This window comes from Apodemus sylvaticus, chromosome 5, assembly GCF_947179515.1.
Source record: "Apodemus sylvaticus chromosome 5, mApoSyl1.1, whole genome shotgun sequence".
NCBI classification, from domain to species: Eukaryota; Metazoa; Chordata; class Mammalia; order Rodentia; family Muridae; genus Apodemus; species Apodemus sylvaticus.
In genome coordinates, this window is record NC_067476.1 from 60918223 (window position 1) to 60990311 (window position 72089).

The following is a 72089-nucleotide window of genomic DNA, read 5'->3' on the forward strand; positions in this document are numbered from 1 at the left end:
GCTCAGCTCTTGTTGGAAACGTGTATCTTTCTAAATGGTCTGTGCGGGTTGCCTCAGGGTATGGACAGGGACGCTCCTGGAAAGCCACACTTTCACAATAACATTGAGAAAGTGCTTTTGCTTGTTGTCTTATTGGGGTTTCTGTTGCTGTCGTGCAACCATGACCAAAAGCAACTTGGAGAAGAAAAAGATTAATTGACTTATATCTCTGAGTCACAGTCCATTGAGGGAAACGAAGGCAGGAACTCAAACCTAGAGGCAGGAGCTGGCACAGAGGTTAGGACGGAGCGCTGCTCACTCAGCCGGCTTTCTTACAGAACCCAGGACAACCTGCCAGATGTGGCACTACTTTCCTGCTGCTCCATCACTAATTAAGAAAATGCCTTACAGACTTGCCCAGAACCCAGTTTTATGGAGACGATTTATCAACTAAGGTCCCTCTCCTCTGTAAGAAAGTGGGTCCTCTGTAAGAGCAGTAAGGATCCCTACCCACGGGACCATCTCTCCAGCTCCATGTATTCACACACTCTCCTCCTGAAGCTTTTTGTTTGTTTTTTGAGACAAAGTTTCTCTGTGGAGCCCTGGCTGCCCTGGGGCTTCCCTATGTAGACCAGCCTGGTTTCGAACTCAGAACTGGCCTCCACCTGCCTCTACCTCCTCTGTGCTTGGATTAAAGCATGCACCAGCATCACCAGGCTTATTGGTACTTTTTAAGAACATCTTCCTGGCATGGAGGAAAGAAAAATACATTCAGTAATCAGCTAGAGAATGAACTGAGAAGATTTTTTTTTAAAAAAAAAATTCTGGCATCTAAAGATGTAGAAGAGAATTCAGAGTAGCTGGAAAATATCTCCCAGGGGATTTTACTCTCTTCCAGATGTAGTACTCATTTGCTAGAGTCAGATTCAGGTATAGTGAGCCTCTCAGAGTATTTGGGAGTCACAGCATAATCTCAATACTTACTAAGCATCTACAATGTCCTGCTCCACTTCCTGCACTCCTGATTCACAAGCACATGATGTAGCTTAACAGTAACAAACTAGAGACTTAAGTCTAGCTTTCTCAAGTTGTTCTATAAAGGTCTTGATTTCATGTCTTCAAGTGCTGTCTTCAAAGAAAGAGGAGGATTGGCAGTTTTCATTCTGGAATTGTGTAGATAAGATCAGACCCAGACTGCTTGGCCAGGGGATCTAAAAGAATTTAAATGGGCAGATGACTATTAATCGATGAATTTAAAGAATATTAGTTTTGAATATTTGCTTCATAGTTGATCTTTCAGCAGTTCTGAACGTATTGGTGTTTGTTTGACTTTATCAAGCAAATAATAGGTGAATAAGCAGGAGGGTCGGCAGGGAGTCATGAATAGCTGACCAGACAATGTAGTCTCTCTCCTCTGGTTTGCTGTCTTCAGGCCTTTGTGATTAAGGCTGAGTTGTTTCTCTCAAATTCTATGCCCTAGGGGAAGATTTCTAGCTGAGATAATGTTCAGGTTCCTTTCTTCTTTTGCTGGGTTCTTCTAGAATTCTTTTTCCCTCAAATACTGATTTTCAGCTATTGTTTGAATAGAAAATGTCCCCCAACATGTTCATGTAGCTCGTGTCCCAAGCTGATGACAGCATTTTGAGACATTCTGAAAACTTTATGAGGTTGGAGATAGCTGTAAGAGTTGAGTCACTAGAGGTTTGCCTTTGATGGTAATACTCTCTCTACTTGCTGTCTACTATGAAGTGAACAGCCTTCCCCCCCCCCACACACACACACAATCCCACCATGATGTTCTGCCTCACAATGGACCCAGAGTCAATGAAGCCAAGAACAGAGACTGAATTAGAATAAATCCTTGTTCCTATTCAACTGTTCCCTCACGAAGTCTGGTTACAGTTATGCACTGAACCATATTTGGGAGTCTACCTTGACGTTGGTCAAGGACAATCCCTGGCTTTGGGGCCATTAGGGCATAATAGGGAAGTAGGTTAAGGCAGGAATTTTTATCCTTGGGTGGAGTGCTAAGAGTGTACTTGTTGATGGTCAAGGTTAACTTCTCCCAGATAGCCAGGATCCTGCTCCACCTAGGGTGGAGTGCTCTGAGTGAAGGTTAAGCTCATTGTTCCTCCAGGTCTCTGAATTCCTGAATTAGGCAGGGGACCCAACCAGCTACCCGAGCAGTCAAGACAAGGACCTCCAGGAGAAGCTAGACAACTTCCACTGGAACTCAACCCGGAGTCTGGGGGGAAGGGTTTGCCCAAATTGTTAAAAGTTCTGACCGCCATTAAAGTTTCGGCCTTGATCAGTGAAACATTGTCCTGGCCTTCCTTCCTTTCGCCCCTCTCCCATTCAGCCCTCAGCTTCTGTTCCAGCAACCCAGTTCGTAATAGCTGCAGGCAACTATGGAATACAACACAGTTACACCAATACACAGCTCCAAGAAACTATGGTTTCCACAGAAACACCCAAATGATGGAGAGATGGGCATTAGAACGAATCCAATCAGCTTTATTTCTGATCTTTATCTACTATTCACTGTAATGGACCCCTCTGTTCCCTAGCTCACAGACTAGCATCGCTGAGCTATCCCGTGCTTCCCACTGCACTCATCTTGCAGAAGTACAAAGCTCAGACTTGAGTGATAACATCCACCCCACATCTTTGCAGACCTCTGACTACAGTGCCACTGTGTCATGGGTGGTGTCTTACCCTCCTGTCCCCGGGGTTAGTGCAAAGCCCCTGTCCTCGCATCCCTTCATTTCTGCATCAGCCTTTTCAACAGTCCGCACGTCCTTCCCTTCTAGACAAATTGGCCTGAAGTGTCAAACCCTTTCCTTTGTGGGCCAACAGTTCAAGCTTGCCACACCCACCAAGCAGAAACTTGATGTGCATTTTATCCAGAGAAAAAAGTCTTTGTTTTACAGTGATATGTTGACTCTGTCATAATAAAAATGCTTCAGGAATGACAAGCTGGAACGTAGGCCATGTGGAGCGGTTTCTTTTTAGATTATGAGGGCGCTGGCTGTTCAAGGGATAAAGGTAATGATCTGCCTAGGATATGACAGTCCCTCCCTTTTGGAAAACAGCCATTGAGTTTTCTATGTAGCAACCATCGTCCTCGACTTCAGCCTACCTCCAAGCCTTGCCAAAGGCTTGGAACTTCAGACCTTTTCCAAATTCAAAGACAGAAAAATAATCATTTCTCAACTCAAAATCATGTATGTTTAAGCTATCTATATCAAAAAGAATCACTTGACTTATTCACCTGACTATCTAGGACTGGAACAATTCCACTAAGATTTTTACTTCAGGGCGGGGTGTGGGGGACACCTGAATAGGCACAATGACAGTTTGTGAGGATAACGTTGGGACAACATGATGTAGACTTTCTGACAGCATCAGGTAATCTTTCTTCCACTTGCTTTGCACTGTGCTTTTGGAAAACAATATTAAGGTACATTTACATTTTTATAACAGCAGAAAATGTACAACTTGGGAAATAAGATGAACAGGTTCTAAAGCCCCTCTCTGCCACTTACAGTGTCTGAAGTGCTGAATCTCCCATTCATCTATGAAGTGGGAATCACACCATAAACTTTTAGGGCACCAGCAGGACATGTGTAAGTGTTTTGTATAACTTCTAGCCACTGCTAGACAGGACCCCGAGGAGATTCCCATCAAAGGTATGAGTACATTATTTTTGTTATTTGGTAACTTAGATGCAGCTGGGGGCCATATGCTTCAATTCTCTAGGCTGCTTTTCAGTGACACACTACTAAAAGTCTGGGATTGGTTTTTACCTTGTTCCTTAGTGCTTTTTTTTTTATTCTGTATTAAAATGTTAAAATCCATAGGGCCAAACAATTACCAGTCTTGAAATGCTTTTTAAGGAGTCATTTTACTGTTGAAATGTAATAGCAAATAATTTCTTGCAGAAGGCAATAAGCAGAGCTATTTACTCACAGTGATTGTAACTCTTGTATTTGACTTCGTAAGAGGTTCCAGATGTGGAAAGGCACGGGATGGCCCCACCCCACCCCCAGTGCTCGGTGGACCATATGGCACTGGGTCAGATTTCACTACTACACACAACACAGTCACATACTCATGGGTCCATGAAAAAGAGAAAGCATGTTCGCTGCTTGTTTTCTCAATGGTTCATTCAGCATGCTGTTTTCCTGTTGCACTGGGTGAGAAAATTAAAATCCCGAAGGTGAGCAAAATTTTCGTAAGAAAATTTCAGCTGACTTTAAGGGCCTCAAGGTTTACTAACAAGCAGGCATGTATGTTAAATTATAGTAGCTTTTTGTTTTGGTTGCTTGGTTGGTTGTTTTTGTTTTTCAACACAGGGTTTCTCCATGTTACCCTGGCTGTCTTGGAACTCATTCTGTAGAACAGACTAGCCTCAAACTTAGAGATTTGCCTGCCTCTGCCTTCCCAACGCTGAGATTAAAGGAAGGCACCACCAACTCTCAGCTTTTAGTGGATTTCAAGGGGAGCACAAAGGACCTGTCGAGAGGCACCAGCGAGACTTATGTGACAATAATGGAGTGGAAATGGTTTTGCAGTCTGCATAGAAACCTGCCTGTCATGATAAAATCTTGCCTCCCTCCAAGATATCTGCCCAGTTTGCTAGTGAAGATGTTGCAGCTACCGCACTGAAAAACAGCCATGTGCCTAGTTCACAGGTGCTGTCCCATTCAAAATGTGCAAATAAATGACGAGTCTCATTTAGACAAACAAGACCAAATGAGATGATTGAAATGGAAGGTAGTAGAAACTCTGCTTAATTTCAGAGACTGCACCTGTATCTATGAGTACATTTGAGTATGAATTACACCTATTATGGGAAATTCCTGCACAGAAAACACGGTTTTCCCCTCTATTCACCTAAATGAAACACCTACATATAGGTTCTTATTTCTGTAAAAATATTTATCACTGGCTGAGGATGTAGCTTGCTGTAGGTAGCTATAGATGGCAATGTAGCTAGAACACAATCTAGCATTCTCATAGGGCTAGGTTCTATCTTCAGGACCATAAAAAAGGAAATAAATACACCATAAAATTCCCATCACTTAAAATAGCTTCAGGTGTGCCCTGGAAACACTGGGCATGTTAGGGGTTCCAAACGCCAGATCCTTTAGGCTCCTGTTACCAAGTCCTGTGCTTTCTGCAAGGTCGCTGTGGAAGCCCTGAGGAAACAGAATAGGACGGGTCTGTTCATTCTGGAAGCCCAAAGCCAAGACAGCCAGCTACTCTGGGAGAGATTGGAGGCCAGCATCCGCACTGCTGCACTTCCCTCCCCCACTCCCCAACCCCAGCATCCCCAGAGCAGCACTCCTCAATGCCCAATGACACAAAATTCACGTGAAGGGCTAACAGCAATGCCTAGGAAAAGACTCCCCGGTCCCAGCATCAGAGCATACAGTACGAGGTACTGGAGAGCAACCACACACTCAATTCAAGCCTGTGCTGTCCTCCTGGGGCAAACATGGGAGTCTGGTCCTAGAATTGGGGAAATGTTGGTATTTAGGGCTCACTGGAAAGAGAGGATGGCTTTTTTGCTTCTAAAAGAATGTCGATGAGTTACCAACATAGGAAATGTCCACTCAGGAATGAACTTCATCTTTGCATGGTTGTTTTCTTTCTTTCTTTCTTTCTTTCTTTCTTTCTTTCTTTCTTTCTTTCTTTCTTTCTTTCTTTCTTTCTCTCTCTCTCTCTCTCTCTCTCTCTCTCTCTCTCTCTCTCTCTCTCTCTCTCTCTCTTTCTTTCTTTCTTTCTTTCTTTCTTTCTTTCTGGTGGTGAGGAAGGGAGGGGGTTGAGACAAGGTTTCTCTGTCTAGCCCTGGCTGTTCTGGAACTCATGCTGTAGACCAGGCTGGCCTCAGAAATCCTCCTGCCTCTGCCTCCCAAGTGCTGGGACTAAAGGTGTGCGTTACCACTTCCCGGCTGCATGGTTTACAGAAGGAAACACAGCATCATTTGTTTCATACATGTTTTATTTTCGGCACACTGTAGCATAGGACTCTGGATCTACTACCACATGTGTAAACTGCAGGGGATGAGACTTTCAGGTGATTGGCACATGCTCTAAAGATCCCTGCTGCACGAAGGAAGAAAAGGCACTGTAGGCTCCCTGTGGGCTGTTGGGGGGTCTCGCTGCAGCTTGAGACAACCATAATTCCTTTTATTAGACATCTTGGTGGAGCATTAAACAGCACATGTTCAAATAACGTGCAGGGAAATGAACCTAGTCTACTTTAATCTAGTTCAACTTGGATGTGCAATGGCTGAAACCCACCCACCCCCAAAACACAGACATACACACAAAATCACAAGCCCCAAAGCAAAAAGAAAAAAAAAATCAATGTTCACATTTTACTCTCCTGTAAACTATAGTCTTTTATAGAGCTACATACCTCTTTAAAATAATACCCTGGTGCACATGCATGCATACTTTAATACTTTCTTTTCCTCGTCAATACAGCAAGCCAAATTTATTTATTAATGGAGGGAGAGCATCCAACAATGGGTTTGATTTAGAAGGAAGCAGAGCTATAATGATAACCACCGATGTCTAGCTATAAGTTTCTCTCTACTGCCCCTGAATACATTTATGAACAAATCAAAAAACTTTGCCAGAAGAACGCTGCTGTTACTGGCAAGGGCTACTGACTGCAGTGTGCCCCTTAACCAGGCAAAATATTCTTTTCTTGGCTCCCAACAGTATTTATTTTGCTGCCTGCCAATCTTGAAAATAATTCATTCTGTGTGGCATTTCCTCATAAGTGCTTCCGGGTGTTGCGCTGCGCCACTTGTGCAGTGTCTGATTTCGAACTGCCTTCTACCTTTATAAACATTTAGAACTTTCACAGCATGAGGGAAATGCCCAAAGGCATGCAAACACAAGGTTACAACTACAGCAGCAGAGTCTGTCTTACAGCAATATCTAGTGCTTGAGATATTGCTGGAATGCTCTCTTCACATCAAATTTTGCATTCTCAGTCGGGGTACAGAATGCCAAATTAAAACCAGTGGAGTCCAGTACAGAGACCTTAGCATCATCAAATTTAATTTATTATTTGGCTGCAAAAGAACAGTTCCCACATGATTGGTGAAACAGAATATATAACATATTTAAGGATCTAACCCCAGGCCATTAAGAAGCAGGAGAAAAGGAACGGGAAGTAACTTCGGTAGCCATGCGATATCTGTGGCAAAGAATCAGTCGCGAGCACAACCGTACAGTTTTCCTTTGCTAGTCCAGCAGCGCCAGTCTTAGAAGGGAGTCCGTGGGTGTGGCCTCTTACATTTCAGGATTTAGCTGCGTGCTGGCCGGGGATTAGAGTTCCTGCCAGACTTCTGATTCTGAGTGGAATCGCTAGCATCAGTTTTACCCAGTCCAAGGTGGCGGAGTTTCATATCCCAGCGCTGTGAAATGCAAAAGAGAGAACAGTCACATGGACACAGCACATGGGGCGTTATTTCTATGATGCTATCAACCGAGGGAGAGTCCAGAGTCAGATCTCTAGTGTTTTGCTACTTTTCCAAAAGTACAAAATCCAAATCTCTATCCAAGGATAACAATGATGCTGTATAATAAACACAATGCTCTGATTTCAAAAACCACAATGGAGACCGTCTCATCTATAAGATATTTAAGGATGCCATTGTACCAAAACACAGAACTAAAATTCCATGTCTGTAAATGATACAAAACCCCAAAATATCTGTACTTTTCGAATTTACATTCAAGTAGAAGATTGATGCTAACAGTTTGAAAGAAGAGCTATTTGTCATCATCTTAAGACTAAAGCAACCTAACCTTTTAAAACCTAATTGAGTGGTTGGAGAGATGGCAGATGTGCAAGAACCTAATGTTTGGTACCCAGCATCTAGGAAATAGCCAAGTGGAGTGGTGTACAGCTAGTCTCCGTGCTGAGTGAGCAGCAAGCCTGAGTCTAGCTTATCAGTGAGTGTCAGGTTCAGGGAAAGACTTCGCCTGCAAAAGTGAGGGAGAGAGCAATTGAGGAAGACCCCTAACAGTGACTTCCAGGCACCAGACGCACATTCACCAGCATACACAAGCACATATGTGTGAACATGCACACACACACACAACACCTACCAGTGACTTCCAGCCACCATATGCACATTCACCAGCATGCACAAGTGAATGCATACATACACAATGCACACATACACACATACACAATGTTAGCTGATTTAAATAGTGAAAACATAAAGGAAAAAATTGTGTCTCTAAGGGGCTGGAGAGATGACTCAGCAGTTAAGAGCGCCAAAGGTCCCGAGTTCAAATCCCAGCAACCACATGGTGGCTCACAACCAGCCGTAATGATATCTGGTATCCTCTTCTGGTGTGTCTGAAGATAGCTACAGTGAGCTTACATATAATAAACAATAAATATTTAAAAAAATAGTGTCTCTAAAATATTTTCTACAGTGTACTTATATATAATAAATAAATAAATCTTTAAAAAAAAGTGTCTCTAAAATATGTTTTCTAGTATTTACCAATTACAGCAAAACCAAGAGATCCTGCTCTGCCACAATGCATGCACTGTGGGTTTTTTGACTGTTGTTGATGCATGCACTTTTTTTAATAAGTCACATTTATTTGTACTTCATGTGAATGATATTAATAGTGTTCATTTGTGATACAAGAAATTGAATGGAGGTTATGTGATGAAAGTATGCAATGTGATAAGAGCATCTGTACTCGACAAACTTCAGTGAACATAGAAATCATCCATGAGAGGACCGTGCTGAGAACAGCTTCCTAGTCATCAGCTCTGAATGAATGGGCCCGTGATTTCCACAGGTCAGGAGCTCTCAGGTGATCCATGGACTGCTGGTTCAATGGCCTCACTTGAAGTAGAAAGAAGCTAATGTCAGCTGTCCCAAGTTCTGATTCTACTGACCACTTAACTGTACAAAGCTTCTGAACTTAATCAGCATCTTTATTATTTCTCTATTGAGTTTAATAACTAATAGCAGGATTATTGTGAAGACTGAAGAATTACAAAGCGCACAGCACATAATGAGTTGGTTATTACTGGGTTTTCTTTTAAAGTATATTTCTCTACTTGGCTGACTTTATTGCACAATAATATTGCTTTCATATTTAAAGAATAATCTGATTCTTAACTCTCTCCGAGATAATTCAGATATCGTGAACAACTGGCTGTCATGGAACATAGGCAAACAATCATTTACATAGGAGAATGGTTAAAAGGTCTTTTTAACTAGCCTTCTACTCAGAGAAAGATCAGCTATAAAGAGCAACTTGGAATTTAAAAATTAATGTCCTCCATAAGAGTCTTAAACATTCCTGAGTTAACTGAAAAGCTATAGTAAGTATGCTAACAGTTCCAATTAGAACAGATTTTCTTCCCAAACTTTGGCTCTGAGCATAAACTTGAACATGGGCCTGGAGAGATGATAGCTTAGTGGTTATGATTCAACTTGCTGGATCCAAGGGGTAATGGCGGCGGCAGCAACAGCACACCTTTAGACCCAGAGTTTGAAGGCAGAGGCAAGCAAATCCCTGAGTGTGAGGGCAGGTTGGTCTACAGAGTGGGTTCTAGAACAGCCAGGGCTACATAGTACTGTCTAAACCCACCCACCCACCCAACCAACCAACCAACCAACCAACCAATCAACCAACCAACTAATCAACCAACCAACCAACCAACAAAAAAGAACACTCTCTGATCTTGCAGAGAACCAGAGGTTCCTAGCACCCAAGTGACAGCTTACAAACATCTATAACTCCAGTTCCTAGGGATCCCATACCCTCTTCTGGCCTTCTTGGGCATGAGGCACTTATTCATAGACATACACACAGACAATACTCACACATATGAAATAAAAAATGTAAGAATCTTTTTTAAAAAGAGGAACCTCAGAAGAGAACTGGAAGAAATGATACATTACTATAATAAAAATACAGTACAGGAGGATGACAGAGTTCGAGACCAGCCTGTGCTACATTGCAAGTACAAACTCAGCCTATGGTACATCATAGGTACCAGTCCACCCTGTGCTAAATCCAAAGTATCACTCCAGCCAGAGCTGCATAGCAAGACAGTGTCTCAAAACAACAAGGACAATTATTCAAGTCATTGGTTCATTGTTTCCTATTAGTATGTTTAAATTCAATCTGAGAATATCAATGATCTCATAAAAACTATGATTTCCCAGAAGGAAATAAATTCACCATGCTACAAAACAGGCCAAGCCATACCTCCCAGCGGAAACATAACCAGTGAGGCTTATTATACACAGCAGCAGAGGTGCTGAAGTTCTTCCAACTGGTACAAGAATTTAGGACAAATTCCTGTTCTGCACTTGAAAGCCTAAAAGGGCATTATCCCACTATTCTGAAGAAGAGCCACTTCTCCACTAGTAATTAAATACCAGGTTAATTGGCGAGAGATGTGAACAAAAAACACAGTCCGCATTTGAAACGCACCTCCCTTTGACAAAAACAATTGGGAACAAAGGGACTTAGCAGCGATAATTTCTATTTATGAAAGCATGCCCTCCACATTTCTGTAGGTCACTTTGACTCACGTGTGTCTGTCACACTGAGTGCCAGACATACTAGATCAACTGCCTCGGCATGTTTAACTTACCCTGGAAATGCTGCCCAAACGTTTCAGCCCTCAAGAGAGGATGTATTATGTTTGGTATAGTTCCTACTTCCAACCCCACTCCCCATCACACATCCTAGGAGGTTCTTCTGCCTCCTATGCATTTCCTCCACTCATTCTTCTCTATGAGAAAGATGTTCTAGTGTAATAATAAGAAATGCAAAACCTTTCTACTGAGTAATGTACTACTTAATATGCATTCATACATAATACATACATACATACATACATACATACATACATACATACATATGGTCTACGATCTTTATATAAAATACTAAAGGCACATCACTGTTTTAAGCACCCAGTTTGTTGAGATCTCTTCTATACATAAGACTGTTACAGCATCTCTTTCACAGGAGTCCATATCTGTACATTGAACACTGTGGCACTTTTCTAATCAGCACTAATTTTCCCCCTTCTCAGAAAAGAGCAATTTGTTTAGAAGCAATAAAAACCCCTATTCCCTGCTTTCCCAACTGTAGATAGATACTGCCCCAGTTGGGATCAAAAGTTCAATGATAAAGTTTCTGGATAGAGTTCTTTAAAACCTATGTTGACCTCCTCGCTTCTTGCTGCCTGGAATGATGTCTGATGTTGGCGGCAGAACAGCCCTGTGTGACTCCTTCTGTACAAGAAGATGGAAGCAATACCCTACTGTGGCAGAGCAATAAGCTGGCAGAGGCTGGCACTTGAATGCTAGCATGAAGCCAGACTGTCATGGTTGGCTAGCTACAGGTGGTTTCCCAAGAAGTTAGGGTAACCGTAGTTAGAGCTTTGATACACAGAGAGGAAATCCATTCCATAAATGAATAGACATTAAAGATAATTTCAGTTCTCAGAATATTCATGTATGTGCACTTATGTGTTTATGTATATGCATATGTATATATGTGTGTGTGTATCTGGTTTTAGTATTCTCAGGTAGTTGAGGGAAAGTATTGAATTTGTATAAGAAATGGTTTTCTATGGATTATATTACCAGACAGAATTTTTCTTCTGGTGCTGGGGACTGACCCTGGACGTGTTTGCTAGGTAAGCATTCTACTACAGAGCTACATCCAACCTTAATACTACTTTGGACATAAAATCCAAGCTTACCTTGACTTTCTTACCAAGCCGATCCTTCCACTTCTCAGCTATAGAGCCTTCCACCAAGAGTAACCTGCATTTTTAAAATCAAATGACCACTTTTGAAAAACCAGAGTATATAATTGAAAATTTCAAGGACTTGGTGGCAAGAAAAATGAAATATGTTTATCCTAGAATAGGAAAACCAGAGAGCTGAGAAGAGTCTTAACCATTTAGGATTCATGGACCCCCTTTCAGAAATAAATAAATCTATGATCCCTCTTTCCAGAAAAATCTATACCCATAAGATATACTCATATCCTTTTTTTTATCAAATATATAAAATTAAAATACATAGCCATAGTTCCCAAGAAAGTAGAAAGAGCCTAAGACAAGAAAGGCCCAGCAAGATGTGTAAAAAGAAATGTACAGGCTAGGAAGGAAAACAGATTCCCCTGCATCTGTCAAGGGACAGTCACCTGGAGCGTTCCTCGTCTTCATAGCCCATGATGACATACTCCTCATTAACATTAAGCGGAGGGCAGAGGCAGCCAGAGGTGGTGTAAAGGTTGACGGTATCCTTTGGGATGTTTACCAGTGATGCCTTTAGGATTTCCTTCACCTCCACAACGGCAGTTACGTCATGACATTTCATCTTTACCTCTTTAACTTTAGCCCGGATGACTGGATAAAAGAAAGTAAATTTGGCTTATATGATGACACAAAGTAGGTATACCATTCAAAAAAAAAAAAAAGTCAGTATCCTTTCTAGCCAATTCTTCTTAATTTCATGATCAATGGTTAGAAAGGAAATGTCTAAAATTTTCTTTAGAGAGACTAAATGCCATGCTGACCTTCTTTGTACTCAGCCCTGAGTCCCTGCCAATTTGCCTATGTATCTGTATATGCAGACATTGGTGATTATATACGCATGTGTGTATACACATGTTTGGTTTTCACGAACCCATTTAGGTAATCAGAGTTGATTGAGTAATCTGTTATAATTCCCCTACACAGCCTTACTCTGAATGTGTGGCTATGTGTGTGTGAGGCACCAATTGCTACCCAAAAGTATTAACTTAAACTAATTCTACCCCATGTAAAGGCCTAGACTCAACTCGATGCTTTGTTTCTTCATCAGGACTACACAGCTGATCAGTTTTCTCAAGGCGGGCTCTCTTCCCAGCTACAGCTCGGTCTTGTTTACTAGTGTTCCCACACCCACTCCTCCGACCTTCACCTCCTTCACCACCTTCACCCCCTTCACCACATCTCGCCATTCTAACACTGGCACCTTCCTTCCTTCCTCCAGTGTCAGGGTTTGTATCTCCTTTAGTTATACTGAACTTTCTTCTTGAGCAAAAGTCGTCCATTAGACCTTGTCTCCTGCATCTGCCTTGCACACCCGGCTACTGGGCTACCCCAAGGCCCTGCTATGTGGTGGACAATGTTCTAGCATGCCGATTGCATCAGTCCCCCTCCCCCACTGCCGATGCAAGTAGTGACCCCCCCTGTCCCCCCTTCAGGCATCAGCTTCACTTTTCAACACAAAGACAAATCTTCATTCATCACAAAGTCAAAGCTGTGACTCAGAACCTAGAAGGCACATTTCTTCTGTTCTCCTGTGTCTCCTTTTGAAGAGCCACACTGTGTAGATATCTACTTCTGGTGAGTAAACATTTTTACAAGGAAGTTTTACTTTTTGAAAAAAAGAAAGATGCAAATATGTACTTAATAAAAAGCCAACAACAATTGCTCAGGAAGTTCTGTCATGTTAATACAATATCTACAGAGGAAACACAATGTATCCAAGAGAGTCTGCTTTGGGAATAGGTAGAGATGTACAAACTCCCGAGTGCAGGCCCTCCAGGGTATTTTAGGTGTTCCGCATTATACAGGATTGATAAAATCCCTCCACCAAAACATAAAACCAGCTGGTAATGTTCTAATTTTATCATAGTAACATAATAGTCTACAGGTATGACAATCTACAGGACAGAGATTCAGTTTCCAAAATTTGTAAACTTTAGGAGAAAGCCTTAGTTTTATGCATGAGTATTTTCAGTCTTCAGAGAATCCGTTGCAACACAAGAGTGAGAGTTGGTTGCAGACAAAGTCCAACTGCCCAGCTGACCATGCCTGGCTTGATTGGCAAGTGGGGGCCCTGTCTTCTCCCCTTCTCTTGGCCCTGTATTTTGACAAGCGATAACGTTTTCCCTCCAGACGCTAAGTTCCCAAGGCCAGCTAGCAGACGTGTTTGTGTGAGTCCTGGCTTAAATGAATGTGCTTCCCAGTATCCATGAACCATTAGCGATTAGGGAGCTGTGCAAATGTTCTCAAGCCACTGATTTATTTACCCGGTGCATCCACTATTTTCATTAGGAATTTTTAGCACATGTAACTCCTCCAAAAAAAATACCTCTCTACAACACCTACTTCATTATTCAAGTAATTTTGCTAAAGCTCACAAATTTTTACTGAATTGGTCAAGAATGAGGCAGAGGTTTCACATGAATTAGCGATTGTTCCTGCCTGGACCTTGTTTCCTCAATAGAAACATGCAGAGACATACAGCGAAAATCAATATATTTTGACACAAAAATATTTTCCTTCCATTAGTTTGCCTTCTAGCCAAGCATTGGAGGGGCTCTCTTCTCCTAAGGATCTTCAAGTCCCACCCAAAAGCCAATCTTTAAATCATGGGTGGCCTAATTGTGTCTGGCTATGACAAAGAGAATATTTTTCCCCCTTCCCCTTTTTTTCCTTCTTTCTTTCTTTCTTTCTTTGTTTCTTTCTTTCTTTGGTTCTTTCTTTCTTTCTTTCTTTCTTTCTTTCTTTCTCTCTCTCCCTCCATCTCTCTCCCTCCCTCTCTCTCTCTCTTTCTCTCTCTCTCTCTCTCTCTTTGCCTTTTTTTCAATAGTGATTGGGGAAACCTAGGCTGACCTTGAGCTTGCAGTGAAGTCTCAGCTGACCTTGACCTCTATCTTCTTGGCCTTACTCCCAAGTGCTGGGAGAGACTGCAGACATGGTACCAAACAAAGCTCCTCCTTTTTATCGACTGTTGTAAGACTCACTCAGCTGCCTTCTCTACAAGTTCTTCCCAATGGTTTGTAACAATTAGTATTTTGACTTTTAATGGTGAGTACCACCAGCTATTTTGTTAACAAAAAAGCTAGGCAAAGTTAAAAGTAGTAAGTAAAGATAAATAAAAATAACTCTATCTCTTTGAAATAATTTTTAATAGTTAGAGTTTTTAGTGTGTGTGTGTGTGTGTGTGTGTGTTTGTGTGTGTGGTGGTCACTGCTATTTGTTGGAGACAGGCTTTCATGTCTCCCAGGCTGGCCTCCTACTTGCTATGGAGCAAAGGATAACATTGAACTACACAACTGATTTTATGGGAGGCGGAATGCCAGGCAAGCCCTCCACCAGGCCCCTGGTATGATATTATGGTATTACTTTTTATCATAACTATATTTAAAGGTCCACATAGACTTCATAAATCTTAAAAAGCTAGTCTTTTGAAGCAGAAGACCTTCCTCCCCCTGCAGTCGTTGTAGTTTGCATTAAGGGCAGAGGGCTCTTCATATAAAAATCAAATTCAGGCATTTGATTCTTAGATTCTTCAGCCCAGGGACATTTGTCCCTGCCTGGGATGCCTCTCTGTCCCACACTAACCAAGAGTGGCTAAATCCTGCCTAAGATAAGTAGTGAGCCAGATCTGGTAGCTCATGCCCCTAACTCTAGTGCTGGAGAGGCTGAGCTTACAAGTTCAGGGTCAACCTGGGCTATGGATCAAGTTCTAAACTAGCCTTTGAAATACAAAGTCCCTGTCTAAAAACAAATTATAAGCAAAGAATAAAAATGTATTCTACTGAAGAAAAATTTGGGACAGAAATTGAATTCAGACTCACCTATCCCCCAGAGCTCTGTTATGCTCTTTAATAAGTCACACTTTCAAGCATTACCTTCAGGGTCATGCCCACGTCTCTCCTTCTAAGTCCCCAAGTTCTAGAACAAGTGGGTCTCAACCTTCCGAATGTTGGGATCTTGAATGCAGTTCTTCATGCTGTGGTGACCCCCTAGTATAAATTATTTTCATTGCTCCTTCACAACTAATTTTGCTACTGTTATGAATTGTAATATGAATATTTGTGTCTTCCTGTGGTCTTAAACAACCCCATGAAAGGCTCACTTGACCCCCAGGGGGTGGTCATCCACAGGTTGAGAACCGTTGCTCTAGAAGTTAAGCTAATTCTCTACACACTCTCTGTCTTCTAAAATTAAGGCACATAAAAACAAAATCCTCATTTTCATAGCCTAGTTAACTTTAGAAGTCTCTAATCCATGTTTAGCTGTTAACTTGGGATAAGAGAGTGACATGACCTTGTGGGTCTCTCCGACAGGCTGAGAAGTCCTACTACCAAACCCAACACTCTGTTACAAGTGGAACATTCCACACCTGACTTCGTGTGACAGGTCACACACAGTCCAGCTGAAGACACACTTATAATAACCTTCAGGAACTGCCAGTGAAATGCAAATTTCATGTTTGAGCTTGGGTCCCACTCCCAAGAATATTCCCAAGCATATTCCTACACATCCACAAATATTCCTAAATACAAAATGATAGTCTATGATCCTAAATACTTCTGGTCTCAAGCATTTTGGATAAGAAATGTTCTACTTAAAAAGCAAGTAGAATTAAAAAAAATCAATGGAAAATAGTAATCCTGAGTAGACCCATCTTACCAGCAGAGGAACGCCAATGAGTGCCTCTCATCTACATAACAGTGATTGACATTCACTGAAGCATAAACGTGTGAGACTACATTATACACAATGAAAGAAGGAACAGCTTTGGCTCCATAATCATCATTCATAAAGCCAGGATGAGAACAGCACTCACAGGCAGCTAGGAAAGCGAAATGAGATAGTACATGGAAAGTTCCTGAGACAGCCCCCGGGAGAGGCAGCGTCCTCCCATCAAAGCAGGCAGATGTTTGTACAGGCGGCAGATGACTATCAACAACTATTAAACGTTGCTTCCCTTGGGTCGTTCTTGTGGAGCACAGCTGGAATCCAGGTACCAACCCAGAGGCAAGAACTTCTACTTTGAAACTGATCTCTAGGTGCTCAATGCTATTAATTAATTAATAAAATCAATGCTCTCTTCTCAAATCACACATTTGAGAAGAACTTTGTCACCATAATACATGAAACTGGAAACAATACTTGTAAGAGTCCTTCTTTGCTTTTAAGCCTGATTTTTAAACTACCCATTGTTATACACACACACATGTGCATGTTACACACACACACACACACACACACACACACACACACACACACACACACATGTTTCCCAGCACGCAGCAATCCAGGAGTGGAAGGTAACAGTATCCTTACCATAGTTGTAATTGTTCCGGAAATAGGTCTTCTGTGTCGCTCTGACAGGCTTACATTTGCAACGTTCTGAAAGACATGAAATGGTAAGTGACTTTTCTCTATTAGCAGTCTTTCATTCACCAGTGTGCTTTAAGGAAGGTTCCATATGAACTTTGTGGTGAGAGGTCTCTGTATCTGATCTTTTTCTCCTGGAACTATCTTGCTGTTCTTTCTATCTTCACAGCTTGTGCCTCCACATCTGAAGGCTCTGAAGAGAGTTCCCAGCCTCTCCCACCCAAATCCTCAGGTAACACTGCTCATCATTATCCTGCTTGAGCTTCCCAGGACCCCCCCCCCCCAGACTCTGGAACAAGATGTACTTAGTGCTTTCAGAAGTGAAATGTACTTTCTGCTGCAAGACAGTTAGGTAGTTAGTGTGGCCTTGTGGAAGACCGCTTGCCGTATGTCTATTTTATTTAGATTACATGCCATTTATTCACATATTAGTTCCTAGGTCAGAAAGCCACTCAAGGAGATAAGCTGGAACTGCTATAAGCCAGTGAGCCCCTTCCACTGATAAAAAAGCTGCCGTCACCCGAAATGGTGCTTCTGTGCTTGTTGGAGACAAACTACATCTTCTGTACATATAAATCCCATATATTAAAAAATCTGCAAACAGTCAGCACTGAAATAATATGCATATAGGAAATATTATACAGACTGAGCAGGTTGTAATTCTATATCCAGGAATATATATGTTTGTGATGTTATATATGTCATATATACATGTATATACATGTGTGTGTGTGTGTGTATGACAACAATTAAAGAAAAAGAGGCTGTGATTTAAGAAAGATAAGGGGATTATATAAGTATTTGAGAGGGGTATATACTTACTCCTCTAATTAATAGTAAAACTAAATTGTAAAAGATACTTGTGAGTGGTGACACATTTTATCTAGTATAGGTGTATGTCATAAAATCTTTGATTATCTCAAAATCTTTCATTTGTAGATAAGTTCACATCTTCAAGAGTATTTTTTTAAACCTTCTATGGAAACACTATACTTCCAAAATTACTTTGTTGAGAAACTGGAGTTGGGGATGTACCTCAGTTATAGTGTGGATGCTTATCTGGTAGTTTGAATAGGAATGGCCCCCCCCAAAGACTCACATGTTTGAATGCTTGGCCATAGGAAGCAGCACTATTAGTAAATGTGACCATACTGGAGTAAGTGTGGCCTTGCCAGAGGAATATGTCATTGTAGAGGAGGGTTTTGAGGTCTTGTATGCTCAAGCTATGCCCAGAGTGGCTCATAGTGTCCTCTGGCTGCCTTCAGATCAAGATGCAGAACTCTCAATTCTTTCTCCAGCACCATTGGTTCCCTGTATGTTGCCATGCCTCATGCTTCCTGGGTGACAACAGTGGACTAAACTTCTGAAAATAAGACACACACACACACACACACACACACACACACACACACACACACGCATGCAACCACATACATGCACTTACATATTGTAAGCATAGTCAACCATCAGCAAAGTCTATATAAAAAGAAATAATGTAGTCGGGTGGTAGTGGCGCACGCCTGTAATCCCAGCACTCTGGGAGGCAGAGGCAGGCAGATTTCTGAGTTCGAGGCCAGTCTGGTCTACAGAGTGAGTTCCAGGACAGCCAGGGCTATACAGAGAAACCTTGTCTCGGAAAAAACAAATTCAAAAAAAAAAAAAAAGAAGAAAAAAGAAAGAAAAAAATAACACAATTTCCTTAGAAGATATTTGCTTAGTAAAGGTTTCTTCAAGTCAGTACCCCTGAGAAAGCTCCCCTAAAAATTAAATAAGTGTTTCCCATATGGTGACACGGAGCACATGAATTAGAGAAAGCAAGCTAATTTCTTGTTGTTCTGTTTAAAAAGAAAACTGTCTTATGGGCGTGGAAGCCATCTTCCCATAACTCACCAAAATGAACACAAAGGGAAAGAGGAAGGACACCCAGTGGATGTTCTCTGCCCTTTAGGAGACATGGAGTTGTTTCTTTGGCCACATACATGCGAATCTATAAGAAGGATGATATTGGAGACATCCATCAAGGGAAGGGGCACTTTCAAAAAGGAATGCCTCATAAGTGTTACCATGGCAAAACCGGAAGAGTCTACGATGTCACCCAGCATGCTGTGGGCATCACTGTAAGCAAGCAAGTGAAGGGCAGATTCTGGCCACGAGGATCCGTGTGCAGACTGAACACATCAAGCCCTCGAAGAGCAGAGACAGCTTCCTGAGCAGGTGAAGGGCACACGGGTTCAGCTGACACGCCAGCCTGCACCACCCAGAGAAGCACACTTCGTGAGGGCTAACGGAAGGAGCCTGAGCTGTGGGAGCTCAGGCCTAACGTACAAAACAGAAATAAAGGACTCGGACTGCAAAGTGTTAAAGAAAAATTGTCTTATGTTAGTATGGGAACCAATCAAAAGCAGACTTCTGTGTTGACCATTTTCTATTATATTTATTATTCTATGTGCATGGGTATTTTGCCTGCATGTTTGTCTGTCTGTCTGCACAGTGCTTTTGGGGGCACTGGATCCTCTGGAGTTGAAACTACAAATGGTTGTGAGCTGCCGTGCAGATGCGGGGAAAAAAAAAATCAAATCTGGGTCCTCTGGAAAAACAGCCAGTGGTCTCAGTGTGGAGCCATCTCTCCAGCCCCACATTTTACATTTTTAATTACATATTTATTTGTTTTGTGTACATGTGCACACATGCCACAGTTTGGGAATGTAGGTCAAAGGAAAACTTGCAGGAGTCTCTTTCTACTAGGTAGGGCCCGGGACTCATAAGGCCTGGCAGCTGGAGCCTTTGCCTGATAAGCATCTTGCCAGCTCTTTTATTTTCTAACCAAAATTAATTTTACTTTAATTGAACCTGTAGATGAGCATCAGCAGTCCAAAGGTTAGATGTACCGTACCTGCCAGCTTCCATAGACGTAAGCATCTCTCCTGGGATCAGTCACAGTTGTAATTGTCCCTGTCACGGTGGCAATGGGAATGTCTCAACACTACATTCTTTCTGTCTGAGCTCTTTCTGTAGGAGCTCAGTCCAGTAAACAATGGTTATTATCAGTGTGCGTGGACACTTTGAAGACCACTCCATGGCTGACAAGATGACTCAGCAAGCAAAGTGGCTGAGTTCAACGCCTGGAACCCACAAAAAGGAGGAAGGAAAAAAAAACAAACCCAAGGATGCCCTCACTCACACATAGCACATCAAATCACATCACATCACACACACACACACACAGAGAGAGAGAGAGAGAGAGAGAGAGAGAGAGACAGAGACAGAGACAGAGACAGAGACAGAGACAGAGAGACTGGGACAAAGAAAGAGACAGAGAGAGAAAGGGAGGGAAAGAAAGAGAAACACATGGAGGGAGAAATAGGATTTTATAAAGGCGACTATCAAAAATAATGCTCCTATTACTAAAATGTTTGTATTCCTTTTTAAAGAAAATGGAAAGTTACCTAGGTCTTGCCTTGCTAGCTATTTGATTTTTTTTAATATGTTGTAATCTTATACATTTTATAAGGGTCTCCTAAACATGAGAATATTTCTGAAGAAAAAGATGCTATAGCTTGAACTTAAAAAATTATCTCCATAAAGATATCCATTTGTTATTTCTCTGCTTAGAAGTACACGTGTGTCACCACAATGATGCAAGGATGGAGATTTTAGCTGAGCACTAGAATGCCTAACGAGCTGGGAGGGGCCTTGGACTTGGTGCCCAGCATTGAAAAAGTAAAGATAACACATGTTCATCAATTAGCTATACATTTCTAATCTTCAGAAATGGCTTGTGCTTTAATTTTTAAAAGTTTAGTCAAAAACTGTATACCAAGTGCCACTGAATTGAATCTAACTTGATATTGTTATCCATGTAAATTTGCCTAAAGCATAAACAAATGCATTACATCAAACTTACGAGTCAGAGACACTTTTTAATTGCATTGTAAAATGATTTAGGAATATTTCAAAAGGACATTTATGCAGTGATATGTACAATTGCCTCTACATAGATTATTCCCTAAAATCTAATGAGCTGGGCAAATCCGTCCTTGGGGACAGAAGTTGCTCCTCTGCAACATTGCTCTTACTGGTCACCAAGGGAATTTTGTCACACTGCATAAAAATATGACCCTTCCTGCCTAATTCTTAGCTTCTGCTATAAGCAAATACCTATCTAACTTGACTATCTAATAGTTCAATATAGTATCAACAGTGTAAGTAGAATTTTATATCCACCAAGTACAAATGTATAATTTCCTTTCACTTACTTATGATCATTTAATCCAAACATATTTATACCCTACATTAATAAACCCAAAGTCACACAGACACATACTCATGCACACATACACTCATGTACATACATGTGCATACTCACACTGTGTCCAAAAAGCCTAGGGGAAAAAGGCCATGGAAAGAAAACCTGCATGGATCACCTGTTGCAATTATTTTGTATCCACTGCCATAAATAAAGCTGTGACCATTTTTCTCTATCAACAGTTTGATTGCTTTACACTTGGACTTTAATTGAGCCAATAGAATTACCATTACTACTAGTGTTCTTCCCCTCCCAGTTTCCTGGTGAGACCAGAACATAAAGACTTGGGTTATATGATGACAAAATGAAATACAATACTGGACTTTGCATAAAAACATTACATATCAAAAATGAAATTCTTATAAAGGAATTATAGGCTACCTTGGTGTTTCATTTTATGGAAACTTTTCATTAAAGGCGATGATTTTTCTTTCTTTATAACTGAATGGTGAGAAAGTCTTTGTGGTAGTTTGAATAGTTTGGCCCTTATAGATTCATGTGTTTGAATGTTTAGTCATAGGAAGTGGCACTATTAGAAGGTGTGGCCTTATTGGAGGAGGTGTGGCCTTGTTGGAGAAGTGGGTCAGTGTGGAGACATGGCTTTGAGATTTCTTGTGCGCAAGCTCTGCGAAACGTGGACTCAGAATCTCCTCCAGGCTCCTCCAGCACTATGTCTGCCTTCATGCCGCCATGCTTCCCGCCATGATCAAAATGGACTAAACCTTTGAAACTGTAGGCCAGCCTCAATTAAAAGTTTGCTTTTATAAGAGTTGCCCTGGTCGTGGTGTCTCTTCATAGCAATAAAACCCAAATTAAGACCGTCTTCAAATGCAGATAGTTTGATGTTAGAAGTTTGTTCCCTTCACTGTCTAGAATTAAACACAACACCCCGGATTGTGAGACAGAGTACAGCACTCACTCGTGAGTGGTCATGACTAGGGCTCTGCCTGAGGCTACTCTTCAGATCCTCTCGGTTGTTCATCCATCTTTTCCAGCCAAACTGCTAGAAACAGTGTTGATTATGCTAGCATGAGCACAAGTGTATCACCCCCTTATACAAATGAGAAAACTGAACCTGCCACACACACACCCACTCAGAACCAGACCAGCAGGTATATACCAGCTCAGAGGCAGAACTAGCATAAGTAAGGCCCTGGATTCCATCCTCAGCACTGAGATGCCCCAAGTTACTTGGCAGTATTTGAGCTGATGCACAAATGTCTGCCTACTATGTCTGCAGTGAGACTTCTGATAAGCATAAGCCACTTTGAACATGACACTTATTAGAAACACACAATATTATTTTTATATTGGTTTAAAAGATCTAAACATTTCCAAAGGACTGATACAATTATAAAATTTGTTACTGGCTGGATTTTTGCTGTTTAATACAATCTTGTCTGAGATCGAGCTTAAGTGTGATGCAACTTTCTAACTCGTCCTGACCTTTATGTGAACTCATTTTGATCTCAAGCGCAGCTGTAAGATTATAATTAACTTCACTGGATGTCAACAGCTCATAAACCAATTATTGCTTTGGAAGAGTCTATCTTTGAGTAGATATTTATCTGATTTTACTAAGAAAGTATCTCCAGTCTATACTTCGGACTTACCGTCAAAGGATGTGAAAAAAAAGGAGAAAATAAAATTCTGTGTGCTACATTTCCATTGATCTCTTATAACTAACCATTCTTATGAGATCAGTGGGTCTTTTAATTTGTGCCAAAAGTGCATATACTTGCATCTGACCCAAGATCTGCTTGTTCCCTCCCTTCTACTCTAAGACACTTAAGAGAAAACCACAGCAAACTTTTAAAGACTCACAAAAAAGCCATACAATGTAAAGACCTATAACCTCAGTTCTGGCCTTCATATACTTTCAACTGCCTCAAAGCAGTGTTCGGTAGTTTTAGACACCTGGAAATATCTACCACATCATGCCAGTGTCTTCCTGCTGTAGAAAAGAAGGTGTCCTCTACTTTATACCCCTGGGACAGCCAGGACTCCTAGATATGAAGCAGAAAAAGTAAACAGAATATCTTTTTTTTTTTTTTTTTGGATTTGGTTTTTTCAAGACAGGGTTTCTCTGTGTAGCCCTGGCTGTCCTGGAACTCACTCTGTAGACCAGGCTGGCCTCGAACTCAGAAATCCGCCTGCCTCTGCCTCCCAGAGTGCTGGGATTACAGGAGTGCGCCACCATAGGCCGGCTTAAACAGGATATCTATTGAAGCCTTTCAGCCACTGGTGTGTTCATTAATTTGCTGTACTAATATTTACTTGGCATGCCACATTCTAGGCTCTGTCCCTTGATTGTAGGACACCTGATGGGCAACACGGCCAGTTCAGAAGGTACAAAATAACAACACACAAGACAATCTGCAACTCTGTGTATGTTATGAAAAAGAATCACACTATGTGTGTGCAGTGCAGAACCTAGTGGTCTAAGCTGCTCTGGTGGTCTAAGACCTGGTGGTCTCTGTGGAAGTGGTCTTCAAATATAAATCTAGAAAGGTGAGTTACAGTCAGTTAAAAACACTTCTTGCCAACTTGGAAAGAAAGAGAGTTAGGAGGGGGCAAAGGGAAGAAGAAAGGAAGGAAGGAAGAAATGAAAGAAATGAAAGGGAGGAAAGGAAGGAAAGGAAGGAAGGAAGGGAGAGAGAAAGAAAAGAAAAGAAAAGAAAAGAAAAGAAAAGAAAAGAAAAAAGAGAAGAGAAGAGAAGAGAAGAGAAGAGAAGAGAAGAGAAGAGAAGAGAAGAGAAGGAGGAAAGAGAGAGGGAGACCTAGAAGAAGCATCATTAAGAGATGTGGGGAAACACAGAAAGGGAGGGAGTCACAAACGCTGGAAAAACAGGAAATCCTAAGGGGGAAAGAGGGCAATCTCTATGTCAAATGCCCCTCAAAGCTGAAGTTAGTTAACAAATAAAAGGGTCCATTGAATTTAATCAGCAAGGAGATTACAAGACTGGGGGGGAAATGGAGAACAGGGCTTTGAAAAGCAGACATTTGTCTACCACACAAGTGGTAAGGACAGAGGCTATTGACAGTGACCAGATGATGAATGTGTGAGTGGGGGGATGAGAGCTGCCCCTTCAACAGCTTTCACTCTCTCCTTGAAGGATGGAATGATGCCCTTGTGCAGCAGGAAGATACAGGACACAGCTGTGGGGTGCAAGGAGAGAGCATGGAACTGATGTTTTAAATGAACGACAAACTGGGTAATAGAGAAACCCGCCACACAAATTGCTTCTTCAATAAGGTTTTTTTCCTGAAGTGTGTCACCAATTTGAGTGATTCACTCCGCTGAATCGAGTTAAGAATTTGAGACCAAAAATGAGGGGAGGGGGAAGAGAATTGAACATGTTTTCAAGAAAACCATTCTCTATTCAGCCATTAGAAACAATGAATTCATGAAATTCTTAGGCAAATGGATGGAGCTAGAGAACATCATACTAAGTGAGGTAACCCAGACTCAAAAGGTGAATCATGGTATGCACTCACTAATAAGTGGATATTAACCTAGAAAACTGGAATACCCAAAACATAATCTACACATCTAATGAGGTACAAGAAGAAAGGAAGAGTGGCCCCTTGTTCTGGAAAGACTCAGTGAAGCAGTATTCAGCAAAACCAGAACGGGGAAGTGGGAAGGGGTGGGTGGGAGGACGGGAGAGAGGGGGGCTTACGGGACTTTCGGAGAGTGGGGGGGCTAGAAAAGGGGAAATCATTTGAAATGTAAATAAAAAATATATATCGAATAAAAAATTTTTAAACAAACAAACAAACAACAACAACAAAAAAGAAAACCATTCTCATAACCAGTAATCTCACTTAAAGAAGTCAGAGGCTGGACAGACAGTAAGTGCAGGCAGTAACAAAGGAGAAGGAAAAACCAGCAGCTACAGTTTCAGAACAAATCATCTGGAAGGAAGGGTGGAAGTTACTGAAGAGTGGAATGCTTGAGATTAAGATTACAAAGTCAGAACCATGGCTGTGTGGCAGAGTCAAGCCTGCCTGTGAAAGACAATGGCCGCAGTGGAACAGGGTGCTAGGGGAGTGGCTCTTCAGCTCAGTCACAAATCATCCAAATAGAACATCCAAACAGGCGGGTGTCAGACTTGTTGGGGCAGCTTTCTGACAGAGAATAGCCTAGAAATAATCTGCGCTTCAGAGCATTCACCCCACTAGCCTTCTAGAAACAAGGAGACAGGAAGACATCCAGAGAGTCTGCCCTCATGGCCAACCACGGCCAACCACACTCACTCACCCTGATACTAGTCATCAAAAGGATACTTGATGGAAAAACTCTAGAGTCTTAATGTTCCTAGGACATGAAAAACAAAATCCATCAGAATCCTAGTTGTCTGGTCTCAGTAATAAAACAGGAAGTGGAGGGAAAGAGTTTGAGAGGGCGTTATGATAAACAGTTCCTGAAGAATCAGAAACCAGTAACTCCATCAAGCTGGACTCAATAGATAAATGGCTAGAAGCTTCTAATTTTACTGGTATCATACCATTTGAAGGTGCATTATACACTGGAAACAATGAAACAACTGAATAGATACAATTCACAAGCATTATAGTAAGCAAGAGCTGCCAAAGGCATAAGATACAGCTGTGCTGCTGATCTGTGTGAAGATGTAATGGTTCAAATTTATAGCAGTGAAAATTAGAACCTGCCAGGCTAGAATGGGAAATCTCTTAACGATGACAACAATGTCCTTTATCCCAGACTCAGTGATGGTTGTTGCATGGGTGCAGACAATGCCAAAACTCAAGGCAGCATACACTAGACATTGGTTCATTTTACTCTAAGTAATCTAGACCTTAGAAAATACCATTAACTAGAAATTCACAAGACTTTTTTTTCATTTTTCCATAAAATGAAGTGTCTTAGCTGCTACTCATTGAATATTTAAAATGATACGAATTTTCTGAATATATGCATGTGCCAAATGAAATATATGTATGTATAAAGTCAACTTCATAAAATATATATATATATATATATATATATATATATATATATATACATATATACACATATTATTTTGAGTTAGGGAAAAACATTACAAATTGACTGCTGAACCTAGGTAACAAAAAAAAGGTTAAAAAACAAAAGTAACATGGGGTCAAACTCAGTTATAAAAACAAACCTGGAATTTTGTAATAAGGGACTCAGTTCATAATGATTTGTGCTCTGTAAAAGGAAATTGCTTAAGATTGCAAGGACTAACATTGCATCACTAAGAAGAGGAAATTCCATTTTTTTCTTCAAGATTAAATTTTCAGAAATATTTAAATAAATAGCACTTCACAAGGTTTTTTGGCTCTAAGAGTCATTCAAATTCTCTAAAATGAGTCAATGCAACTTTGTTTGCCCTTCAACTGTTTTATGATGTCCTTAAAGAATGAAAGGACAAAACAGACCCCACTGCCATGACAGGGTCGGTCTGCTCAGTGCCAGGTCCAGACAAGAGGGAGGAGAACGGAGAAATGGCCGCCCACTGATCGCTTTATCTCTAGCCCCTGATCTGCAGTGGGTCTGGGAGAAAGAGTTTCCATTACTTTTCTTGAAGAATGGGAGGATGGATGGACTAAACCAACGCTGACACTCTCCTGCAGGGAGCCTGGGAAGGAGATGACGCCACATCCTTCAAGATGGAAGTTTTCAACTAAAAGGTTGCTGTTGTTGTTGTCGAATCAACTATGTTTGAAATAAAGGTAGGATAGGTGGCTAGGAAATAGGAATATGCCATTCTTCTGGGGGAGGGACCAGAACCACAGTCAGAGATATGACTAAGAAGCTCTAGGGCAGATGAATTCTAAGAGGGAGACACTCTCATGAACTGAGTGGGCCCTGCCTTGAGCTCCTTGGGAAGTGCGTGTGCCTGGGGCACAGAAGCACTAAGACAATTCTGCTACCAGCTCAAGGAAGAGAATGACAAAGAAAGAGAATTCGTTCGAAATGACAGCTCCCTTAGGTTGGAGAAAGACCTATAAACTTCAGCACAATCACAAAAATTCCTATTTAGCCTTGCTAACTTCCCCTAGTTGTGACTGGTTAATTCAGCCTCTGAAGTAAGCGAGTGTTTGTAGAAAGGAGAGTAGAGGCCATAGCAAGCTGATATTCATATTGGGAATGGCCAGTGAAGTTGTTTGGTTGTGCACACAATTTGTGCGTGCATGCATGTGTGTGTGTGTGTGTGTTTAAAGTAAATGCTCATAAATTGGTTGTCATCACACGTGCAAAACTAGAATTATTTTTGGTTAATTTCCAAAGACCAACACGCTGGCCTGGGACTGTGGCTTCACTGTCAGGGTTCATGTTAGCATGCACACAGTCCTGGCTTCCTCTCCAGCAATGCTTGAAACCAAGTGTGGTGGCTGCAGATGCCGCCCCAGAGCGTGGGAAGTGGAGGCAGCAGGATCAGAAGCCCATGCTCATCTTCAGAAGCATAGGGAGTTCAAGGCCAGCCTGGGCTGCATAGACCCTACCTCAAAAAACAAACAAACAACAACAACAACAAAAAAAACAAATAAAACTAAACTGAGAAATAAATAAACAAAAACCATACGCTTTCCTTGAAGAAATTAAACATCCCTCTTAATTTTCTATGTTGATTTGTTGTGATTCACATTCCCATGCTGTGAAATACAGAATGTCTATTTCTTTTATGATAGTAGATTTACGACAGGAAAATACACTCACAAATTGGAAGCTGTTCAGAGTCATTATCTCTGAAACAGAAGAGGAAAAAAAAAGTTAAGTGTTAAGGCAGCAAGTAAACTAATTGGAGGGAAAGAATGTCTTCCCCAAATTCCAGACACAAACAGCTTGACATTTTGGACAGGGGTCAGGATGGCGGGGATGATGCTTTGGGGCCTTCCTCATTTCCTGTTTTATCATGAGCCTTTTCAGCTGCGACCTTTCTACAAAGGATAAAATTCTGAGTGTGAGCAAACTATGTCTACTTTTGAAACATGTGACTATGTCAATGTGTCCCCCCACCCCACCCCCATAAACAGAATGAACTCTCATTTCTCTCTTGTTTTCCTCGCCCCCATTAGACCAGAGAACAGAAAAACATTTTTGGGAGAGGGGACCAAAAACTCTGATTCCAGGAACACTCCACTCACAATGAGGTTTTCCAAGTGGAGCTAGTTTTGTGTTGTTGTTGCTGTTTGGGGGTGTTTGTATGTTTGGAGTTTTGTTTTTGGATTTGAGACAGGGTTTCTCTGTGTAGCCGTGATTCTCCTGGAGCCCACTCTGCAGACCAGGCTGGCCTTGAACTGAGAGATTTCCTTTGCCTCCAGAGCACTGTCTCTGTCTCTAGATAGCTGAAATCAAAGGTGTGCACCACCATGCCCTGCTCCAAATGGATCCATTTTTTTGTATATTGTTTGTTATTGATGTTGTTGCTCATGGATACACTGAAACTGTCACCATAACTTTCAGAAGAATTGACAGCTCACACTTGACAAGAAATTCTGACTGACCAATCGCATTACTGAACAAGTGAACTTTTTAGTTTGTTTTACACAGATGCAACAGAAGGAGTGGTCCTCAAAGTAACGCAGACACCAAGAATGGCTACTTTTGTGTAACCAAAGATGTTCCTCATTGCATCACCACATAGTCTAAATAAGCACCCAGGATGAGCACTCTCTGGGAAGTAAGATGTGAGTGGCCATGGGTCCTTGGTTGGGGAGGAGCAGGAGTGGGGGGAGGTGGCAGAGGGTTGTTAGAGGGGAGGGGATGGGGGAAGGGGGTGGGGGAAAGGGGTGGTGGAGGGGAAGGGGGAGGGGGAGGGGCAACTGCAGCCTGCTGCTTTAGCAGGATGCAAACCTGTCACTGAGTCTGCTGTGGGTGTGGTTGGAGTGCTCTTCAGTACCTTTTCCTGTCTCAGGATCAGGGTGAGGGGTTGTGAGATGGTAGGAGGCACTGGGAAATTGCGATGCGGTGGTGGTAGTGGTGGTGGTGGCACCTTTGGCTCAGCCATGGCCATTAAAAGGAGCATACAATGCTAATCAGGGCAGTGGCTGCCAACTCCACCTGCACTCTCCCATCCCACGCTCTGCAATCCACGTAATCTGCATTTAGATACTAAAATGAAGATTTCATCTTTGAAAATTCTAAAAAATTTTAAATCAGTTACTTTTATGTAAGGTAAATGGTTCTTAGGGCTACTTTTGATGGGCAGTACCTAAGGTCAGATACTTGCCAACCTAATGATAATACTCAATGCATGGGACCAGTTCAGTGAAAATCTTTATTCCTAACTTATTTATGAATTGACAAATATGGTTCCCTTTCACCCGGCAAACTGTAGGACACTGACCAAAATCAGTGAAACTTACCGGAAAAAAACCCAACTATGTAGAAACTGAGCAGCATTTAGACACAGTCACAGAAATAGGACACAACCCTAATATCTAGTAATGGCAGGAAGAATTGTGCGTGGTATGTTTAATGATGGACAGAATAGTTATCAATGAAAACTAAAACTGTCACGCATGTAAAGAAGAGCGAAGAAAGCCACTGTGCACACAGGAAAAGCCAAGGATTTATTCATACAAAATTCAAGACCAGGCAAAAGTAATCTGCAGTTGTTAGAACCCTGACTAGAAGTTATGTTGTAAAGAAATGTAAAAGTGGCAGCAGCAACTCAGAGGCTTCTAGAACACTCTAACATCCAGTATCCTGCTGTGTGGTCTTTACAAGGCAGTGCTAAAAAAAAAAAAAAAAAAAAGAATGCACCAGCTTATTTGGTTTTGGTCTTTTTTTTGCACTTTATTAAAAGGTTTACTGTGTGGTAGATGGAATAATTAGACCCATTCTTTTTCTCTCACTGAACACAGTCTGGGAGAAGAGGGCATGAAGCAGTTACTTAGGAATGCTCAAACATAAACAATAGCAAGATTAGGAAGGGAAACCTTGTCTCAAGGCAAAACAAAAACACATATGTGATTTTTCAGTTTTGCACTACCAACACACAATTGTGGGCTTTTCTGTACTCTGAACAGTGTTTAGATTCAATCCAGGCATGCTATCAAGGTGATGTATAATCCATAGTTAATTCCTCAGTCTGTGGAACATTGCTTAGTCAAATGAACACATAGCCAAGGGTGAATCTAGCAGTTTGCAATCATGCATGCAAGATCATTTCCCAAGCTTCTCTCTGTGTGTGTCTGTCTCTGCCTCTACCTCTCTCTCTCTCTCTCTCTCTCTCTCTCTCTCTCTCTCTCTCTCTCTCCCACTACTATTCAATTCCTTGGAGCACTCCACTTTGATCCTTGATGGAATCCTAAGACATTATTTTTCCCATTCTGCAGTTCATTTCTGGTGATGGCTACTGCATCTGGGGCCAAGAAGTGGGTGGCTATGAACCAAACATCAGGATCTGCCTGGTCTCTTAGTACCACTGGCTCCCTAATCAGAGAGGAAGGGTCTTCTTTGTGGGGGTTTTAGGCTACTTGACCTAGCTATTACTATTAGCATTGCTTTAGGATGGCTAGAGGGATGGGTCGCAAGAGAGGAGTAGTTGGAGACTTTCCACTTTTGGAGCCAGTTCTACAGTGCTCACTTCCAGGTTGCAGGTTGTATGGAAACAGATTGGCAGATCGAAAGATTATATACTTTACCACTGAACCTACATCCCAAGATTCCATCTATGTGACAATTCCCAAAGGACATTATAGTGCCAGAGAATAGCTAGTGCTTAAAAGCAGGTGAAACGTGTAATTATAAAAGATTATACATGGAGGAGTATGGGAAGTGATGACAGAATTAGTCTGCATTCTGAAAAACTAGGGTTACATGAATCTTGTATTCATTAACATTTTTGTAAACCAAACTATAAGCCAAGAGGTCGATTTTAATACACTAAAACAAAAAATAAAGTCAGCATAAATATAGAATTCATTTTTATGTTTATTTTTAAAACAGGACACAAGTATCTGCAAATAAAACTTAGGTATGAAAACCATATCAAAAATTATCTAGACCACAAATGAAGACAGGAATAACTGTGCACTCACCACTGCTTGCCCCTCTGCAGTGTCCAGTACTTGAATCCATAGGAAAATCTGGAAGGTGACAGAATAAAGAATGATGACAGACTGATTACCTCAGGATATCACCGATGAAGTGTAAATTCTGTAACAGCTTGTCTTGGTTTAGAATCATTTGTCTCCAGGAAATGGTTCCTTATTAGGGCTGTGTGGCTGCCCCACTATTGGGGGTTGAATAAGGAGGAGGTCCTTTCTCAGATGTGATTGACAGTTACTGCTCATGAACTGGCATCACGTACGGGTAAAATTTTAGCACTTAATAAATCTCGTGTTCTTGAATTTCATAAATGCTGTAAATGAATATTATATTCCAGCAAAGGCCATACAAATATCAGGCACTGAGCCAAGTGTGTGACTTTATGACAGATAGAACCAAGCATACCTTTGTCAATGAATGGCTGTGTCATACTCTCCTGGCACAGAGTCTATGGGAAATCCAGAAAGAACTCCAGGCTCTTTGTTAAATGCAGACTAAATAGTTCAGCACAAAGGAAGCCTAGCGCTTGTAGATCTCTCCAGCCATTACAATTAATAGATGTGGCAATAATTGGGATTCACCATTGGTTCTTCTCACGATGCTATAATCCCAGAAAATGGTAATGATAATGGCCTTCTGTCTTCTAATTAGGAGAGCAGCCTCTAATGAATTGTGCTGTGTACACCGGCTGAGAGACACAGTTACTAACCATCAGACAGGATTCTTGCTGGTACTCAACTCACACTTTCATCCAAGAGTTGTATACTTGTATTAACACTTAATGCTAAATGAACTCAACGCCTCTACTTAACCTAACAAAACAGCAGTCTTTCTCTGTCCTTATTTTTCACATAAAACATAAATGAAGAAGGATTTGAGGTGTGGTGTATTTAATCAAGCGCTTCATGAACATGGGTTCTACCACTGAGCTACATATGTGGCTTTGAGCTAACATGCAAATAAAGATGTATAAAAAAAAAAAGACGAAAAACAACAAATACTAGTTGTTTACAAGGTCTTGACTAACTTAAACATAAACCATTAATTTCATGACTTTTATCCTATTCAGACTTTATTCATGATAAATGTATCCAAATATTAAAGCAAAATGCAATGTTTCCATTCCTGAGGAATGATGAGATAAAATACACATGGTTTATTTAAATAATCTCCCTCAAGATTAATAAATCATATTAGTCCGCATTTAAAACACCATGCATTTACGGTTGATATGAAATGATAAAATAAAGCTTCTTGGGGGAAAAAAAGAACTCCTTTGAAACAATGTAGCCAAGGAGAAGGTTTTCCTTATTTCATAAACTTATTACCAGAAATGTTTCTATACCTTTTTAAACATTGAGTATTCAACTGTTAAAATTGTATGAGAGAAATACAAAAGTTTCCAATAAATTTTTTAACATAATTAAAATCTGAAATTCTACCATCAAAACTGTTCTGGGTGGAAACAGGAGAGCTAGATTCTGTATCTCAAGTGTTTGTAGTGATGTCACAGAAATTTCAGGAAGAGCCTGTGTGAGAACAGCGGTGTGAAGGGAAATGCATGTCCTCCGGCTTGGCTTGACTAGAGATGGGACAAAGAGTGAACCTCCAGAGAGAGGGGGAGGAGAGTGGGTCTAAACGAGGGAGACCCAAAGGAGGTAAGCAATCGTTACACAGTTTCTAAACAACCATCCTGCCAGAAGAGGAAAGAGGACTACTGCAGTCAAGGAGCCAGCCACAGGTGCTCTGCCATAATCGCTGTGGGGTGCAGAGAGCCCAAAGAAAATAACAGAAAAGAGGAGTGGCACGTGATACCCACTGACCACCAGGGATGAGAAAGAGACAGAATCAAGGCAGGTTCCTAAGCCTGGATAACTGTAGTGCTGAAGACTTGCAACTGCTAAAAGCAAGCTAAAGAGCAGGGAGCTCTAGGGGATGAGCAGCCTGAGGGCCTTTCCTTAGATGGATCTGGACTGGGCATTCTCTCCTATCAGCAGTGCGATCAAACAGCCATTCCTTGTCTCTTGGAACCCATTGTCCTGGGTGACCTTTTGTTCTTTGAAGCCATGGGTCAACACAATGAAAATACTTTGCTCCTTTAACTTTAACCAAATGAACAAAAGGCACGGATTCTCCAAATGGATTAAAATCCCTTTTCTTAGCAAGGGAAGATGGGTAGCGTAGACCATACTCTGGTCTGAACCCTGTCTTCTCGCTCACTGAGTTAACTTGATGTGTGCCTTTCCATTCTTTCCTGTGAATGGGAGTAACAACACGTACCATGCAGCTGTGATGAGAACTCGTGTGTACACCTCGTACGGCAACACCTAGAGCACCGTATGTGTTATCCGTTTTGTTCTAGCAACGCTAAGAACCCAGGTCCTAAGACTGCAGGTCTCTCTTCCTGCTGTGGTTGCTGTTGAGCATGTGCTCTAACAATTACCAATCATTCATTCCCCTCAGTATATACCAGTGCTGGTTGATGCCAATGTCATCGAGTGGCTAAAAATACAAAACGAATGACAAAACCAACTAAGGGCTTGCAGCTCTGAAGCTGTGATTGTCTCTAAGTTTATACGCTGACGTTAGTGTTCCATTACTCAAAATTACATGTCTACCCAGTGGCTCGTGTGTTCTTTCAAACACCTAGCAGAAAGACAAAGGCCAGAGATAGCGTGGTCAGATTTGCTCTTCAAATAATTATTTCAAAGTTCGGTAAAAAGAACACAAAAGGTGACTGATTTAAATAATAGCTTAGGGACAGTTTAAGATTTCGCAAGCTTGATGAATAGGTTATTTCCAAAGAAAATTAATAACACAGATTCTCTCCCCAAGACCCGCAGACTTCTTTTTGGAATGTACATGATGAAAGATCCTTAGATTCGTGTTTTTTCTCTCTAGTCTTAACTTCAAATTCTCGCCTCCATGTTCTTGTTCAGATCCTTCCTTCTTGGTATTTGGCCCCTCAAATATTTGTAGACCGGGGCTAACACTAAAGAAAAGGCTGCCTGTTCCTTGGAGACTGGAGAGATGATTAAATAGTCATTTCTGCATGTGAAAGGTAGCAGGACTCTGCCAGGCCAGAGCCTGAAGAATATGTTGTGCAAGAGCCTGGTGGGTACAGGGATGTTAGTCCTAACTGGAAGCCAGCAATAACAGTGTGATTATAGAGCCCTTGGCACTGCAAGCTGCAGGAGTCCTAGAAACAGCTGTGAAACACCCTATCATTTGTCTTACACGTTCAATATTTTTAAAAATTTTTTTTAAAATACTGATTTTTTTCTTTTTGATGAATCAGTGAAATTAATGAGGATTAGTTACAGAAGCATGGGTGAGAAGTTATTTATAGCAAGTTATTTATAGTGGCCCCACTACTGAAGAAAATGTGTCTCCCTTGCCTGCAACCACAAACTGCGATAATACAGGAGGGGCCGGACCCCCAGATCTGCCCTCATCCCCTCATCCCTACCCCCCCCCATTAACTGCTTAAAAATCCTCAGGGAGGGGCAGAGGCTTGCGAGACTCTTCCTCTAATAAACCATTTCTAGTTAACAGATCTCAAACTCACCCTTTTCTTCCTATTATTCCTATAGGAGTAAACTCCTTAACCTGAGTTCTAGCTTGATTTCTATGAAATGAAATACTAATTTTCTGCATTTGAGAGAAATAAAACTTGCTTCATCAGTTTGATTAAAGTGTCCATCTTCCTCTCCGGGGGGATGAAGTAATAAGAGTGTGAGGCTGTGTCTGCTGCATTTAGCAAGTTCAAAAAATAAATAAATAAAAAGGAAAAGGAAAAGTTAGTCAAGCAGCATTAATAGGAAAATGATATCACTGATTTGTCCAGTGATCTCTCTGCCCCAGGTCTGACTCAGCCCACAGACCATCTAGTCTTCACCATACCCTTAGGATACAAACACTTTTGCCTTTATTTACAGGTAAGGGTTGAAGAGGTTGTACCGTTTCCCTATAGCCCAAACATGGGCTCATGTAGAGATTCAGCACCTGGTTCAGCGCTACGAATTTGCCCAAGAGTCTCAACTAATTGGCAAAATGGCCAAATCGAGCTGTTCCCAAACAGTAGTGCTCAAAACCTCACTTTACAGTAGACACAAAATACACAAGAAACTTAATCTGGTTCTGCACTCTTAAGTTTGCACCCGAAGAGTGTTTATCTGTGCACTATATGTGTGCAGTACTCATGGAGGCCAGAAGAGGGCATCAAATCTCACAGAACGAGAGTTACAGATGTTATTAATCTCCCATGTGTGTACTAGGAATCAAACCAAGGTCCTCTAGAAGAGCAGTCGATGCTCTTAACCACTGAACCATCTCTCCGGCCCCACATCACCATATTAAGTAATTCTGGGTCTCTGGTGGTTTCACCAAACTTCGGGAATATGTAATTTTTCAACAAGCCGGAAGTCCGGCGACCTCTCAGGCCAACCCCATCCTTAGCTTGCGTTTTCTTTTCCCATGGAAACGGAGGAGAGGCAGCATACTGATTGCCTCCTGCCCGCGGGTGTATTGCTTCCAGCGCTGCTATCAGTAAAACAAATCCTCCTCTGGAACTTCTGAGACGCTCAGCAGGCATATTCCTCGGAGTGACGAACTGTCTCTACGCATGTCTCTCTGAGTGTTTCTGTGAGACAGTTATGCTATGTTTGGCCCATGGGGATAGGCAAGTCAGGGACTCTTAAAGAAACTGCTTCCCATCCACATTGACTACGGCCTTCGAGAGCCCTTAGCCTTGTCAAACCTCACTCCTGGGGGCTGGAGAGATAGAAGGCTCAGCAGTTAAGAGCACTGACCGCTCTTCCGAAGGTCCTGAGTTCAAATCCCAGCAACCACATGGTGGCTCACAACCATTCGTAATGAGATCTGATATCTTCTTCTGGGGTGTCTTAAGACAGCTATAGTGTACTTGCATATAATAAATAAATATATTTCCTTTTCTAGGCTTAGGCTTAGAAGCAGTCTGTCTTCTAAGGGAAGCATGGATTTCAGCGAGAAATGCACTACTCCTTGTGCTTAGCCAGAGAGGAGTGCTAGCATTTGGTTGACTTTAAAGGTGTCTGTCAAGCCAGGATAGCAACTACATTGAGCTGTAACAGCAATGTCTGCAGGCCTGGGACCTTAGTACAAGGGCTCAGAATTCCCTTTTACCCAACAGTGAACAGAATACATTTCTTTCAGACTGACTTATAAAGCTAGCTTTTGATTCATAATTGATATTAAGAAGACAGTACCTATAGTTGTGGTGATACGCTAAGTAAATTGACCATGACGAAGATATGAGATCTTTCTGTTCTGTCTTGTTTTTCAACTATTCCTGACTTTCCCTCTCTTAGTTGGTGAATGTAATTTTTCTGAATCAGCCCCGCTGGTTCGTGAGGTAAGGACTGAGGGCATGAGCAAGCTGAGAAACAGAAGGAAATGAGCAGAGATGGAACAACCGAGTGAGACACACTGAAGAACAGGCGATCCTGGGAGATGCTGAGAGAGAATCGCTAGTTCCTTTGTTCAAGCTTTCTCTTTAAAAAACATAAAGGAAAAAAATCTGAGTCTTGGGTTACCTAGCAGGGAAATGCTGAGTTTACTGAAACATTCCGCATTGAACTGGACTGATTTGGGGTGGGGGACAGGATGGCCTCAAAGTTATGAATGTCACAATTAGACCAAACATCTGTGAAAAAATCAAATTGTGATTGAACCCATTAAACATAGAGCTATAATACAGTCTTATAATGGGGAAAGGGTGAATGTGTGGGTCGTGTATACACACACAGTTTGGGTGAGATAACGGGTGAGATTAAAAGCAAAGCTATATAAGGCTATGAAGATGACATGCCCCAAATATAATTCCACTCACCCATATGCCATATACAAAATTACTTGACGGCACGTGGGCATGTGCAAAGGGCCTGCTATTTTCAGTTCCTCAGCTATCTGGCTGAAGAGAGCAACAGAAGTTAATTAGCAGGGCATAGCAATAATATCTCATAGCTCTTTCATTCTGGAATGGAATTACCATCTATTTTATCAAGAGGAGGGGAAATTGGTTGAAAGGTGATGGTAACAGACGAAATTGGGCTCTGGGCAAGCACATGTCACTAATAGATCTCTGTCTTAGAAGTTTACTGAAACTAAATTAGCGCTTCTAATGATTAGAAGAAAATAAGGGTTTTCGTTTTTTCTGGTGTCTCCGTACAACTGTAAGCCGTGAAAACACTAAAGATCGAGATTGCAAAAGAATTCACCAAGAAACAGAGAAGAAGGTTAAATGTCATTTAGTGATGCAGTTAATTCCCACATGCAGAGAGTGGGGAGGGAAGGGAGGCTTTGGAGGTTGGGTGTGACGAGTGGGGAAGGAATGGATGGATCCGATCACCTGTTGGAAGAGACCGAGTTTGCCTGAGAGAATAAGCGAAACATTTTTTGTTGTTGTTTTGTTTTGCTTTTAAGTAAAAGAACTAGAGGGTGTCTTAGAGGAAAGGTAAGTGCTCAGAAGGGCAAAACGCGAGCTAGATGATAAAGGCAACTAACTTCTCAAAGGTCGGGCAAAGTTCAGGACTCACCCGCTCCGTCCGCGGTGACGATGGCCTCGGGAGAGATGCACACGCCACGGTCGTACACCGGCAGCTCCTCGCAGGCCAAGCTTTCTGGCCACGAGTGGCGGTACTTGATGAGGATGGGCTCGCAGCCCTGTCGGGCGCGCTCACACACAGACTTGCAGGGCTTGATGGGCTCGTGCTGGAAGTCGATGGTGCAGATGGGTGCGTACATGGCACAGAGGAAGAAGAGAAGATCCGGGCTGCAGTGGGTGCCCAACAGCCCTTCGAATTGTTCGATGGCCAGGATGGCGTTAGCCTGGGTGCTGTGGTGCAGGTGGTTGGGCATCTTGGTCATGTTCCAGGGAAGGGACTTGCACAGGGGGATGCGGACAGGCTCACAGGCTGCAGCCTGGGCTCTGGGCACCTGGAGCAGGCAGAGAGCAGCCAGGACTAGCAGCCCGGCCCATCCTAGCAGCATCCGTCCGGAGCCGCGGCAGACCATGGTCCCAGCAGGATGGGTCAGGGCGCAGCCGGGCGACGGACGCGAGAGGCTCGTTCGTTCCGAAGTCTCCCGCTGCGGTTCCGAAGGGTGAGCACAACGACCTGGGGAGCTGTCCCCTCCCGGGACAATCACAGTGATCCAAGTCCTCCCAGGTTCGGTCCACGAGCTTGGCGGAGCCCGGTGCTTTGCTGCGCTGGCTGCTCTTCCCAGGCGTCTAAGCCTCTAGGCGAGGCAGCATCTATTTATTCCTCTCGCTCTGGCAGAGACATCAGCCTTCGCACATCAATCAGCTGAGGGGGCAGAAGAGGAAGCCAGAGAGAAATAAAAACAAAAGTCAAATTCAGTTAAGGGACTCGGAGTTCTGGGGTGTTACAAAAAGGTGTTGGAAGAAGCGATAAATTCTGCAAAGTGAGATGCGATGAGGGACCCTAAGGAAGGAGATTTGGTAAAGGCTAATGGGAGCGGAGGTAGGAGTTTGCCAAGTCCTTCAGGGTCGGGAAGATCCTACGAGCCGCCGGAGTAGCTCAGAGGAGGTCAGCGCCTTGGCTCGCAGCTGCGCCTTCCCACCTCGGCTGACAAGAGCTCCGCCCCGCGGTCCCCTGCGGTCCGGCTCCTCCTTCCGAGAAGGCTGTGAGTTTCCGGAGACTGGAGTGTGAGACCCTGTCTAACTGTGTTGTAGCCCCAGGCAGCTCCCGGCAGGAGCCGCGCACCTTTCCCACTCCATTCCGGGCTCCGATTCCATAGACGACCCCTTGGTCCCCAGGGGAGAACCGACCTCAAGGCACCGCAGAGATGCGCGCCCCTGGATCCCGCCACGCGAGCCCACACTGTGCCTCGCTCCCCGCAGCTATTTTCTCACAGCAAACCCGAGCGCACGTTGGCCTGCAGAAATTCAGGCTGGAAGGCGCGAGCAAAGTCACTTTAAATGTCCACGTCGTCGTCGCAGAGACCGCAGCCTCCCGAGAGCAATGGCAGGGCCCTATCCAGCTAATGACTCCAGGGACCTGCGATTGGAATAACTGTGGAGAAACTGACCTTCACAAAGGGGGAACATTGCAAGAGAACAAATAGACCCACAGGAACATGAAAAGGAGTTTGTTTCTTTCCATCTTTCCTTCTCTTCCGCCCTCCCTCCCTGCTTCCACCCGAGTTTTTCTTTGCCCTGTAGAATTGGAACTTTTGAGTTTCTCATTTTTAAAGCCGATGAGTGGAGCCTACTTTAAAGCACTTGGATTCCGCCCCACCCCACCCCGGAGTGTTCTCACTGAAATATTGCATTTATTATCTAACTCTTCCCACGGGCGGTTTCATCTAACAGGGGAAATAAACGTGCAAGCAAAATACCCCACACAGGTAATGATAATAGTAAACAGGAAAACGGTTCTCATCCAGATGAGTTCAATACAGAGGAGAAAATAGAAAACAGATCCTCCCAGGCCACGCCTTCCAGAAGTCTCCTGTTTCCACCCCGGCTGCCCCTGGCTTTCAGAGCATTGTAAGTGGGAAGTCCTGCCGAGGCCCAACCACTGTGCCCCTTCAGAGAAAAACCATTGAGCAGAGGGATTGCAGTGTCAGAAGACAGCGGGAGCACAGAGGCAAACCTACAACAAAGCCGGACGTCACTAGAATAGTCCTGATTTACCCAGCCTTCCCTACCGCCCACCCCCTGCTGCCAATATTAGGCAGATAAAGTCTGTCTCTACTTCCGAGAGCACACAGTAGGATACGGCTTTAATCCCCTGCCCTGGCTCAATGGCACTTAGGGAATGTCAGAGGCTGACTTGAGTTTATGGAATTTTATCTCTAAAATGATCGTTACCAGCGGTTTGTGACTTCAATGTTTTCGGAAGGAAGTGTGTCTACTTCATAGGAAATCAACAACAGATGGCAGCTAGGGAACCGTTTAATTAATAAATAAACTATGCCCGATTTACAATTACTTGGTGTCATATAAGAAAACAAAGCCAAAAGTTATATAAATTAGTTCAATGAAAAATGGCAAAGCACAGCACAGCACACACACACACACACACACACACACAAATGTTGAAAGGGAGAATTATAAATAGCCAATAGAAGACTATTTTGAAGCTTTATTAAGATCTGTGTTAAATTCGAAGGTGAACGCGAGAGGTTGTTAAACATTTTGTGTTCATCTCATATTTTTAAGGAAGAAAGGAGCAGAGTTTGATGCTCACACTGATACAAGGTTAGGAATGAGCTCCTTTGCTTCAGAGATAGCTACCCATTCACCCACCAAATCCTTTCTTAATATCTCTCTCTCTCTCTCTCTCTCTCTCTCTCTCTCTCTCTCTCTCTCTCTCTGTTGTTTGTTTTTGTTTTTGTTTTTGAGACAGCATCTCACTATAAAGTCATGGCTGTCCTGGATTCAGTATATAGACCAAGCTAGCCTGAAACTCACCAGATCTGCCTGCTTCTGCCTAGAGTGCTAGGATCTAATGTGTGCACCATCACAACTGGGACTTGCAACTTTCTTTTAATCCAAATTAGTCTTTACTAGAGCAGAGATGAATTCCCAGAAGAGGATTCATGCACTTGTCTGCTTCTGTGCCTTCTCTCTATTGTCTCTCACAGCATCTGTCATGTGTGCACAATATTCCTTGGCATCTGCCTGTATGTTACTGTATGTGACTGTACATTACTGTATACTGCTGTTTATCACTGTGTGTTACTGTATATTATTGTATGTCACTGTATATTGCTGTATATTGCTGTATGTTACTGCATATTACTGTATATTACTGTATGTCACTGTATATTGCTGTATATTACTGTATGTCGCTGCTTATCACTGTATATTACTATATATTACTCTTTATGGTTTTGTTCTTTCTACTTTCCTACATGACTTACACAACTTTCAAAAGAAGACAATCTATCTTCTGCTCCTTTTGAAGTAGCAGTGGGGAAAATGGCTGGTGGAAAATGGAAGTGTAAATATCTTAAAAAGATAAACAACTTGAGAGGAGAGTTAATTCTGAAAAATTTGTGATAACAAAGAAAGCACGAGTTCAAAAATGTGTATTTTCTACTAACAGGCAAGCTGTATCGCCAAAGTCAGTACCTTCAACAAACCCAAAATTTGGAAAAACTCAAGAAACCTGGTTGGTATTTTAGAGAAATCAAAACATGTATAATCTGTTTTGCTTACATTTTTTTGTATGGTGTTATTTAAATGTGGTTTAACTGACAGTAATCTTTCTATAAACCTTCATTGGAGAAATGGCTCAGCAGTTAAGAACACTTGCTGTTCTTCCAGAGGGTCAGAGTTTGGTTCACAGCGCCTACATCCACAGCTTTTAACTCCAGCTCCAAAGGATCTGAACTCTAAGGGCTTTGCACACACACACACACACACACACACACACATTTAAAATTAAAACTGTATTAGGACTACAAACAAGGCAGCCGCTTGCTATAGATATTTCCTCACATCTTCTGAAATATTTTTAATTTAGCGTGTGTGCCCAACCATGCCATAACATGTATGTGGAGGTCAGAGGACAACTAACAGAAGTCGGCAGTCACATATAGAACCCGGGGATCAATCAGGTCACCCAGCTTTGCAGCAAGCACCATTACCCACTAAGCTATCTCATTAGCCCACCACTTAATTACGTGTATTTGCAAGCCATTAAAAAGGGGAGGGGGCATGGAGAACTGAGTGTGGGTTTGTTGTTGTTGTTTTGATATTTGATAGACACAGGAATTCATACTGCAGAACTAAGGACACAAGTCAAAGTTGCATGCAATATATTTGGTATTTTAAAAAAAATTGTCGGTATGTAGCATGCAAATTATTGATGTACAAACACAACACTTTAAAACAAAGCAAAACATTTATGAAGATCTGATTCCAGAATCTCTAAGAACTGTATTAGGCACACTCCTTGGGAGTCTTCAAACCATGAGGTCACCGGGACCTCTGAGATACATGCATGCCTCCCACACCTCACGGAGCTCATCAATTTCCTACAACTCTTCCAAGTCGTAATGTTATGTTTGGTCAATAATTTAAGTAATGTTAAACAAATTTCAAAATTAGTGTTTTCATCTACTTAAAAAAATTTAAATCTACCCTGTGTGTGTGTACACAGGACTAGCCTCTAAAGAGGGAAGAAGTCAGGGCTGGAGTGATGGTCGATGGTTAGGAACACTGGCTGCTTTCCAGGGGACCCTAGTTCAATTCGAAGCATCCATATGACAGCTCACAATTGTCTGACGCTCCAGCCCTGGGAGAGCTGATGCCCTCTTCTGGCCTCTGTGCATACCAGACACACACGTGGTGCATAAACATGCATGCAAGCAAAACACCTGCACTCACACAATACGATTTAAAGATTTAAGTATTGTATATGAGGATGCAATTCACAGTATAACGCACACATCTAACATGTATGAGGGCTTAGGTCTGGTCCCTAGTGTTACTGCACCATGACTGAAAAGAAAAGTCCAAAACACAGGTTTTATTTATCAATTAAAATGAAAGAAAAAAAAGAAAGAATTGTGCTTATACTCCTACAAGCAACCTGACGAAAATAACTAGTAGAGCACTGATGTGTTAGCTTTCTATAGCTGTGACAAAAAACTCAGGTAAGTTAAAAATAGGATATTTGGCCTCACAGTTACAGTGTTCTCCGGTACTTGTCTGTGTGACAGAGACTATCATGACAGGTTCACATGGCAGCAGAAGACCAGCTGCCTAGAATAATCAGACACACCAGAAGAGGGGGCATCAGATCCATTACAGATGGTTGTGAGTCAGCATTTTGGTTGCTGGGAATTGAAGTCAGGGCCTCTGGAAGAGCAATCTGTGCTTTATTTGGGGGGTGGGGTGGGGGTGGGTTTCGAGACAGGGTTTCTCTGTGTAGTCCTGGCTGTCCTGGAACTCACTCTGTAGACCAGGCTGGCCTCGAACTTAGAAATCTGCCTGCCTCTGCCTCCCAAGTGCTAGGATTACAGGCGTGCGCCACCACGCCCGGCTTGCAGTCTGTGCTCTTAAGCGCCGAGCCATCTCTCCAGCCTGTCTAGAATAATCAAAGACAGACTAAGCTGCCTGGGAAGCACTCTCTCCAACACTGCAGGCTGTGCAGTGTGCATGCTCCAGGTTCCCAGCTTCTGTGATTTGTCACCCATGCTGGGGTGGGATTTGGTGATGCAGCTGTCTTTGAGCCATTTCTGCTCCTAAAAGCAACTCCTCACCCATACTCCTGTAATTAATCCCAATAAAGGCCATCAGTTCACTAGGTTAGACTGGTGGTGTCCACACTTTGGTCTATTGTCAGTTCTCTATCTGAGGTGAGTTGGTATTTGTTCATGTCACTCTAGAAATAGTGTCAGACAATATGGCCTCCACCTGAGATGGTCTACAGAGCTACCAATTTCTTTGAGTCCACTTTAGGAAGGCTTGTTGGAGGGTTGGTGTAGTGCTAGTATATAATCAAATGCTAAATACTCGTCCCCAAGATCTGGTTGTCCCAAGATGAATGAGCAAATTCCCATGTACACCAGCTTTTGTTGTGAAAACTTTGCTCCTCAATGTAATACTATTGGTTAAATAACTACAACCAGTTACCAGGGAGAAAAGAGAGAGCTGGAGCTCCCAGGCTAGGGGTCATAGGTAGGGACCACGAGAGAGAAGGAGAAAGAAGTGGAGGAGCTTGGAGGAGGAGAAGACAGAGAGAACAGGAGGTCTCCATTAGACAAGATGGCCAGCAGCACATTGGAGTGAAACGCTCCCCCAGGACACCAGACCTCTGGAACAGAAAGAACCCTGAAAGATTCAGTCAGTATTTGGGGAGCACAGTTGGGGAAGCAGCTAGTACAGTCCACAGAAAAGTTTACTAGGGGTTACCCCCCCCCTCAGTAATTGTCAAAGCCAAATAAATAAACCATAGTCTGAGTCTCTTTCATTTGTAAGCTAGATGGAGATAAGCATAAATCAATTATTTTACAAGGTCTTAGTCTTTCAATGAAAGCTTCCCACCTATCAGCACCAGCAGCATTAAGGGGGTGACTCTCAACACATGGACGAAGCAGGATGCTCCAGAGGATCTCAGAAGACAGATCAGGGCCAGCAGGGACCCTGCTAGGATTTCTGAAGAGTAGGTTAAGTTAGAGTGTGAGGATTTGCAGTTTCTCTTCTCTTCTCTTCTCTTCTCTTCTCTTCTCTTCTCTTCTCTTCTCCTCTCCTCTCCTCTCCTCTCCTCTCCTCTCCTCTCCTCTCCTCTCCTCTCCTCTCCTCTCCTCTCCTCTCCTCTCCTCTCTTCTCTTCTCTTTCTTTCTTTCTTTTTGTCCATCTAATTAAAGTTTATTGAGAGAAACTTCTCCTTAAGCCACATATTCATGTTTCATAGTTCACGAACACAAGTCAGCAATGAACTTCTATGGAGTGCAATCCAAAGAATTCTTTGCATTCTCAGGTGGTATTCATCCTGCTGCCATGGGTGTGTAGAGGATCACCCTTTTAAGACTGAGGTAACAGCTAGTTGGTAAAGTGCCCGCTGTACAAGCAGGAAGACCTGAGTTCAGATCACAAAAAGCCAGGCTAGTACCCTATACATCTGTAACTCCAGTTCTGTGGTTAAGAGATAGGAAGGTCCCCAGAGCTCACGGCCCAGATGGTCTAGCCACTCGGTGAGCTCTAGATTTAGTGAGAGACCTTGTCTCAAAAACTAATGTGGAAAGCAATTGAGAGAGCTGACATTGACCTCTGACCTCCATATTGTACCTTCACATAAGTACACATACATGCACACAGGAACACATAACATGCCATACATATACACGTACAAAAGAAAATCACCCTTTAAGTAGGCTACTAAGTTTTTATTTATCCTTAGTTCATTCTTTTGGTCATATTGAAATTTCATAATAAATAAAGACATTTCATGATTTTTTATTTTTTAACTAAGAAATTGTAAACAAAAGTTGTCATAAAACAAGTTAAGAAAAATAATAGGGAAAGGTCTAGATATTTTTGTCACTTTTTCAAAAATAATTGTAGCCCGTCCAGCAGCCACGGACGAACTGGGTCTACCTGAAAGGGGCTGGAAATGAAAAAGGACCGAGTGCAAGAGGAGGATGAAGCCAGGACAAAGGCTCTGATCAAGGCTCAACTTTAATTTTCATCACTGCATTTATATAGGGAAAGCGCACAGACCTCATCTTTGTCTCAGCCGGCTTATGTTGCAGAGCAAACTCAACGGGCAGGCTGTTCCTCTAGGGAATTGCAAATGTGGTGAGGCCAGAGACTCCAGCTAGGTTGCAAACCCATTATGAATCTGTTTAGCCTACTCAAGGCTGGGGGAATGGCACAGTCATAATAATATCACTGACTAAGTATTAAAATAAAGATGCCCTCAGGTCTTAATGTACCTACCTAGGGGGTCATAGCACAAACCCCACTCCCACTCAGTATTTTGGTGAATGAAACTTAACCAGCAAGCTCACCCACCATTCTCCCTAAAGTTCAAGCTCTCCATACCTATAGGAAGTGAAGACACAAAGAAATTAAAGTTCACAAATGAAGGTAGTTCAGTACGCATCTCAGTTAATATTTTCTTTATTCCATTCTGCTTTGGATGGGAAGTATATGTGTGCTTTTTACACACCTGGAAATGCCAATTACCATTAAATGTATCTAAAATCAAATATAATATAGCAACACCCTGTACAATGTTTTAACATCATCCAAGCTTCCAAACAGTTCCACAGGATTTAGGAACTTGGACACACCCCAGACATGTTGGTGTGTCTCTAAGCCCAATGTCATCTGAACCCAAACCATCCTGATTGTTTCTCTTTTTTCCCTTCCTTCCTTTCTCTATCTTTTTTTTTTTTTTTTTTTTTTTTTTTGGCTGCTGCTGCTTCTGCTGCTGCTGCTGCTGCTGGTGGTGTGGGGGGTGGGTGGGTGGGGGTGTGCGCGCAGCAACCCACTGTGTAGCTAAGGTCGCACTTGAACACACCTGATCCACGGGCCTCAGCTTCTTGAGAGCTGTGATTACAGGTATGTTCTGTATTAATCCCCAACCCTTTGACAAAATAAGATTACAGACAATCTCTGGCATGTTCTACACAAACCCACACACTTTGCTCCCTCTTTCGTCCCAATATCTCTTTAAGGGACTAACTGTATCTTTTAACTAATCTTACAGTGTCAGAGGAGAAAGTCAGTGGCCTACAGCTCATTCTAGCATGGGCTTTGGGGCTGCGTTATACTGTAAACAATTAACTGTGACTACAGTCAAACCAGAAAATAGCCATAAAATCATTTCTGTGTACTTCGACATCCAGCAAAAATAAATAAATAAATAAATAAATAAATAAATCACTAAGGAGCACTAACCCAGCTGGTCTTCGCCTCCATTGGGTTTATGACCCTGAAAGTGAATCCTATCTGTGGACATATAAAAAGGAGAACATAAATGTGCCAATTTTGTGCTTAACTTCAATACTAAGTCCAACAGAATACATTTAATCTAGAAAAAGAAATATTTATAAATTCCTAGAAAAAATATAAGCCCTCAGTTCTAAAGAGGAAACTCTAAACACAGTGTTAGAAAGGCTATCGAATGGTTTCTGAGGTCAAAGTGAGAAACCTCAAGGTAAATTAGCCAGTGCCACCAACGGCCCAAGTCTTAATACGGATCCTCCCTGTGCAAACAAAACCTTTCCTGGGAGCAGGTTTCAGGCCTCTGTGTCTCCAGCCAGCTAGTTCCACCATCTGGGAGTCCTGATGGGAAGGCCTTGCTGAGCTCCACACGTTTGTCATCTCACCAATCTATGTCGTTTTCCCCAGCATCCCTTTCGTTGAGTCCCTGACCCTCAAGGCGGTCCTCAGCACCTCCACTCTTCCCATCACTGCCGTGACTCCAGCTCTGGCTAACACTCCTTCAGGCAGCCTTACCAGCCTTCCATCACAAGAAACTGCACATCTTGCAACTCAGGATGGAAAGATGCAAACACCTCCATGCTAACATGTCTGTTTCATATCCATTTCTTCATATTAAAATCTTTCTTCCTTTTTTCACGTGGTTGGCTACTCACTGATTAGGAGTTGGACTTCAGTCAACACCAGAAAGTTATGCTTTGAATTTGCTAGCCTACAGAACAACATTTATGCCAACTATTTGTGTATCGCTTACTTTGCAGTATACCAGGCCCTGTCAATCATCAGGCCTTTAATCGTTGCCTGAACCCTCCTATTATATGGCACCGCACTTGTCATCTCTTTATGAACAAGGAAACTGTACCACAAAATAAGTTCCCAAATGCCATGACTCCCTAAGAGCTCATGCCACAATTGAGATCCAGGCTCTCCAGCTGATAAGGGGAAACCGAGTCCTCTGTTAGGATTCTCATTCTCATTAATAAAACATTTAAGAATGGATTCAGATGGAAACCTAGATCAACATTATTACAACTTAACAGAAAAAGCCTAGGCAGACTTAGTGAAACCTCAGGGCTGCTCTGAGATGGAGAATGCAGGAGAGCAGGGGGAAAGCCCTGGTATATATCTGACAAGGCTGAGAAAGGAGGAATCCAAGACCATGGAATCCTAAAATGTTGACGGAAAAGCCCAAAGAGGCATGCTTAGGAGAGAATTAGAAAGAGAGAGTAGCAGCCGGGCAGTGGTGGCGCACGCCTGTAATCCCGGCACTTGGGAGGCAGAGGTAGGTGGATTTCTGAGTTCGAGGACAGCCAGGGCTACACAGAGAAACCCTGTCTCAAAAAAACCAAATCCAAAAAAAAAAAAAAGGAAAGAAAAGAAAAGAAAAAGAGAGTAGCTACCCTTTTCTTAGTAACTCTGAGAAGGGGCTGACAGCTGACATAACAACCTTTCAGGACTGTGTAAGCTTCTGCTCAAGGGCTGAGGACTCTGTGGAGAAAAGCACAGCATGCAGTTACAGGACTAATTATCCCAACTGTCTCTTTAGCCATGGCTTAAAGCTGAGCCCACCTTCTCAGGCCTAGTGTCTTAGCCGACATTACGACATGACGGAACCAACCCAACTCCAGTTACGTCTCCTCTCAAGCCTGAGATTCTGTTCTGTGGACCAGGAGTTTGCTTCTGCTGGAACACAGTTGCCTCTCCTGGTCCCTTTATTCCAGCACAGCATGCTTCTGACGGACGATAATGTATTCCTCTCACCCGTGAGGAACAGTGTGATCTACTTTAGCAGAAGTAACTGACATTCATTCTGTGATGATTTTCTCTGATGTATTTGTTGTAATGGTAGCCTTACTGGGGTGTCAGTTTCACAACTTGAAGTCCACCCTTCAAAGTTTACAATTCAGTGGTTCAAAACTGACCTAGCACCACAATCATTTTTAGGACATGTTTGGTTCCCTGAAACAAAGCCCTGCACCCTGGACAGCCAAGGTTTTCCCATCTGCATAACGTGTCTATGCTGGATGTACGTGTGTCTGTCTGTGTAAGGAGACTCATGCTGTCTGCAGCCCCTGCCCTCGGCTTCTCTCACTTCACACAATGAATCTCTAGGCATGTATCACTTTTGTTTTTGTTTATTTTTTATAGCTGATAGATACTGCCCTGTGTGAATATATCTAGTATCGTACATTTACCTATCAATTGGTGAGCAGTTGGTTGCTATGAATAATTGCGTGCTGTAACGTCATGAGTTATTTTGAAGCAGAGACAGCAAGTTACCCATCCTTCCCCATGGCCTGATAGAAAATTTGAGAGAGACAACAATTTAAGCAAACAGTACACATAATGATCACAAGAGCTCATCCAGTTTCTCCAAGTACAGAATTTCCATAATTTAAAAAAAAAGTTTTAAGGGCTGGAGAGATGGCTCAGTGGTTAAGAACACTGACTGCTCTTCCAGAGGCCCTGAGTTCAATTCCCAGCAACCACATGGTGGCTCACAACCATCTGTAATGGGATCTAACCCCTTCTTCTGGTGTGTCTGAAGTCAGCTACCGTGTACTCATATACATAAAATAAATAAATAAATATTTTTAAAAATGTTTTAAAATTACATTTATTTACTCTGTGTGTGTGTGTGTGTGTGTGTGCATCCTCATGGGCATGACGAACTCAGAGGACAATTTGTGGGAACAGACTCTCTCCTTCTTCCAGGTGGTCCTAGGGCTTGAACTCCGGTTGTCAGTCTTAAGCAGTAGGCATCCTTACCCACTGAGCCATCCCACCAGCCCAATATTTCTATAAGGTCTTCATGCCATCTGACAAAGTGTCAAAACATTTCACGAACCATCACCAATATAATATTAATTAAATATTCTGCAAGAGTATTACCACTCTTGTTGGATTTCCCATTGTTCCCACTTTTAAAAATAAAAACTTTGAATTCGCATGTGAAAGTGTAATGTGCTTTGAATAAAAATAGGTATTAGTTCCCGACAAGACCTTGGACGGGAGCATCCATTAGAGATCATTTATCACAGTGTTGATGCTGCTGCTGCTGCTGCTGCTGATAACACAAGTGAAGTTCATAGCTATTCAGATCTGCCATGCTGTGTCTAACAGGGTCAAAGTGCACAGGACACAGAGTGAACAATAAAAGTTCATCGGGAGACAACGTAGAATAAACTTCTCTGAAGAAGGTATCAAAATATTGTTGCCCTGAGAAAAGGAATCTATTCATTTTTTCCTCCACTGAGTCTTCAGTACTCACTTCCTAAGGATTAGGCTGTGTTAGGTTGTAATCAGTAATGCAAGAAGCAATTCAGGATCCAGACCATAGTAAAACCTAAATTCTGATAGGTCTTCTCTACAACAAAGACAAACTAGTATAACAGCCAGCCCTGTAGCTTTGCTGAGGGAAGATTAACTAAGCTGTGTTTGTGTTACAGTGAGATTCATCGGAGCGGAAGAAACCAGCCTAGAGGTCAGGGGAAAGTATAGTATGGCATTGTGCTGGTCAGTTTAGCGTGTCGCAGCCATAATAATTTCAAAAGAGGGAAACTCAATTGAGAAAATGTCCAGATGCCGGGCAGTGGTGCCGCACACCTTTAGTCCCAGCACTTGGGAGGCAGAGGCAGGAGGATTTCTAAGTCCGAGGCCAGCCTGGTCTATGTATGGAGTGAGTTCCAGGACAGCCAGGGCTACACAGAGAAACCCTGCCTTGAATAAACCAAAAAAAGAGAAAATGTCCAGAGATTAGCCCGTGGAACATTTGTTTGATTGAAGATTGATGGGGGAGGGGGAGGAACCAGCCCACTGTGTGTGGTGCCACCTACCCCTGAGCTAGCCTGCGGTCCTGGGAGCTATAGGAAAGCAGACTGAACAAGCCAGTGAGGTGGCACTCACCCACAGCTCTGCAGCAGTTCCTACCTCCAGGTTCCCAAGCTGTGAGTTCCTGCCCCGATTTCCCTGGATACTGAAAGGTATGTATGATGAAATAAACCCTTTCCTCCCCAGGTTTATTTTAGTCATGGTGTTTTGCTATAACAGGACCCTTAACTAAGACAAGCATTGCCCTGAATCCTTAGCATTCACGAAGCCTTGGGTTTAATCCTTAGCACCACCTAAACCAGAAATTCAAGGAAGTCTTTAGTGACTTAACTAGTCTGAGCCCAGCCTGGGCTACATGAGATCTATCCCTCCCCCCCCAAAAAAAAACATAAAGTAAATAAAAAATTAAGTAAATAAAAAAAATGTATAGAGAAAATTATTTCAAGTGACTTAGATGAGAGCCCCACAAACCAGGCTGCGTGACTGTTTTGTTTTGGTTTAGTTTGGTTTGTTTTTGGTTAAATTATGAGAGTAATTGAAAGGTGAGGTTTTGAAAGACTGGAGGACTGAAAATAATTAGCAAGCCATTTTTTATTGTTATTTATGTTCCATCCTAATCAGAGCTTCCCTTCCCTCCTCTCCTCCCAGTCCTTCCCTCTCCACCCCCCCCCATGTACCCCTCCCCTTCTCCTCAGGAAATGAGAGGCCTCCCATGGGTATCAACCTGCCTTGGCATATCAAGTTGCAGTAAGACAAGGTGCATCTCATCTCTGGAGGTCAGACAAGGCAGCCCGCTAACAGGGCATTTTTGATATGTGCAGAAGCTGCTTTTGAGACCTTTATAATCACTGCTGTGACAGTGATTGCCTTTTTTATTCCCTTTTCAGGTACCGAGAGTGTGTACCTTTGAAATAATTCTTTGCTTACAAGTGACGTTTTGGCATTTCATTTCACCACATTGCAGGTCCATATTTTCACTTCACCTTCCTTTTCTCACCCACAAACACACTTTTGGCAGGACGTTGCATTCCCTCGTCTGGATCCAAAAGTTTTAGCTAGGAGTATCTTTGAGTCTATAATTGGCAGGTTTGTGCAGAACGCAAGGAGCTCTGTCAGTCTGTGCCACATCACCAATTTAGTGAGGGTTACCCGCGGCTAAAAATGTCACTCAGGACAAGAGGCTAGATGGGAATGCCGTAATCTACATCTGTCATGCATCTTGCTTGCAAGTGTTTTTTTTTCCTCTGAGGCATGTGGCTGAGACAGCCCCTAAAGTCTTTAAGAACGAGGCAGAAATGCATATGATTACAACAGTTCACACAGTGAGCTATGACTGCATGGAAGAGTTAAGTTACAATTAGAGAGGAGAAACTTGTCTCAGGGGGCCACTAACTAGTGGCTTCTATTCAAGTATTGCTACTTCTGATGTAGTGGTTCTCAACCTGTAGCCTGCGACCCCTTTTGGGTTTGAACGACCCTTTCACAGGAGTTGCCCATCAGATATTTACATTATGATTTATAACAGTAGCAAAGTTACAGTTATGAAGTAGGAACGAAAATAATTTTTTATTCGATATAATTTTTTATTTACATTTCAAATGATTTCCCCTTTTCTAGCCCCCCACTCCCTGAAAGTTCCGTAAGCCCCCTTCTCTTCCCCTGTCCTCCCACCCACCCCTTCCCACTTCCCCATTCTGGTTTTGCCGAATACTGTTTCACTGAGTCTTTCCAGAACCAGGGGCCACTCCTCCTTTCTTCTTGTACCTCATTTGATGTGTGGATTATGTTTTGGGTATTCCAGTTTTCTAGGTTAATATCCACTTATTAGTGAGTGCATACCATGATTCACCTTTTGAGTCTGGGTTACCGCACTTAGTATGATGTTCTTTAGCTCCATCCATTTGCCTAAGAATTTCATGAATTCATTGTTTCTAATGGCTGAATAGTACTCCATTGTGTATATATACCACATTTTTTGCATCCACTCTTCTGTTGAGGGATACCTGGGTTCTTTCCAGCATCTGGCAATTATAAATAGGGCTGCTATGAACATAGTAGAGCATGTATCCTTATTACATGCTGGGGAATCCTCTGGGTATATGCCCAGGAGTGGTATAGCAGGATCTTCTGGAAGTGAGGTGCCCAGTTTTCGGAGGAACCGCCAGACTGATTTCCAGAGTGGTTGTACCAATTTGCAACCCCACCAGCAGTGGAGGAGTGTTCCTCTTTCTCCACACCCTCTCCAACACCTGCTGTCTCCTGAATTTTTAATCTTAGCCATTCTGACTGGTGTAAGGTGAAATCTCAGGGTTGTTTTGATTTGCATTTCCCTAATGACTAATGAAGTTGAGCATTTGGAATGAAAATAATTTTAAGGTTGTGGGGTCGACACAGCATGGAGGGTCTGTGTCAAAGGGTCACACGGTAAATTAGGAAGGCTTAGAAACACCGCTCTAAGGAAACGGGATTTCTAGGTTCTGTTTATGAGTGAACTTATTTTGGTTTGTTTTTTTTTAAAACAACTACAATGTTCCTAAAAGAATTTATAAATTTCATGTTTTCCACTTCAATCTAAATTACCTGTTCTCTCCTGAGTACAAAGAATTGGGATTTTGTTTCACTTTATGCACAGATCTAACGTATGTTAAGTTACGTGTTTCCATTTTGCATTTGTAAATTATTACAGCCAATATTACTACTACATCACTAAGGCTACTGCTGCTCTCTGAAATAAATTGTTAGGAGACATGAAGGAAACACAGATGGATGCTTTTACCTGTGCCTAACTTTTGTGTGTTCTCAACATCAGCCTCACCGCAAGGAAATCTGTGCCGTCCCTGTTTTTAAAGGCTAGAAATAGAAAAATATTTGCTTAAATTTTTTCAAGGAAAACAAGGTTTGAAGGCTGCCTGCGCTCAGCCCAGCATGAAGTCCTGCAAGCAGGGAAAGAAATAGAGAAAGAATTCAAGGAGGTCTGGGGCTGAGGAAAGGTGCTAGCATGGGCTCTATGTCTGGAGGGAAAGAAAGAACGTATTTCCAGACAGAGAAAGCATCCATTCTCCCCTCCCCCCCCCCCCAGGAATGGTAATACAGGAGCAGCCTAGAGAGAAGAGCAACTTCAGTGAGTGAAGGAAGGTCTCTGGACACTTCCTCTCCTTGGAACTCTTAACTTTATCGTCCTTACTTAGAGGAGCCTGCAAAGGAAACCCCATAGACCAGGACTCAGACTCAGCCAATGAACTCGTGTCAGTGACAACGTCTCTGGTTTACTCTGCTGGGTCTGGTTTCTAACTTGGGTTGTCAGTATGAAAGTTTCCAGAAAGTGGTTACACCTTCAACCTGAAAGCTTGATTGGTGACTAAAGGGTTCAGTGGCCATTGTTGCAGATCCAGAGCCTAGTTACAATTTATCTTGGGCTCCTTAGCCTTCTAAATAGCCACTCTGTGCTAACCTCTGTGCTGACCATGACTAAAGGATAAAAGATTTCTGGAATATATTAACTTTACAAATCTGTAGTCTTTACAAACTAAAGGGCTAGGAGTCATCAGGATGTGTTGGATGTCCACAGCTGAGATTCCTCTACTTCTGTGTAAGCGGCTACTTATTTTCCACCGATGTATTTGAAAAGTACCTTGACTTAGAACTTTCTTTGTTTTGTTACTACAAAAATTTCATGAAACTGCTTCCACATTGAGACATGGAAGTGGGGTGATTTTGGGTCAGCCTGATCTACATAGTATCTTCTAGAATAATCAGAGTTACATAATGAGACCCTGTCTCAAAACAAACAAAAAATAAACAAAAAAATAGCTTCAGTTGAGCTGATAACTCAAGATCATCTTAGAGGCCTTTCTTTATCCTGGTAGCCTATAATGGCCTCCCCTGGAGAACCATATCCTCTACCTGGTTGTCCCTTGTTATACAGGCAGACCTGTATCCTCTTTCACTGTGCCAAGGTCAAAGGCCATATAACTTTTTCTGTGTGTCACTAGTCAGTCCTTACAGTGTGTGGTTCCTATCATCAATAACTAGTCATCCTGGTCTACATGTGAATTTTTTTTTCTAGTCTGTAAACTCTTCTGTGGGCAAAGCCAAGCAGGTCAGGAGTAGCTGGCAGGGGTGGGTAGGGAATGTGGTGATGTGGTCACAAATGAGGAAACCATATTGTCTTTCTACGGTAACGTAAGAATACAGAGGTATACATAACCTAAGAACTTCCAAACTCTCAGAACCCTTCCTTTCTTCCAAACCTACAGCAAAGAACATCCCATAGCCTGAGCAACGCTGTGCCTGTTCCTTCCCTTAGTCTGCAGTTACCATAGTTACCTGTTTATCTCCAAGGTCTCCACTGTTGCCAAGACTCGTGCCTTGAATTTCCTTTTGCTACAGGTGTCATGGACTCAGGCATCACCTTTGACCTTTTCCTTGGCCTCAGGCTGAATTGCATCTGCTACACACAAAGATAAACTTCGGTGTTCTTTTTCACTTAAAACGTTGACAAGAGACATTTTTACAAAGAATTTGAGAGGGTGACAGCACAGGAGACCAGCAGAAGTTACAGAGCTTATAAACAGAGCAAGCATGTTATGCCCATGACTCTCCTCTAAAGCACTCCTCAAGTCCTCCATCTTCCCTGACTCAGCACATCATAGCATAGTCCCTTCTCGCAGTTGCCAAAGGCAGCAGTTCTTGGGGCTGGTATCCCTGAGCAGATGTCTTAACCTTTCTCAGTCTTGATTCATTCACCTGTTGACACTATAACAGGTCTTGGATTACACATGGTTGTTAGGAGAAATAAATTTAAATGTTTATGCAATTGCAGTAGTGCTCGGTAAACCCTAACACATGTTAGCAATTATGAGTGCCCTTGAAATTATCATTTCTCTCTCTTTCCATCTGAAAGAAAATTCCACATCCTCTGCAGAACTCCTCAAAGCTTTCCAGGAGTTATGGTATCTGCTGCACGGGACCTCTTCAGTACTCAAACTCATCTCTGCACTCCCCATATTGCACAAAGTTTTTCCTTAAGGAAATTAGGTAGTAAATTGTTGCCCATCCTTTTCTGTGTGAGAGCTTACAACTACTCAAAAGCCAGGGAAAACCTCACTTTCTCCCCGCAGTGATTGGTCTGGGTAGCTGTCAGATGTGGCAATTCTGCAATGGTGACCTTCCATACTGGGGAGACTGTCAATATGTTTTCATGGGTGGAGGTGGGGGCCCTTGCACAGCAAAGTAAAGAATTCTCTGAGCTTTCACTTTTCTGGTTGAAAGGGATAGGGGGATTCAAACCTGTTGTGGTTTGTGCCACATCTCCATAGAAATCAAACTGATTCAATTCGAGAAAGGCTGAGTCAGCTCAGCCCTTCAGGTGATGTATTCCCATGCTGGGTGAAGAGAATTTCACATTTGCTTTTAAAATATAGAAAACAAAGACAAAGTGGCCTGTCTTTCTAAAAGCCAAGAACCTGATCATTCAGTAAATACCTGGAAAGTATCGACAATGTTCTAGGCATCGATTTCGGCTCTGAGATCACAGCAATCAGCACTGTGGCATGATACTTGCCTCACAGCAAAGAAGCTAATAATAATTGGTTCACCTTCTGCTTCCAGCTTCCATTATATAGTGAATATGGAATAAACTCTTAGCCCTAGAATCCTCCACATTACACATCTCTGTTACTTCTTCCTTCCCCGTCTTCTATTACTGATTTCCATCCCTCCTCCTCCTCCCCTAGTTACTTGCTTTTAGTCTCTCCTGGACTCCATCTGTTCTCATGGAGAATTCCCTTGACTTCTCCTCCTCGTGCCCAACCTCATAACGAGCGTCCTCTTCTTCCTCCACCTGCCCTTATTCTCCTCCTGGACCCTCACCTGCCTCGTGGCCAACTCCCTTCCCCCTTGGCTGTTCTCCCTTGGACCCATATCTGGAATTAGAAGTACAGCCTTTCTATCTCTGTCCTCTGCCCAGTCCTTGGCTGCTCAGCATTTTATTAACCAATCAGAGATTCTGATGTGCAGAAGCGTCAGAAAGCCTGTACATTGCCCCAACAGTACCAATCATCTCTCCTCAACCAGACAAAGCTCAGGTGATCTCAGTGCAGTATAAACGTATGCCATCACATGTGCCAGTCGCTCACAAACACAGCCCTGCCCTCCACTGTCTCTTTGTGGCCCGACGATCAAGTTTATTACTAGTCTTTATTTGAGTATGGAATAATTCTGATTTTGTTTCTTGGCCTAAAGTCACATGATCATGAAGGTCTTGTAAGAAGACCCATGAATAAAGGACTCAATAAGAACAAAAATGGTGGGGGGCTGGGGGTGGGAGCAGGGGGCCGACGAGGAAGCCTGTTACTTGTTGGGTACATCTACCCCAGAACTTTTGACTGAGAACAACATGTACACACGCAGCCCTGCCAGGAATATATACTCCATCAACAAAGCAAAAAAAGCACATTGTGTGGTCAGTAAGTAAACTGCGCAGTTAGCTGGAGTAGATTATCTGGGATGTGGGGGTGAAACATGATCTGAATCCAGGCTGCATCTGTAACTTAAGTAAATCTCCTACCCAAGGTTTAAGTACTTAGGGACGGGGGAGGCAAGATGTTTTATCTTAATGGCTGGCACCAGGATTCTTAGAAAAGAAACAGTATCTGTTTAGGAAATGCTTTCATAAACATCTCAGATGGGTGTAACTGAAGATCTGTAGCAGACCAGAAGTAAACATGAATTTAGATGTCAGGGAGTAATGGGGAGGGGGGGGGCGCTGACACAAGGAAAAGGGAATCTAGCCGCATGGGAACAGCCAGTGAACAATTGTGTCGTCGGAGTAAGAGAAGCACTGGTGCTAACTGAAAGGCCAATGCATCAATGAAGGACAGGGAGGGGGGGGCTTAAAAAGAGAGAATGGGGGTTAAGAGAGTGTGGCACAGCGGTGTGGGGAAGGGGGTGCCCAGGCGGGCCCTTGCCCAAGCACCTCTTCCCCCTGAGGTACCACATGCACACAGACATGGTATAGAATAGAGTTTATTCAGGGTAGAGGTTGGGAGTTAGTGGTATAGTGGAAGTAGAGAAAGGCAGAGAGAGAGAGAGAGACAGAGAGAGAGAGAGAGAGAGAGAGAGAGAGAGAGAGAGAGAGAAGAGAGAAGAGAGTAGTGGAGGCCAGCCGTGACCACGTGGAGAGAGGGGGAAGAGGAGGAGGGCCCAAGAGGGGCAGAGAGGTGAGAGTAGGATGGGGGGGGGGAGAGAGAGAGCGAGAGGAGGAGGCAAGTAGCCCCTTTTATAGTGGGCCATGTCTATGGGGCAGGGCATACCTGGCTGTGGCCAGGGAGGTGTGGGATGGAGCTTAGACAGAATCCTAACACTGACCACGCCATGCTGGCGTTGTTCCGAGGACTACCCATCCTCCTTCACTTCACCCTCACCGCCCACCCAAGATCACTCAGGGTCGTTCTATAGAAACCACTGGTCAGAAACGGCCCAAGTACTTTCAACGCCAGAAAGAGCTAGTATTTCATCTTGATGTTCACTTATCTGTGATAGAAATCTCTTGATTTTCCTGAAGCTCCTCCAGTGTTTTTCCCACATGCAGACAAATGTCTTTATGAGTAGTTTGTGTGCCTATGGGGGGAAAATGGAAGAAAATCACATAGAAATGAACAGTTGAGGCAGAGCAATGTAAAGTCTTGGGGCTGCTGAAAACACCCTGAAACAGTTTTTTTAGGGATGAGACTGGACTGTCAGGAAATGAGTCATTAGCAACATGGGAACTTACAGAAATCTGCATAGAGTGATCTCCATGGTGGTGGAGTGCCCTCTGTTTGCCTTTGCCTATGGGATGAGGAGGGAGGGAATCTGGAGCCTCAGGCTTGCTAGGCAAGTTGTAGGCAAGAGGTCTACCACTGAGCTGTGTCTATCTCTAGTCCTAATGTTTGACTCTTCAGCAACCAAAGCAATCCCAGAAATCCCTAATAGAGTTGACATTTTTAACCGTGTCTCAAATAACTGGCTATTCCTACATCCTATTAAGAAAAGCCTAAAATCACTCTTCCAACAAAGTGTGCTTCCTTCCCTGACTTCTGCCGGATGGGGCTTTGCAAGATGGTTGAGTGGAAACCTGAAAGACTCAAAGGTGCCTTGGAGAGGAGAGTTCCAGACATGGCAGCATGCAGGGCCTGCGGTGCAGAGATATGTGCCAGGTTGGAGAAATGGCAAGGAGGCCCTGTGGGTGGTGGGGGAGACGGCGGAGGCAGAGAGGTCACAGAAGTGACCCCAAATCCTCATGACTTAAGTTATATGGTTCATTAGGAACAATGGCTACTTACAGAAAGTGTGTGTCTGTGTGTATCTCTGTGTCTCTGTGTGTATTTTATGATTCGGTTGTTATTTTAAGACAGAACCCCTTTACCCCAGGCTGCTCAAACCTACTATGTAGCTGAGACTAGCTGTAACTCTTGACTCTCCTGCCTCTATTTACCCAGTGCCAGAATTACAGTAAAGAATCAGCATACCCAGCAGTGGGTTTATTTGTTTGTTTTTGAAACAACAACAACAAAAAATGAGACCCAGTATGTTTTTATATGGTACACTGGGTGAACATCTTTAGATAATTATCATATTTAATTCAGAAGAAAACACTATGACTATGTGTAAGTCAGCCCAATAATAAATGCTAACAAAAAAATTAGAACTAGATGTGAGTTCAGGCTTTTAGGCATGTGCATCAGTTCCTTCAGATCTCCAACTCTAGGCCGGGCTGCTTTCACTCTCTACAGCTAAAGGACAGTGCTGCTGGCTGAGTGGTTAGAAAGTCCCCTACCACTGAATATTCACCTATTTACACCAAGGTTATCTGGAGATAGAGTCAATATAAGGAGTCTTAGCTAGAAGGAGTTCCCCCATTTTCCTCTGCTGGTCCTGGATATGGCAAGTACCACCCACTCAGGACCAGCAGATTCCTGAGGGCCCCCTCCACTCATCCCACTACACAGTTAGATGATTTCTTTCCAGGATGTATTTCTATATACTGTTAATAGTCCACAATAGTTCAGTGTATATTACTCTATTTTATAGTAATTTCTAGAGAAAATAAATTCTTATTACATTGTCTGCAAATATCCACAGGGTTTTTATAATTCAATTCAATGACACTGGCTGTTTGAATTTAGCTGAGATCTGTTAGGTTAAGGGGTTCAGTTTCACGAGACTGTTCTTCCTCCAACTTCAGATACCAATTACCAGTACTGGGGTTTTGGAGTGATATTTGTGTACAGTATGTGAAGATGTCTCTCTGTCCTTCCTTAACTGCCTAAGGCACCTTCTGATTGGTTGAAATAAAAAGTCTATGGCCTATAGCAAAAGGTGGGAGAGTAAGGTGGGACATCAGAGAAAGAGAGGAACTCTGGGAAGGAGAAACATGGGAGATTTGCTGGACAGAACATAGAAGAGTATAAATGGGATAACTGAGTTATGAGCTAGTTGGAAAGGAAGCCTAAGCTAAGGCTAAAAGCACTGAAAATAAATGTAAGCACCATTATTAAGGAACTAGAGCAGACATAGAAAGCCCCACGGTTACACTGGGCCTCAAGTTAGCCATGAACGCCACCTGATGACTATACGTTGAGGTTCTTGTGATCTTCTCAGATCCTGTCAGTTGTAGGGATGGCTCAAAACACTCGGGGAAATACAATTACTGCTTTACAATATAAGCAGTTGAAGAAGACAGGTGAAGAGACATGGAAGACCCAGTTTTAAAGAATTCAAGGCCAGGAATACGCCATTAGCATTTGGTGATGGCTGACCCAAGAGATCTCCACAGAACCCCATGCTTCAGACGTGTTTGTGAAGACGTAACTGCCTTGAGTCCCTCACCATTCCCATCCTCTCTGCCTTTCCCATTATCACTACAAATTGTAATCTTGGAATCACGGCTTGATCTTTCAAGGTTCCAGCATCCGTTCAGGAATACAGCTGTAGTAACCTAAACAGAGACATTGAACACCCAAGCTCTGTGTCATACAATGAGGTCAAAGATCATACATGTGTATGTGTAAGGATATGCATACATATGTAACCACATTATTTTATGCAAATGTAACAGAATTGGTAATATGTTCTGACATAGTGTAGACTAAGCCGAAACAAGCTATTTTTAAATGTTTTGTTTTTAGCATGATATACTTTCCAACAAACTGATACAATTCTCTAAAAATCAATGAGTATCATTAAAAAATTAAATATGCATTTTTATTAGCTTATACTTTATTCAGAAATTCTATTTTAAAGGATTTTTGATATTAGAGAATATAACTTGGTTTCCCTTTACAAGGCTCTCTTAAAGGGTATTTTACCCTGGTGACGGTAAATTGTCCTATATTGAATTCTCATATAGTCACGTGCTAGAATTTGTTTTGAAATTATAAGTTGAAGAAAAGGTGAGCAACATTAAGAAAAGTAACCATGGCACTCTTAACTAAAATAGTTGTTCTCTGCTTCTGTGGTTAAAGGGAATGTCATCTATCTGTATGTCCAAGTAAAGAAACATAACTGGGAAGTCAGTTGTCTATTTTCATTCTTCCCTCAGCCTAATTTTAGACTGTTACTTCAGCCAAATAATGAGGCTCTACAATATGGTTTATTGGAAGCTTAGTGGTCCCTATTAGTCCCCTTCTGAATACTAAGGACCCTAAGCATATCTGTGCGGTACTTTGAGTTGTTCAGATAAGAAGAGCCTATAAAACTTTAAAATGTTTGGATGAGGCAGGGATGCAGGCCCTGTCAAATCCTGTTGGGAAAATAGTGGATTGTCTGTGGGACAAAGGGCCATGGAGGACAGAAGTCTTCCAACTGTAACCTAGAACTGTGTGTCTGAAAATGTACACCAGTGAAAATCAGATGCTGGTACTTGCTGTATAAGCATAAACCATTAAAATTATTTGGACTAGAAAAAAGGAGACGAAATGACATGGGAAATGTTCACAATAGGTTAAAATTTTTAGGTTAACAGGGAGGGAGTGTAGTTAGTGTGAGGGCATTTACCTACCATGCACAAGGCCTTGTAACCTGCTGCCTTTATCTCCATAAAGCACACACACATATACATATTATCTAACAGTGGTTGTTTCATGATGTTATGAAAGTGTATCATCATAATTCTAGAGATAGATGATAGAGTATATCAAGATAGATACATATCTGTCGATGTCAATGTAGATACATCTAAAGAAATACATCTAGTTGTAAAATATATGTTATATATACTTGTAGGTAGATATGGATTTTAATGGCTTAATGTGGAGTATACCATATAGTATGTTTCTACATTGTCTTAGTTAGTTAGGGTTTCTATTCTTGCATAAGCATCATGACCAAGAAACAAGTTGGGGAAGAAAGGGTTTATTCAGCTTACACTTCCACATTGCTGTTCATCACCAAAAGATGTTTGGACTGGAACTCAAGCAGGCCAGGAAGCAGGAGCTGATGCAGAGGCCATGGAGGGATGTTTCTTACTGGCTTGCTTCCCCTGGCTTGCTCAGCTTGCTTTCTTATAGAATCCAGGACTACCAGCCCAGGGATGGCACCACCCACAAGGGGCCCACCCCCTTGATCACTAATTGAGAAAATGCCTTACAGCTGGATCTCATGGAGGCATTTCCTCACCTGAAGCTCCTTTCTCTGTGATAACTCCAGTTTGTGTCAAGTCGACACACAAAACCAGCCAGTACATACATATAGATATTAAAATGTCTAACAAAAACTTTCTGAGGAATGAAATTCAGGGTGATTTTAAGATTTGTGCTCTTTGATTATCTGTAAATTTCCTGGATTAACATGGATTTTCTTCAGTAAATATGTAAATGTTCTTCAAGAATGAAATATTACTTTTAATGCAGAAAAATCATTTAAATGATGTGTACTGTAAAAATCAAAATAGATCCACTAATTACCAGACTTCATCATATTCATTCTGAAAGAGTATTTTATATGATAATATTAAGTCCCAGTGTTCCTTTTTCAAAAGATTTTCTTTTCATGAGTGTCTGTGTGAGTATGTTTATATGCATGAGGGTGCCTACCGAGGCCTGAGGAAGACATTGAATCCCCTGGAGTTTGAGTTACAGGCGAGCAGGAGCCATGTGGTATGAGTGCTGGGAATCAGACTCAGGCCCTGGGGAAGAGCAAGCACCCTTGACAGCGGAGTCTTCTCTATGGATCCCACCAGGCTCCAGCTTTCACAGCAGAGTTTTGTTCTTTGGGTTGTGTGCAGTCAGAGCTGTATATCCTAGGCCATATGGTTTGAGACTCTGTCCTCAGCCTCACAATGAAACGACTGTACCATTAACTTTGATCTCTTAGGAGCTCCTGAGGTACCAGTGACTTTCCACAGTTTTAGGATGCTAAACCACCCATTGTTTGAAACATGATTCAAAGTCACTTAAAGTTCTTTTCTGTAGAACATCTCAGATTTTGGAAGTGAAGAAAAATCCCAATCTATGTAAGATAGTCCTTACTGCACATGGGATATGCATAAAACATTACTAATTGGCTTATTTTTTTCCTAGTTTAAAGTCATTTAAATGATTTTTCTGTATTAACTTACCAGCCCAAATACTACTGGCTAAAAAGTCAGGGAACAGGAAATTTGTTTTGGCTTCCATTTCCTTTTGCTTTATCCATCAGGGGTTGTCTTCTCAGTCTAATAATGAAGGGACTGAGATCCCCTCCACAAGAGAATATCACCTGATCATTTCTCATATAATACTGTCTATATGTCAACTTCCATGAAAAAATATTTCTTTGTTAGCCTTAGAAGTTCAGGATTCTAACTGATGTACAACAGAAGACCTGTCCTAGAATAGCTCATGGAAACTACAGAAGAGACATGAGAAATTCTTCCTAGTTCTTTAATTTTCTTAGCTTTCACTTGTGGTCTAGAAAAAAACAGGATTCCCCCTCCCCCTTCTTACTTTTTAAGGAAAATTGGCCTTCTGATGACAGTAATTATATGATATTTACTTTCTCTTGAGTGGCTAAAAGGTTAGGGTAAGAATTCCCTTCAGAGCCTTGGGGTATGCTATTCCATGCCTACTATCATATTTCTGAAAAATTTCAGTGTGTGTGTGTGTGTGTGTGTGTGTGTGTGTGTGTGTATGTATGTATGTATGTGTGCAAGTGTGGTCTGGTGCACATTGCCATTGTTGCTCTTTGTCCTTCTGCCTTGAAACATGATCTCTGCTGTTTCCTGGTCCATACAGCAGGCTGTGAGCCTCAGAGATTCTCCTGTCTCCATCCGCCATCCTATAACAGAAGCACTAGGAGCACAGATGTTGCTACAGCAGTTGGTATAGGCTCTGGGGACTCAAACTCAGGGGTCCTCACGCTTATGTGAGGCATCTCCCCATCCTCTCACTTAACGTATTTACATTCACACTAATGAGCTACAATGTATCATCTTCTCATATACTCCCTGGAAATGTGGCTTCCGGGTGTCAAATGCCTGCTTTCTCTTCATTTCAGAATTATGGTTAATGAATTGCTACTTACAGTACAGACACAAGTTACTGTTACAAATTACTGCTAAATATACAAAACAAGCCATAATTCATCAGAAGCTATTTATTAATACACAAGCTACAATTTAATTTACTTGTTTCCCCAGTTAGATGACTTCTGAAAGCACCATAAAAATGTATCCATTTACAATAATAAAAGAGGGATTTACTGCCTTTCCTGTTTCCTGTAAAGTCTTGTAGTTCCTATAGGTAGGCAAAACACATGAGAATTTCAACTTGCTATACTAATTCTGTGAAATCAGTTTGGCTAATATAAAACAGTTGGGAATAGGTTCCCCGACCCCCACCCCCACCTCAAGCATGAGCTTGGTTTTGCTTTGTTTATGTTTCAAATTACATTCTGTCTTCTGGGTGTTCGGAAATCTCGGGTCTGTGTTTCTAAATTGATATTTAATCATTTTAATTAAATTAAATCATGCCAGGTCTAGAGGTACATGCTTATAATCCTAGCTACTCGAGAGTATGAGGCAGGAGGATGACAACTGCAAGGGCTTCATGGCCTACATAGTAAGTTCAAGGCCAGCCTGGGCAACTTAAAAAGTGAAAGGAGAGCTGAGGATGTGAGGATGTGAGGAGGTTCTGTGGTGAGGTACCTAAGGGTAAAAAATACTGTAAGTGACCACAAGTGTTAAGATAAAAATCAACTAATTCATTAAATTTTACATATTAGATAATTTTATCAAAACGAAATGACTTTTCAGGCTGTTTTCTTAGCAATGCATAATTTTTAAAGATTAACAGTAATAATAATAATAAATAATACAGTAATATTTCTAAGAATGTCAGTCCTTCCAAGCATGGCAGTTTGAAGGTAGAGCTGTCAGTGGTTATGCTTTGGATGGAAATAGGTCAGTTGTTTTTCTTCTTGACCTCTAGCTTTGCCCTGAATCTTTTCCATACACCCAACACTTCTTTTTTTTTTTTTTTTTTTAAGGTTCACAGACTTTATTGGTTCAACAATGAACAGAAAAAACAAAAACAAAGCATTAACTATTACTTCGGGGGCGTCAATGTAGACACGAAAGCCACCCTTGGAAAGCTTTTTTGTTTGTTTGTTTGTTTGTTTTTGTTTTTGTTTTCGAGACAGGGTTTCTCTGTGTAGCCCTGGCTATCCTGGAACTCACTCTGTAGACCAGGCTGGCCTCTGCCTCCCAAGTGCTGGGATTAAATGTGTGTGCCACCACTGCCCACACCCAACTCTTATTTTAAAGAGTAACTTTATAGGGAAGCTGGAAGATGAGGTAGGAGAGGAGAAAATTATGTTAATTTAGCACCTCCAAGAACACTGATAAATGTTTCACATAGTTGGTGTGTGGAGGGTGGCATGAGGTATGTGGGCTTCATATTAAGCTTTATCAAAGTTTTCTCATTGCACTTGCAAGCTTTCTGCCTCTGCCAACTCATTGCACCTTCCCTCCATCCAGTAACTCGCTTGTAACTGATGAAATGGAGGGATTGTTTCAGGAGAAGAGCCAGGTCCATGTGACACCCAAGGCAGCATGGATCCTTAGCCAACTAAAGACATGGTGGACCTTTGTTTAGCTTCATTGCAGCCAGGGCTGAACATTTAGGATTCAATCTTCTCATACTGTAAGGGTCCATGATTCACCAAAGAATAACTCCCCTGGCTCAAATAGTATGTAAACCCAAAGAGTGTTTTATTCTGCAGAAGTCCAGCATGCTGGGGTCTCCCATTACCAAGATAGACAACCAAGTGAGCTTATAGACCTGATTTAAAGCACATTAGGGGATTCTGGAGTAGGTAACCTTTATCTTGGTCCAGCACTAGGGACATTCCATTACTGGGGCATGGGAGCTGGAACTGTTGCTGGAAGGTCTGGAAACTATTGCAGAAGAAAGTAGCTGAGGAAGTCTGGAAACTGCTGCTGACCCATTGTCCTTGCCTGTGGCCAGGTGTCAGAGCAGCTTCTGGAGCCTGGACCTGCCTGGATTTGCCCAGTTCTTGGAAACAGAGATTTAGGCCTGGTCTCCTGAACTGACAATTTGAAATCTGTCATGGAATCAGCCTATTCTTCTCAACACTTTCTCTCATAGCTTCTTGAGCTTTTAGGAAAGGTTGCAGAGAAAAGGAAGCAGGGATCTCTGAAGATAAAGCAAAAACAATTTTAAAAATATTATTTACACATTTGCTGATCCTTGCCTTTCTTAACTGAGAGTTACTAATTGAGAAAATTGTCACGAACAGCTTTATGCAGAAGGAACTCTTTCAGGAATGCACCATTTAGCAAATGTTCATTAAGCAGACATTCTATACTGGTCATACTATTCAGTAATTATTGATTCTTTTTCCATCTCCTTTTAATATAAACTATTAAAATTCAATAAAAATATGAACTGTTTATCCCAGGAAAGTGTGAGTTTCCCTGCTCCTATAATAGTTGCTCTCTCTGGGTCCCTGAGGGGAAAAGGAGCAGAGACAATGGACAAGGGGTTGGTAAGCACTGTGAGTAGGTACCATAAGGACAACACACTGGGACCAGCTGTGGGGAGACAGATCAACTTTACTTGAGATGATACAAGGATAATAAAGTTTTGAGGACTGGGCAGTAGGAGTTTCTGGGATGGGCAAAGGTCATTAACTGAAGGCTTAAGGTACTGAGATGCCTCATTAGCATGGGAAACCATTCCAGGAATCTCAGGTCCTAGCTGAACGGTTTCTTATTGGGAGAAATTGAATCTGTAATCTTAACCAAGGCTACTTGACATTCTGCATATCGTGATGTATTGGGGTATATTAAGGTTAAAGAATGGGAAGCCCCACTAGTAAAGGAAGTCCATTTTGCTCCAAGTATAAGAGGCTATCTGGACAATGGTAGACTTTGACCTTAATTAACAGGGTTTTCCCACAGGAAAACAACACACATATATAAACATAACAATGTGATGGTTGATTTTCTTGTCAACTTGACTGGATTTAGGATTGTATAACAGACATACCTCTAACTATCAGCCTGGTATTTCCAGAGATGTGGAACTAGGAAGAGAAAACCACCCTGACTGTGGTCAGCACCACCGCCTAGGATGAAGCTTGAGACAGAATATGAAGATAAAGACAAAGTAAGTTGAGTACAACATTTATCTCTGTGTATGTGATGTATATTCTTAGTTATCAACTTGACTGCATTGGGAATTAACTAAAAAGATCCTCCTAAAATCCATACCACTTGAGGTCAGAAGACTAACCTTTGATTTTCATGGCAACCAATCTAATGGACAAGGAGGAAGGAATATTTTGTTCTTTGCCTGCTAGCTATTGTTAGCAAATTAATTCTTCCACTGTCTTTAGAGCTACTTCTCTGGGATTCTGGCTTATACTGAAAATCAAATATACTGAAAGTTAGCCTTGTAGACTGAACAACTAGCGGATTCTTGGACTTCCCATGGGAGACAGCCATTGTTGGAATAGTACAGCCATCACATATACACCACTCTGATAAATCTTGTGTGTATATACATATAACATGCAATAGATAACACATAATATATAACATATGACATATAATATATAATACATAGTAGAACATACAAAATAGAATAAATAATTTGTGCTATATGGTATATGATAAATGATATATATAACATATTGTAAGACCCTGACCTTGGTCAGTGTTACTTACTTTGAGATGCCCTGAGTGAGACACCAAGCTGCAGATAGATGCAAAAGCAAGAGGTTTATTTTCCAGTGTGTTGGGGTCAACCCTCAGCCCTCAAGGTGAGTGATGAGAAGGTGACCCCAAAGGCCATTACAAGCAGTTTTTATACTTTTTAGGGGCACAGGTTATATCTGCAAGTTAGAGTTCAAACTTATTGGCTAAACATACTGACCTTTAAATCTATTGGCTAGCAAGCATGACACACACATTTGAACTCCACCTGGGACTTTCCAGAGGGTCATGTAACTATTAGTCAGTTAATATATATTATAAATACATATAGAATATATAATCCATTCTGTTTCTCTAAAGAACCCTAACTAACAAATAGAACTTTCATTTCTTATGTTGCTTTGGTATTTTGTTGCAGCAACAGGAAAAATAACTTATACAAGGACCTGTGTCATAACCCTTAAGTGGAACTCCAGATCCCTGTCACCTGAGCACAGGTTTAGAGCCTGGTGGCAGTTCCAGCTTGAGCATCATTGATCTGAGAAACTTAACCACACTTCTGGGCTTTGAGTAAGAAAGGAGCATAGTCCCAAGTCACCTAGTAAGGCACAGAGTCTGTGTCAGTGCAGGTACCAAGCTGCACCATCAGCCACGTGCTACTCGTCCATTTGTGCTGCCCCTGAAAGGTTCAGTCCTTAGAGAAAGAAGGCCCAATGCTGGGGTGGGGCCAGCAGTTCTGTCAGGCTGTGGTTTATGCTCTTCTCCAGAGCCAGTTCTCTTGTGGAATGCAGGAACACACGGCATCGGTAGTCTTTGGTCATAAATTCTGTGAACACATTAGCCATTCAGAACTATGGCTGCATTTCCATAGTTGGGAGTGGGAATTTACCAATTGCCAGCGCTATCATAAGCAAGACATGGGGTCTTCCTGAACTAGTCTTTCTCTCTTATTTTCCATAGGGATGTAATTACAATAAATGGAAGGCAACTAGCATAACGTGAAACTGTGGGCAACAATTTAATTGCATTTCCTGCTCTTCCAAGGGATCTAAGTTTAGTTTTCAGGACCCAAATCAAGTCACTCACACACACCCATAAGTCCAGCTCCAGGGGAATCTGACACCCCTGGCCTCTCATATACACACACCCACAAGTAAACACATAATACATTCTTAAAAGTAAAGATGAAGACTATAGAAGCTAGCTGGGGGTGGTAGTACATGTCTGTAATCCCAGCAGGGGTAGAGGTAGGCAGATCTCTGTGTGTTAGAGGCCAGCCTGGTCTACAGAGTGAGTTCCAGGACAGTCAAGGCTGTTACACAGAGAAACTCTCTCTTGAAAGAACAAAACAACAGCTTGAAGGAAAAAGAAAAAGCTCTAGAAGCTCTAGAAATAACATTATTTTGTGATCCTATTTCTGGGAAGACATGATCAAACATCGACTCCCCCAGATATGGAACAAATGATATGAGCAAAGGAAAGATACCACCAAAGTCTGACTTGGGGAACCCATGAGTTTTATTAAGGTTACTTACAGGAATATGAGTGAAGGGTTATTTACAGGAGCAGAAATGACTCAAAGACTGATGTCTCACCGAAGCTCACCCCAGCATGAATGACAGCTCACAAGAGCTGGAACACATTGCATAGTCTGCAGGAACTCAACAGGTAAGAGTGTCTACTCATCTCTTCCAGACAGCTCAGCTGATCTGAGAAAACAGCAGAATCAGGAGTTCAGGACTAGCCTGGGCTACAAAGTGAGGCACTGCCAGGCATGAAACAAAAATACTACAAAATATGTAAAAAAAAAAATTGCCACAAAATTTGCTAATATCTATTTAAAATTCTTTCTGTAGTGGCTTGGGTGAGAAATGTCACCCATATGTTCTTGTCTTTGAACACTTGGTTTCTCATTGGTGGCACTGTTTAGGAGGTTATGCAACCATTATGAGGTGGAATACTGCTGGAGGCACACACCTTTAATCCCAGAACCTGAGAGTTGGAGGTAGAATGATCAGAAGTTCAAAAAGGAGATCAGGGGAGGGTTGTCTGCAGAGATAGCTCTTGTAAAAGCTCTTGTTATGTAAGAGTGAGAGCATGAGTTCAAATCTTAAGAACCAACATTAAGCTGGGAATGTATGGAATCCTAGTGCCCCTCCAGCAAGATATGGGGTGAAGACAGAAGAATCGTAGTAGGTGACAGGCCAGCTAGTCTGCAGCAAATGACAAGTGACAGTCTCAGAATGCAGCATTGGAACACACCCAAGGTGAGGAGGACAATCGAGGGAGGATCACACCTCTACACACATGCCCACACACTCTTACGGAAAGACAGAGACAGAGACAAAGAGGGGAAGAAATTGACAGATCTAGAAAGAGCAGAAGGAGAGAACAGAAATGTAGAGAAATTGATTTAGAAAGGAAGAAGAAAACTAGAATGCAGAATGTTCAGCAAAACACTAAAAATTTTAAACTATTTGAAGATAATGTTACTTTTTGGTTCTATTAAATAGAATAGTGTAAATCTATAGATTTTGAACTGTATATTGGTCTAAGATAAAATAAAGAACACTACTCAGTGAGGATACTTTTTCTTAACATATATGCCCATGTGTATATTTTCTCCTTCTCTCTCCTCCTCCCTCTTTCTGTCTCTCTCACGCTTACCACACACACACACACACACACACACACACACACTGTTGAAAGTACAGAAGAAAAATATTTTAAATAATAAGTATGTTTTAAAGAATTCATTTAGTTACTTCATATTTTTAAATTTTATGTGTTTGTGTTTATATGTAGTACATGTGTGAAGCTGCTCACAGAGGCCAGACAGGAAATCACACATATCCACTGGATTTGCCGTTAAAGGTTGTTGTGAAATGCCTTACATGGGTGTTGGGAACTGAACTCAGGTCTTCTGCAAGAGCAGCAAGTGCTCTTGTGCCATTGTACTATCTCTCCAGCTCCTGAAGGATATTTCTTGTTGTCCTTTTTTATTGGAACAAAACCCACACAATACAGACTTCCCCTCTTCAACTCTTTCTGAGGCTGTGTGTCTTCCACTGGCATCATTCCCTATGCATCCTTACCTACTCCATCCCCACCTACCACTCATAACTCCAGTCACCTTCCATCTCTCTGACCTGATTACTCTCAGCAGCCCCTTAGAGAGGAGGAGTCCCAGTGTTTGTCCCTCATGGTTGGCTTGTTTCGCTTAGCAGATCTGACTCTTTACCCATGTGGCTGCATGTACCCATTTCCCCCTCTTTAAGGCTGAATAAAATTCCATCGTGCGCCACAGTTGTTCCTCCATTCATCGCTGTTGCTGGACAAAAGCTGACTGCCTTTTCATGCATGTTGTTGTAATTAAGTAAGTGGTCAATTTTAAAGCCAAAACTCCCTAAGGACGAACACACAAACCAACACTCAAACTTTAAAACCTTGTAGGGATAATGGGAGTGAGATACAAAGCCTCATGCATGGTAGGTAAAGCCCTCTCACTAAGGCTGTTAGTCATCTACAAAAGATTACCCTCATGATTTGGAACTGGTGAAGTTACCAATTAGCAACACACACCTACTCCGTTCCCCCTCTTGTTCCTCCTGTTACTTGAGATGTTATGCTGAAATGCACCTGCTTTTGTTTGGGGTGGAGATCTGTTGATGGAAATTATTTAAAAAAAAAAATAGAACAAAAAAGTCAGGAGAAGGCGCCTCAGTGAATTCAATCTGGCTCTCTTCTTCCATGTGTCTAGTAGCGAGCAATTGCTTCATGGATAGCCGGCACCCCCACAGGCCTTTCAAGAACAGCTTTTGTATTATTTATGTATTTTTCACAATAGACACTTCATGTCTTTGATTCTTTTAGTTGAGCAGGAAGTGCAAACATTTCAGCAAACAGACTTAGCCCTTAAAAGCTGTGGCCAACTGAGTAGATATGATATCAATTACATCATGGGGGAAAAAAACCCACAGAAGTTCAGAAGGCTTCTGTCCTACTTCTCAGCATATGATGGACTGGAAAAGAAAACACAGACTT

General features: G+C 42.2%; 1 protein-coding gene across 1 annotated transcript; it reads right to left on the reverse strand.

Annotated features, from left to right (window-relative positions):
- Positions 1-5965: 5965 nt before the first annotated feature.
- Frzb (frizzled related protein) lies at positions 5966-39171 on the reverse strand. The gene is made up of 6 exons (XM_052182794.1): positions 38127-39171; positions 31539-31586; positions 17141-17206; positions 12214-12418; positions 11765-11828; positions 5966-7418 (listed from the first exon to the last, which is right to left on the reverse strand). Exons 1-6 carry the CDS (start codon positions 38602-38604, stop codon positions 7308-7310), a joined length of 972 nt encoding a protein of 323 aa, XP_052038754.1. The 5' UTR covers positions 38605-39171; the 3' UTR covers positions 5966-7307.
- Positions 39172-72089: the final 32918 nt, after the last annotated feature.

What these genes read in the sequence shown, in the direction of transcription:
- Frzb (XM_052182794.1), bottom strand. Translation starts at nt 38,604, where the DNA reads ATGGTCTGCCGCGGCTCCGGACGGATGCTGCTAGGATGGGCCGGGCTG. An exon ending in CTGCAGAGGGGCAAGCAGTG is followed by an intron (nt 17,207 to 31,538) that starts GTGAGTGCACAG and finishes CATGTCTTTCAG; the next exon opens with AACGTTGCAAATGTAAGCCT. An exon ending in GGCTTGGTAAGAAAGTCAAG is followed by an intron (nt 7,419 to 11,764) that starts GTAAGCTTGGAT and finishes TGCATTTCACAG; the next exon opens with CGCTGGGATATGAAACTCCG.